This window comes from Coptis chinensis, chromosome 6 (genome assembly GCF_015680905.1).
Source record: "Coptis chinensis isolate HL-2020 chromosome 6, ASM1568090v1, whole genome shotgun sequence".
Taxonomy (NCBI): domain Eukaryota; kingdom Viridiplantae; phylum Streptophyta; class Magnoliopsida; order Ranunculales; family Ranunculaceae; genus Coptis; species Coptis chinensis.
The window spans coordinates 19,902,720-19,974,808 of record NC_141461.1 but is presented as its reverse complement, the minus strand read 5'-3'; the positions used below and the strand labels follow the sequence as shown (position 1 = coordinate 19,974,808).

General features: G+C 39.7%; 1 long non-coding RNA gene and 1 pseudogene across 2 annotated transcripts; one reads left to right on the top strand and one right to left on the bottom strand.

Moving 5' to 3' along the window:
- Nucleotides 1-12,762: 12,762 nt before the first annotated feature.
- LOC147492001 (cytochrome P450 71B10-like) lies at nucleotides 12,763-37,088 on the bottom strand (annotated as a pseudogene). The gene is made up of 5 exons (XR_015199431.1): nucleotides 37,005-37,088; nucleotides 36,797-36,898; nucleotides 19,622-19,922; nucleotides 13,751-14,012; nucleotides 12,763-13,598 (listed from the first exon to the last, which is right to left on the bottom strand). The product of XR_015199431.1 is annotated as a cytochrome P450 71B10-like (transcript).
- An 11,578-nt stretch (nucleotides 37,089-48,666) lies between these two features.
- Nucleotides 48,667-50,950, top strand: LOC147492000 (uncharacterized). Its single transcript, XR_015199389.1, has 4 exons — nucleotides 48,667-48,881; nucleotides 49,896-50,270; nucleotides 50,350-50,412; nucleotides 50,802-50,950. It is a non-coding gene; the product is annotated as an uncharacterized LOC147492000 (long non-coding RNA).
- Nucleotides 50,951-72,089: the final 21,139 nt, after the last annotated feature.

The following is a 72,089-nucleotide window of genomic DNA, read 5'->3' as shown; positions in this document are numbered from 1 at the left end:
ATAGACAACAGCTAGGAACCCTTTCTCAGTTGTTGTATAATTACGTTGAGCGTCATTAAGAGTTTTACTAGCGTAGTAAATGACAATGGGTTTGTCATCATGTCGTTGGCCTAGTACGGCGCCAATAGCAAAGTCGCTAGCGTCACACATCAGTTCAAATAGTTGAGACCAATCAGGGGGTTGAATGATAGGAGCGGTAGTCAGGGATTTTTTTAGAGTTTCAAAAGCTTGTTTGCAATTGAAATTGAAGTCGAATACCGCATCCTTAAGCAGGAGATTGGTTAAGGGTCGAGCAACTTTAGAAAAATCCTGAATGAATTGCCTGTAAAACCCAGCGTGGCCTAAAAAGGCACGAATATCACAAACTATTCGGGGAAAAAGTAGCAAAGCAATTTTAACAATTTTAGCTTTATCAACCTCTATCCCATCTTTCGAAATAATATGACCTAGAACAAGTCCTTTGGTAACCATGAAATGACACTTCTCCCAATTAAGTACCAGATTTTTCTCTTCGCAATGCGTTAACACTTTAGAAAGGTTGGATAGGCAGTCGTCAAAGGAATTTCCATAAATAGAAAAGTCGTCCATGAAGACTTCCATATAACATTCCACCATATCACTGAAAATGTGAAGCATGCAGCGTTGGAAAGTACCAGGGGCATTGCAAATACCAAAATGCATTCTTTTGTATGCAAAGGTTCCAAAGGGACATGTGAAAGTTGTCTTTTCTTGATTGGCAGGATCGATGACAATTTAGAAGTAGTCGGAATAGCCATCAAGAAAATAGTAGTAAACATGACTGGCTAAACGTTCTAGCATCTGGTCAATGAATGGGAGAGGGAAGTGATATTTACGTGTTTTGGCATTAAGTTTGCGATAGTCAATGCAAATTCTCCATTTTAATGGAATGCGATGGAGATGCATTCACTATTTTCATTTTGTACAACTTGAATGCCGGACTTTTTGGGAACAACGTGGACAGGACTAACTCAGTCACTATTCGAGATAGGGTATATGATACCCGCATCAAGTAAACGTAAAACTTTCTCCCTCACCACCTCTTTCATGGTGGGGTTAAGGCGACGTTACGGTTCTCACGATGTCTTTGAGCCGTCATCTAGATGTATGTGATGCGTGCATACACTAGGGTCTATTCCTTTGATATTATCTAAGGACCGTCCGATAGCAGAGCGGTGTTCATGAATGACACGAATCAAACGTGCTTCTTTATTGGTAGTCAAGTGAGAAGAAATTATTATAGGGTGACTACCATCGGAATCGAGATGCACGTACTTCAAATCAGAGGGTAGAGATTTTAAATCCGGAGTTGGAGGAGTGGGGATCAAGGAATCGTGAAGGGCCGTCTCTTCAATGGAAAAGAGCGAGTCTGGTTTTTCTGAATCAGTTGGCAACGCAGCAGTAGGGTCAAATAGAGGTACTGACTCTAATAATGCATGGACATCTTGAATGTACGAGTCATCATCAAACTCAGGATTATCAAAATAAAGAAATTGGTGTACCTCGTCTGGGGGAAAAGAGTTTATGAAATATTCGTGTGCCAGACTATCAACCAAGCTAATCTCACCCTCCATTATAAGATCGGAAAATTGTTTCATTAATTTGAACACGTTGACTTCGACAGAAAGGCTCCTGAAAGACAATGTCATTGAACCATCCCGACAATTGATGAGAGCGTTAGCAGTTGCAAGAAATTGACATCCCAAAATAATAGGAATGGAGTCACAGGCTACTTCGGTATCTAGAATGACAAAACCAACTAGGCAGTAAAAATCTTGGACCTTGACTATGACGTTTTCTACTATGCCCTTTGGGTACTTGATAGAGCGATCTACAAGTTGCAGAGTCATATTGGTAGGTTTTAATTCATGAAGACCTAACTGCTTAAATAAGTAGTAGGGAAGTAGGTTAACACTAGCGCCTAGGTCTAAAAGTGCGGTAGCGGTATACTTGTCGCCCAACATGCATGGTATAGTTGGTCGACCTGGGTCTTTGTATTTAACCACACCATTGGTAGTAGTAATCGAGGGAAACTGCTCAGTGAGGAACACTTGTTGAGGAACATTCATACGTCGTTTGTTGGTGCACATGTCCTTCAAAAACTTGGTACGCTTGGGCAAATGCTTAAGCGCATCTAGAAAAGGTAGGTTTATGGTCAAATTTTTGAAGGTTTCACGGATTTTATTGAAATGTTCGTCAGGTTTATTCTTTGCCAAATGGGCAGGGAACAGAGCTTTTGGGCTGAATCGCGCATTTGGATAAGTGGTGTCTTTCCCTAGGGACGTGGATGTAGATTTGGAAGGAACAACATTGTCCATTATAGGTTGCGAGGTAGAAGTTGGAAGGACATCAGCCGTGGCTTCCTGTCGATTCGACGTCTGGCATGCGCATGTGATTGTCGATGGTTCGGCTAGAACGAAGAGTGGTGATGGCATTTACCTCACCCTGGCTGGGATTACTAGATCCTGGTGCATTGTTGAGTTCAAAGGCAATGTTTGTAGGCTTAGGGTTTGGAACTGCTTGGCCAGGAAACATGCCCTTTTGACTTTTATCCTGTGCTAATAGCTGAAGAGACTGTTGGATAGATGCTAGGATTTTATTCTGTTGATTCATATAAGTCAGAAAAGTTTCAGCTGTTTTATCGGCAGTGGATTGTATCAGTGGAGTAGCAGGAACAAGTTCACGGTTATTGTTTACGGGTTGGTTTTGGTAGCCATATCCTTGATTAGCGGTTGTTTTGGTACCCTATATTCGTGTTGTTGGGAAAATGACTTTGCCCTTACTGGAATTGCGGAGGATTTCCTTGACAGTAGGAATTATAGTTCGTGGGTGGTCGTACAGGAGCGTTATTGACACCCGGAGGAGCTTGTTGTTGGGTGGGGGGGGCCCAAGCCAAATTTGGATATTGTCGCCAAGGTGCATTAGGGATGTTGAAAGCACAAGCCTCTTCAAATGGTTGGGGAGGACACTCGTATGCCAAAGGACAATAAGAATCGGCGTGCTCAGGACTTAAGCAAAGAGGACATGGGGAAGCGTTGGCAGCCATGACTGGTTTAGGTTTTTGATCATTTACTTGAACTGAAAGAGCATTGACCTTTTTGGTTAGGACTCGACCAGATTTTTTAATTTCGGATCGGGTTTGACCTCGAACATAGACGTAACTTTGGTAGGAGTGTCTTTAGAAGATTTGGAAGAATCAGTGTTACCCCAATAGGTGCTTAGTGAAGCCTGTTTCTCAAGAAAAGTGTATGCTTCAGTAGCGCATTTGTCCATGAAACAACCGACGTTCATGATATCTAATGTTTCCTTTTGATGGTCAGAGAGACCATTAAAGAATGAATGGAATAAGATAGCGGTGTCGAGTTGATGATGGGGGCATTCGAGAAGAAGATCAGTAAATATGCTCCATGCTTCCGAAAAGGATTCCTGGGGGTGCTGGCGAAAGAATTAAATCTTCTGAAACATTTCTGTAGTTTTTTTTCTAAGTATAGAACTTTATCATGAATGCTTGTACGAGTTTAGCCCATGTGTCAATGGATTGCGGCGCTTCGCCTGCGAGCCAAAGTGAAGCTTTATCAGCTAAGGTGAAGGAAAACAACCTAAGCAAGACTTGTTCGTTGGTAACGGTCGGATGGCGGAAAGTGGTGACTACTTGTTGCATCCGACGTAGGTGATTGTACTGTTTTTCATGGCCTAGACCATGGTAAACAGGTAACAAACCAAAAATGTTTGGCGGAATGTGAAATCTCTTGCAATCTCATCGAGTTTAATGCAGGAAGCAAGTCCTTCTTGTAAGGCAGTATAGAAGTCCGAAAGGGGTTTCTCGACTGTGGGATTTTTCTGGGCCATAACTAAGGGAGATAATGGCAATGGAGATACTTGACGAGGTTGGTTTACAGAGGAAGAATTATGTCTAGGAGATAACTTAAGTAGTTGTTTATTGTATTTCCGGCGACGATATGTAATTTCTAATTCCTTATTAGTACCAGATCGTAGTCTCATTCAAACACAAGTTTTAATTCTATGCTCATAAGGAACAAATTATGATAGGAGGATTAGTTATTAAGGAAGAAGGGAGGTGAAGCACGTCTTCCTTAGTTGTTGCTGGACTTGAGCAAGTAAGCTAGGATAACGTGTGAATATTCCAGCAGCCATGGCACCTGAGAGAATTGAGGGAGGTTGTTCGTGCTAGCACGTCCCTTAATTAGGCAACCTCAATCTTTCAAGTTTCCTAGACACTGATGGAATAGGATGATGATTTATGATGGTATATTATGCGTGGTATTATTAAGATGATTATATTGAAATTTTTATTTTTAGAATTTTTTTTATTATTTTATTTTTTTGTATTTTGTGTTTACGTAATTAATGTATTATGGAGACGTGATTACGAAACATGCAATTAAAGACGAGAGATGCGAAAATAGAAAACTAAACATACAATTAGCACATGCTAGTTTTACACAGAAAGTTTACACATGCAACTATATATTACTTATACGTGAATAGAAATATGTCATACGCATGCAATAATCTATAGCTACCAATACGTGCAACTAGATACGAGCTAGGGGAACGTCGAGAACGAACTCATGCAAAGTAATACCGCGTACGTGAATTGATGTAACATACACATATAAAAATAATCTAAGCAGGTGGTTTGAAATTACGCAGACATCCAAATATATTCGAATCATTTTAAACGTATTAATGTCAATATGTCATGGCGAACCACACTTACGTAGAAAAGATTCTATACATCCAAAGAGTTCTCATGCCAGCACACAAATATGCGAGGTAAAACAGATTATAGGAATCAACCAAATAATATCCCGCGATTCCTCGTATAACAATCGAATTACTCCTGAGCTCATGAACTTACTGGATGGTGGATAAACAGGATTAGAGAGTCCAAAATAGTACTGAGAAGGAAATTGGCTTGTACCTGAAAACCGGAGTGTTGATACTCCAGGTTAGTCTCGCGCACTACTAATATAGTCTCGTCTGAGACTCTTTTATTAGTTCAGTACTGCAACTTCTTAGGGCATCTCCAATGGGGGGTGTAAACCGTATAGAGTGGAAATTTTACACTCCAAATATCAAAAAACTCTCTCCAATGGGGGTGTTATACCGTAGGTAATAGTGTATTAGCTAATAGAGAGGGTGGAGAATTCCCCCTCTCTCTATTAGTTAATAAAAACTCGGCGACACTTTCGAACCGACGCCCCGAGTGAAATAATTTTTGGACGCCACTTGGAGTAACGTCCCCTTTCTAATTCTAAAGTAATTTTTTTAACTTTCGGACGCCACCCAAGTGGCCCCAGTTAAATTAAAGAGGGGCGTCACTTGGAGTGGCGTCCGAAGTTTAAAATCTATTTTTTTTTACACTCTTCCATTGGAGAGTATAGAGTGTGGATATTTATAAGCTATACAATACTATACAATTAGAGGTGTAAAATCCTAATGGCACCTACATGGAGCCTAGGTGGAGGTGTAATTTTACACCCCCCATTGGTGATGCCCTTATGGAATACTTAGACTGTGCTAATAATGATAAACAAGATCTGGTTCACAGATATCTGTTAGTAGAAAAAGAAAAATTGGGACAAACAAGTACGTAACACGTTAGTATTACAAAAGAGATGGAAATCAAAAAGATGAGGGGGTAGGGGAGGGGGTTTTTACGTGATGTATTCCAGTTATTACGTTAAATGTCCAGAGTCTTTCGGCGTGCAGTGGCGCCATTTGATAAACGGTAATTTCCCAGTTTGGTTATGTTATTTGGCTTTACTTAAGTCCGAAGTCCGAAGTCCACAGTCCAAAATCCAAAGTCTGTTAGTCGTCCGTTTAGTCAAGTTACCTTACTCACGTGGGTTTGGTAGGATAGGTTGAGTAAGGGATCGTCTATACCTTAGGGTTCGGCAAGGTTTACAACTAGATTTACAATTGTTGGTGAGTAGGATTTTAGGTTATTTAGTTAGTTTAAGTAAATTAACGGTAATGCAAGTAATGTAAATTAATAACGATGATTTTGACGTAAATAAACAGAGATGGAGAAACAGGGAAAAGGTTAACCATACTCATGCAAGAATTAATTTCAATAGTTATACTACCACATCACTACAGCTCTAATTCGTCATCGAGTTCATAAACAACCCCGAGACGACGTCGATTATCGATCCCTAGCAAGATGCACGCATCTTGGAGCTCATCTCACTAGCATAAGGAGTTGAACTAATATTTCATCTCTGGAATATCATTTCAGCTCCTGGTTCGATTCTACATCAGCTAGATAAATTGGAGAGCTGTCTGACACCATAGAGTCGCGCGCGAGACATTTTGGGTCTCTCGCGAGACTGTTCTGGAGCATCAGCACTCCAAACTTGTATAGTCTCAATCATTTTGGGACCGGATGTATAATCTACACCTAATTCCTAAGTAGTGATTCTAGAACATTAAAGTGTTAATTCGGATCCTCACACGAGCATTATAACCCTCCCCCTGAGAGGGGGGGGGGGTTTAGCTCATGGTTATTGGATGAATAATTGAACTTGCTGTATACAATAAATAAGTAAATGCAGAACAGAAATTAAACTTGAAAAGAAATGACTTTTATTAAGAAAGAAGACTTACAGTACTGAAGTTGGTAAAGCTATTGGAAGAAGAAAATGATGGAATGAAACTGCATAATGAAAAACTAAACTATAGGCTAAAACTAAAACTAATTAACTGCAAGAGCAAAAGCTAACAAAGCTAAGGTCCCCCCCCCCCCCCTCATATATATAGCCTGGTCTCCTCTCGTGAAGCCCCCCTCATTTAAGTTTTGGCCTTTTCTCAATTCTAACAATCCAAACCTTTGTTTTAAAGGTTTTTGTCTTTTTGTAGCATAATAAACCAAACTTTATGTTTTGTTGTTTTCTTTAATTCAATTCAAACATTGAATTGATACGTCTTTTTCTTTTGCAAGGTGGCACAAATTTGTGACCATGACTTACCACCTGCCTATGCTGACTCGTCATGCCTTTTGGGCCAGTAGAGTGGGTCCACGTGGTGTGTCCAGTGGCAGCACCGATTTTGACGTTTTTACAACTTTCTGTCTTTGCGTAGAGTTCGTCACCTTGGTTGCTTTGGCAGTTCACTATCCGAAGTAAGCGTCCAGGTTTGAAAGATGTGAGATTCGGAAGTTTGCTGCTCCTTTTCATGTGGACCCGTTCTGTACTGGTTTTGTCCCTTTGGAATCTTCGGCTCTAGTTAGGCTTTGTTGGGCTTGAAACAATGAGTGGAAAAACTTTCAAGTATTAGGTATTCCCTGCATCCCGATGCATGTTTTATCATCATATTCACGTTAACTACAAAAACCTACAAAAGTACGAAAATATAATTATTTTATGATTATTAAACACATAATTGATCAAAACACTATATCTCTACGGGGTTTAGTATTATATTTTTGGGTGCTTATCAGTCATCAGACTTCCTACGAATTGTGGAAAGTGAGGGGGAAAATCTGTCTTAAGTTGTTAGGAAACTTATTCAAAAAATATACTTATTGTTAAGTAAACAAAAAAATCAAATTGATATAACAAATATATCATGAACAAACCTTTAGTTCAACGAATGAACTTAATTTACCAAAAAAATTTGTCTTAAGTTGTTAGGAATATACAACTTAAATATACTTACTCTTTACCAATCATCAAACAGTACAAACCTTTTGTCTTGTAAGTGTCTTGTACTTCTTTGTTAACTTGTAAGTGTCTTGTATTTCTTTGCTAAATCCTAGATAGAGACATTCACCAAAGATATATGTCTTGTCCATGTAAGAAAGGTTTAGAGTAGGCACTTACTCTAGGCTCTAGGCGCTAGGCGGTGCCCAACCGACTCGCCTAGGCCCAAGTCGTTTAAAAAATCGGTGGACCGATTAGGCAGGTCTAGGTGGACCGATTAGGCGGGCTAGACAGACTAATCGGCCTCTAGGCGGTCTAGTCAATTTTTTTTATATATATTTTTTTTATAATGATTAAATTTCAAAAATTAAAAGCCCGTGTAAGCTTAAGATTTGAATGAGTTTAAAAGACTAAAGTCTAATGTAAATTATATGCCACTATGAGAAAGAGTATGTTTTTATATGAAGTCAATATTCTTCAACTATTACGCATTTTTATAATAAGTATCTTTGTTTGTGTTTATTTTTTGAGTTATAGTAAATGATTTTCTTTATTTCTTGTAGTATAAGTGTGTATTACTGTATATATTATAGGATATATTAAGAAAAAAAAATTGTCTAGCGCCTAGCCCGTCTAGGCACTGCTTAGAAGGCCTAGGTGCTCTCCCACCGCTCGACTACCGCCTAACGTTTTTTAGAACACTGATTTCAACAGATCTTCATTGGTGAATGTCTCTATCTAGGATTTGACTGGGTCAACTAGGTCTAGTGGATTTGGTGTTATATGTGAAACATAGAACAACCTAAATTTTAGACATAACGAAGGAACCTTGCAGCCATGGTGGGAAAAATGATGACTTCGACATTTTCTAAACTTCTTAAGAGCATCTTTAGGAGAGAAACCAAAAAAACACCAACCATCTTTAGGAGCAACATCAAATTTTTGACATCAAATGGCATGGTTTTGGATAAACTGCGCCATATAGCCCATGCGGTTTTCCCAAAACCGCGCCACTAAAGCCCATGTGACAGGCCCAAGTCCACGCGGTTTTCCAAAAACCGCGCGGTGTTCTCAACACCGTGTGTTATATCTATATAAAGATGACCAAAACTGCTTGGTTCAATCACTTTTAACTTTTCTCTCAATTATAAACCCTCTCTTTAGTAAAAAAAAAAACAAAAACCTACCTAAACTCTTGAAATTTTATATGGATCATTTTCAACCTTTCGATGGTGATGACGATGTGTATTGGCAATACACAAACGACATTGGCCATGAAGTAGAGGTAGCTAGAAGAACCCAAGGAAGTACAAAACGGTAGGGGAGAAGAAGTCGAGAATGTCACGCCGACTGATAGACATCCCTATGTACTTGAGTATCAAATGAACGACTTCGATTGGCAATTTAATCCCGGTAAAACACTTGATATGCAAGTTGTGTCTTCTACGCGTGATATAAAACGCGTGTCGAGTGTTGTGGCTAATTCTCAGATAATTAATTAGTTTTGATTAAATATTTTGAATATTATGCATTAATAAGTTGAGTTGGACCAATTTTTTTTTTTGTTTTTATTGACCATGAGGGGAATTGAGCTGGTGACCACTGGGGAGCAAACCCAAGGCCGAACCAGCTATGCCATTCCTCATGGCTTGGACCAATTAATTATTTATCTTATATGCATTTTTTTTTTTTCATAATATCAGCAAGTTATTGACTACCGAGTTAGATCGGCTTTACTTGGTGTTAGAGAGTGGTGGAAGGTTATTAAGAGTTTGGATGAGTTTGTACATATTAGAGATAATATTCTGTGTATACCTTTGGGTCTTTTGGTTGATGTAGATTATGAGAAGGCTGATTGGGTAGTGGTCATAGCTTTAGTAGAAAGATAGTGGAATACAACTCATACATTTCATTTTTTTTTTTGCGGAGTTAGGGTTCACACCACTAGACTTCACCATGATTTATGGGTTGAGTATCGGTATAGGCCAACCAATACATTTTAATATAAATTATGAGAATATTGGTAGTATGCTTGTGATTTTTCCTCGCTTGGATGCGGATGCTTATGATTCTTCTGGTATTAGGCTATCTCATATTAAGACTGCATATATGGAACCCCTCTTGGATCCTGATACACGAGCGGAGTTAGCTTTGACTGTTCTACCTGGTAGTGAGGGTGCTGATGTGTATGTTAGAGCTTTTTTTATGTTTTTTATTGGGCATGTTCTATTTCCAAATGGTCATTCTACGGTACGACTTGGATATTATGCTTATGTTTCTGATTTGCATAATATGAGAGATTATGACCTTGGTAGCTCAGTATATGCCACATTGATATCGGCGTTAGATAAATCTTCAGAGACATTCAGAAGTAGAAGTCATCATATTGCAGGATTCACAGGACTTTTAGAGATTTGGTTTTATAAGTACTTTCGTTGTCTTTGTCCTAACATAGACATGATTGCTGATACTCGCCCTAGATTTGCTAGTTGGTTAGGGCCTCACTTGACTCGTAACAGGGGGCATATTAGAAATAATGTCTATATGGCTCGTGCTCAGATTGATATTAGATCATTGTTATCTATTGAGTGGAGACCTTGACATTTGTCTACTATCTTTGACGATCCAGTTGTGCAGCATGCTTGTGTTTTGTCACATCATAGAGTTGTTTTTGCCGCACGTGACTGTAAGGTTTGGTACTGTGGCGACAAATGTTAGAGACAGATGATTGGACGTTATGGAGTTCCATGTGCTCCCATACTAGATGTTAGTGATGCTAAGTCGTGGAGTAGAACTCAAGTTCATGAAGTTCATGACAGTTGTGGTCCTTGGCCAAATGCGTCTTCTTTTGTTGTTGAGCAGACTGCTGATCAGTATTATAGATGGTGGAACCGTGTCTCCATGGGTCCGTTATTGCCCCCTGTTGGTCGAGCTAGCAACTTCAAGTTTGTGGGCCTAGAACGGATAAGACGTGAGCTACGTATTCCTCATCCGCCACAGCCTGTTTATAACCCACAACCTCTGAATGCATATCATCCAGCTCCTGTGTCTGCCAGTAATCCTCAGATGTTTGTCGTGTGTGGACCTGATGGATAGGCTACTTACATTTCCATTCCTTAGGTGCCTCGTGCGCGTTGCCATGAGTTAGAACCGTAGATTGATTAGTATACCACGGTGAGTTTAGTTGTTTTATTTATCTTATTCATTATATATATAATATGTACTCACACTGTATTTTCTTTGATTTTCAGGCTGAGGTTCGGGAAAGATATGAGAACCAGATTTGTATGTTTGATGGGATGAGGACTGTCATGTATCATTATAGCCAAGAAAGAGAGGAGGCATATTCTCAAACATATCAGCAATCCCAACGTGCGTATGACGAAACTCGTAAAGCGTATGAGGATATTCAGCAGGTGTACACGCAACAACATCAAGGATATGAGGAACTTCAAGCTGAGGTAGTTAACCTTTGTGCAAACAGAGAAGATCTTGGTTCTCATGTTAGGAACTTAGAGGAACAGCTTCAAAACATCCAAATAGAGAGAGGAGAGGCATCGAGTGGTAAGAAGCGTAAGAAGAGAGCTAAATAAAATTTAGGGTTTTTTTTTACTTAACCCTCACGGATGTACCCCCTTTTCCCCATTTTGAGAATCATTACTGATTGCCCCCCACTCCGTCTATTTTGTGAGTACCATCAGTTGATATTTTCCATATTAGCCATTTTACCCCCACTTCAAATTTCTAAAAACCCCCCATTTTTAACATACGTCTTTGACTATTAACCAACATTCTCAAAAAATAAAAAAATTAGGAAAAAAATCAAAAGTTAATGAATCCACCTGTTGCCAAAATGGATCTAGTAAGTGTGTGTATTACGCACCTTCATCATTTTAGCCCATTCTTCATATCTCTCTCCCCAAATCAAATCCCAAAACCTTAATTCCCCAATTTACCCCCAATTTCTTCAATTCTCCCAACAATTCACCTCAATTCCACACCAATTCACTCGAATTCATATCGAGCTTCGAGAAATTAGCTCGAATTCATTCAAATTTCATGAAAGTTACAAACTTTATCAATGAAACAATGCTAAAAATCGGAATTTTGGAAAAAAAACGGGTTAATTTCACTGACAAGTTCAAGATCAGTAACAGAAAGAGTAAATGGATCACATAAGTTTGTGATTCAAGGATATTCGTTAGCTAAAGGGATGTGAATTGGGAAACATATAGCAAGTGAGAATTTTACAGTGGGTGGATATCAATGGGCAATTTATTTTCTACCTAGATGGTAAAAATCCATAAGATAATTCGACATATGTGATGAGGAGTTTGAACTTTGGGATATATCCATTTTGGCAATAGGTGGATTCATCAACTTCTGATTTTTTTCCTAATTTTCTGATTTTTTGAGAAGGTTGGTTAATGGTCAAAGACGTATGTTAAAAATGGGAGTTTTTACAAATTTGAAGTAGGGGTAAAATGGCTAATATGGAAAATATCAACTAACGGTACTCACAAAATAGACGGAGTGGGGGGCAATCAGTAATGATTCTCAAAATGGGGGGTTATCTCAAAAGGGGGTACATTCGTGGGGGGTTAAGTCAAAAACCCCTAAATTTTATGTAATACGATAGGTTTTGGATCATTTTGAATATTGGATCATAATCATAGATTTTGGATCATTTTTATCATTTTGGATACATAATCATAATTAGTTTTATCATTTTTAGATACAATTGTACAATTCCTAATTTCTTCAATTGCACAATTCTTAATTTCTTCATTAGCACAGTTTCTAATTTTTAAAAAAAGCGACGCGGTGTTGGCAAAACCGCACCAATAGAAGCCCAATCCCAGGCGATGTTGGCAAAACAGCGCCATAAAAGCCCACTTAGCAGCCCAAGCCCATGCGGTGTTAGAAAAACCGCGTGGTTTTTCCAACACCGCGAGATAGATTTGATACAACACCGAAGATAGAACCAAATTTTGGCCGATTTGGTGTTTGGTTTGGTGTTTTTTTGGTGTTTTCATCAACATATGACTCTCCTGAAGATGAAAAAACACCAAATTATTGGAAATTTAGTGTTTGATGCTAGGAAAGTATCTCTCCTAAAGATGCTCTACTACCAGAGCACAACTTTTGTGGATGCAGTTACATATTATAAGTCTCTAGGAGGATGCAAAGCGGCACAACTTTACCAGTGGTCGTGGGCTTCTTCACGTTATTGCATTCCAGTCATTTACATTATAACTGCTCACACACAGACACACGTACATTACATTATAGCTGCTCTCACACACAAAAACCTTCAGTCCATTCACTGCCAATTGTGCTTTATGGGGATTAGGTGAAGTGGAAATTTCTTACGAAGAGTGAAATCAGATATCTCATCCATGTTTATATCTTCCTTACTAATTCCACTGGGCAATTCCCAATTGAAACAATATAGGAGATTTGCCAATGCCAGTTCTATTGCTGCAATGCCCATATTCAATCCAGGACAAACCCTTCTGCCTGACCCAAAGGGCAAGAACTCAAAATTCTGTCCTCCAAAATCAATGGAGCATTCATAAACCTTTCTGGGAAGAAGTCTTCAGGATTCTCCCAATATTTACTACTTCTCCCAATTGCCCACACATTCACTAGGATTCTTGTTTTGGGGGATATATCGTACCTACTGATATTACAATGATTAATACTCTCTCTTGGAATCAGTAGGTACTAGAGGACCGGTGCAATCTAAGAGTCTCCTTCACCACCATCTTGAGATACTGAAGTTGATTGATATCACTTTCTTCCACTTTTCCCTTCTTCCCAACGCAAGTTCTGATTTTGTCTTGAACTCTTTTCATTGTTTCTTGCTTTCTAACTTATACTATTAGTATAGACACCGCCAGTGAATAGATTCTGATATACATATAACATGCAGAGCAAATTCAATTATATTTTACCCTGAAACATAAAGTAATAGAGAACCCAATGAAATCAACGAACTACGAAAAAGAAGATGACAAAGTAGTGTTCACCAGATCGGCCATTTATAAGGCAAAGCAGCTTACCATGAGGACGCCTTTGATATGACTAATAGGAAGACGAGTTAGACCGGATTGATCCATTCGTAATTTAGTCAAGATATCTATAATATCCCCTTGCTCTGGCTTTGTCCTCTCAGAATCAAGGTGCTCATCAATGACGTTTTGGTAGAAGGTGTCGAGCGCAGTAAAGCACTTTTCCAGCCTTGAACTATGACCGGCAAACACATCTATTATCCACCCAAAATATAGAAAGAAATGGGCTGCAGCAAACATACTAAGCATAGATGTGTTAGGAATATACAACTTAATTGTACTTACTCTTTACCAATTACCAAACTATACAAACTTTTTGTCTTGTAAGTGTCTTGTACTTCTTAATTAAATCCGAGCCTAGTGTAGATACACTATGTCCTTAAGACATATTTTCCCCCTCACGGTGCTTGAAGGTTGATGGGAAACTATCTCCCAAGATAGAGCGGATTTCCTTCATAGAAAGCTAGCACTTCAATTCTATATAGACTCAGTGAACAACATAGTATTTGACTAAGAACGAGAGGGAGGAGAGAAGAAAGATCGAAACTCGTGTGATCGGTTTCTTTTCTCTCCAAATTCATCCACTATTTATAGGTGAGTGGTGCCTTTTGAAAACAACACGGTAACTCTTGGGAAAAAGTAAGCAACTCTTTGAAAAGTCACATGTTTGAAAGGACACACCATTTCGGCATATAGCATCTTTGTTTGAACCGGTGCCTATTTCGAAAGGTTGCACCTTTTCGGCATGATCTAATTGTTTCAAACCAGTGCACATTTCGAAAGGTCGCACCTTTTCGACATAATGCACTGTTTCAAACAAATGCATCATTTTGAAAAGGTTTTTCTCACATTACGTACTGTTTCAAGAAAAAACCCATTTCATCTTAAGTGGGGTAACTTGGGGAGACAAACTACTCATTCATATTTAAATGGATTTGAGCAAATCATTTTTCTAACAATCCCCCATGAATGAAAATTTGGCTTCTTCTATCATAAACATCATTTTTCGTTTCTTTTACAAATGAAAAGATACCGCATCAGGTCAAGTAGCATGGGAGGCCTTGAACTTGCCTTAGTGAAAGACGATCGGATTTAATTGGACGATCAGTAGACTTCAATTAATGTCCTTGAACTGTCAGCCGTTTGTATAAACCTAGACAATCATCTTCACGCCAGCATGCGCTCTCGAATCTTGTTGGTTCTCGCGTTTGTGTTCATTTTGGCCTTAAACACTTCTTGGTTTTCGGATAGTGCTTTTTGAGACATTTGTCTTTAAAATTCTCATAGAAGCGGCCCCACTTCGCACTAACATAGGTGATTTCTATAAAGAATATCCGCAATACTCCAGTTGGATAACATAACTTTCCAAGATATAGTAAATCATTAAAAGCTTGACTTATCATGGTTCTCGCGGCCGGATATGCCTTTGTCTTTATATAGGAATGGGTTAGAGTATAATATTATTCTCGGTGCTAAGCCGAGAGTCACAAACATAATTCGGTTGGCCCATTGAACCTAGATCTTGGGATCTCCAAATAACTAGGTTGGTTTTTCCATTATGATGACTCTTGGTTGATTATCTCAAAAGCTTTAAGCCCATTCCCTTGATAATCTTTCTACTTGCTCTCTTGTTAAACCTTTTGTAAAGCGGATCCGCAATGTTATCTTTTGACCTTACATAGTCGATTGAGATAACTCCATTTGAGAAAGCAATTGTCTAACGGTATTATATCTATGACGTATATGTCGAGACTTCCGTTATACATGCTACTCTCATGCTCTACCAATAGCAGATTGGCTATCGCAGTGTATATACACACACTTTGGGTACCGAGGTTTAGCCCAGTTTGGAATATCCTCTAAGAAATTTCGAAGCCACTCTACTTCTTCTCCAGCCTTGTCCAATGCTATGAATTCTGATTCCATAGTGGACCTTGTATGCACGTTTGCTTTGAGGATTTCCAAGAAATTTATGCATCTCTCCTAGAGTAAAACACCACATTTGATGTCTTTTGAGTAATGCTTCAACAAATTTCCAATTTGGAATTGATTAATTCAAGAAGATACATAATCCCCCACATTTTTCCCAATTTCTCATGACAAAGTCAATAAATTGGAAAACCATTTAGATATATGTTTAGCAAGTGAGGTGTCTTGTTAAAGAATGTCACATATCATTCATATAGTGTCGAAACACTTCTAAGACCTCAATTTTGCTTACAAGTATGCTTACAGAACAATATCTTAAACAATCTTCTTTATTGGCACTCTTTGGCGCAATAGTAAAACGCATACATCTTACAAATAATACAATATTTTTAGAACCCTTTTAGCACTAGCCATTCCAAACATCTGGAATGAAGCAAGGATTCTCGGAATCTTGGATCATAATTCCCCTCAAGTGTGGCATTACCACCACCTTGTTTGCTTTCAAGAAGTCCATTCCAAGAATGACTTGAAAATGGTCTAAGTGAGCTACCATCAGTCTACCTTTCCTCGCCCGGTTGTGCATCTTAATGTCAACTTCCAAAGCGAAGTCCTTTCACCGGTTCGGCTTCTTGGTTCAAGCCTCTCATAGAGCACGTACATTCTGCTAGTTTCAATCCAATAGCCCCGTATACATACTCGAGGAGATTAACGTATGAGTTGAACCCGGTATCTACCATTGCTAGTATACACCCGTAGTTATTGAGTTCCACTTCTACGAACATAAGGTCGTCATCGGGGACCAAAATGTTCATACCATTCAACGAACTAGTAGGTCTAACAAATGAAATAGGAACAACATGAATAGGAGAACCTGTTGGTGTTGTCATTTCTATTCTAAAATAGAAACACACCTTCGTTATTTCCTTAAACCAAAAAAGAAAAGAAAACAAAACAAATTATGTTCGGTAAAGAAGAAGAAGAAAAAAGGAAATCTGTCTTAAGTTGTTAGGAATATACAACTTAATTGTACTTACTCTTTACCAATTACCAAACTATACAAACCTTTTGTCTTGTAAGTGTCTTGTACTTCTTAATTAAATCCGAGCCTAGTGTAGATACACTATGTCCTTAAGACAGATTTTCCCCCTCACGGTGCTTGAAGGTTGATGGGAAACTATCTCCCAAGATAGAACGGATTTCCTTCTATAGAAAGCTAGCACTTCAATTCTATAGACTCAGCGAACACAACATAGTATTTGACTAAGAACAGAGGGAGAAGAGAAAGATCAGAACTCTGTGTGATCTGGTTTCTTTTTCTCTCCAAATTCATTCACTATTTATAGGTGAGTGGTGCCTTTTCGAAACAACACAGTGACTCTTGGGAAAAAGTAAGCAACTCTTTGAAAAGTCACATGTTATTTCCTTAAAGCAAACGTGCATAGTAAGGTCCACTATGGAATCAGAATTCATAGCGTTGGACAAAGCTGGAGAAGAAGCTGAATGACTTCGAAATTTCTTAGAGGATATTCCAAACAGGGCTAAACCTATGCCAGCAGTGTGTATACACTGTGACAGCCAATCTGCTATTGGTAGAGCACAGAGTAGCATGTATAACGGGAAGTCTCGACATATACGTCGTAGACATAATACCGTTAGACAATTGCTCTCAAATGGAGTTATCTCAATCGACTATGTAAGGTCAAAAGATAACATTGCGGATCCGCTTACAAAAGGTTTAACAAGAGAGCAAGTAGAAAGATTATCAAGGGGAATGGGCTTAAAGCTTTTGAGATAATCAACCAAGAGTCATCATAATGGAAAAACCAACCTAGTTATTTGGAGATCCCAAGATCTAGGTTCAATGGGCCAACTGAATTATGTTTGTGACTCGGTTAGCTTAGACGGGGAGTAATATTATACTCTAACCCATTCCTATATAAGGCGGTGCATATCGCGTCGCGAGAACCAGGATAAGTCAAGCTTTTAATGATTTACTATATCTTGGAAAGTTATGTTATCCAAGTGGAGTATTGCAGGATATTCTTTATAGAAATCACCTATGTTAGTGCGAAGTGGGGCCGCTTCTATGAGAATTTTAAAGACAAATGTCTCAAAAGCACTATCTAAAACCAAGAAGTGTTCAAGGCCAAAAATGAACACAAACGTGAGAACCAACAGTATTCGAGACGGTACTGCGTGAAGATGATTGTCTAGGTTTATACAAGCGGGCGGTTCAAGAACATTAATTGAAAGTCCACCGATCGTCAATTAAATCCGATCGTCTTTCACTAAGGCAAGTTCAAGGCCTCCCATGCTACTTGACGTCGCGGTATATTTTCATTTGTAAAATAACGAAATCCGATGTTTATGATAGAAGAAGCCAAATTTTCATTCATATGGGGATTGTTAGAAAAATGATTTGCTCAAATCCATTTAAATATGAATGAGTAGTTTGTCTCCCAAGTTACCCACTTAAGATGAAATGGGTTTTTCTTGAAGCGATGCGTAATGTGAGAAAAACCTTTTCAAAATGATGCATTTGTTTGAAACAATTGCATTATGCGAAAAAGGTGCGACCTTCGAAATGTGCACTTTGGTTTGAAAGCGGTGCATCATGCCGAAAAAGGTGCAACCTTTCGAAATAGGCACTAGTTCAAAAAGCGATTGCTATATATCGCCGAAATGGTGTGTCCTTTCGAAACATGTGACTTTTCAAAGAGTTTCTTACTTTTTCCCAAGAGTCCTTTGTGTTGTTTTGAAAAAGGCACCACTTCACCTATAAATAGTGGATGAATTTGGAGAGGAAAGAGACACCCGGATCACCTGAGTTCGATCTTTCTCTTCTCCCTCTGTTCTTAGTCAAATACTATGTTGTGTTCGTTGAGTCTATAGAATTGAAGTGCTAGCTTTCTATAGAAGGAAATCCGTTCTATCTTGGGAGATAGTTTCCCATCAACCTTCAAGCACCGTGAGGGGGAAAATATGTCTTAAGGACATAGTGTATCTACACTAGGCTCGGATTTAATTAAGAAGTACAAGACACTTACAAGACAAAAGGTTTGTATAGTTTGGTAATTGGTAAAGAGTAAGTACAAGTCACTCTTTGGTGTTGTCATTTATATTCTAAAATAGAAACACACCTTCGTTATTTTCTTAAACCAAAAAAGAAAAGAAAACAAAAACAAATTCTGTTCGGTAAAGAAGAAGAAGAAAAAGGAAATCTGTCTTAAGTTGTTAGGAATATACAATTTAATTGTACTTACTCTTTACCAATTACCAAACTATACAAACCTTTTGTCTTGTAAGTGTCTTGTACTTCTTAATTAAATCCGAGCCTAGTGTAGATACACTATGTCCTTAAGACAGATTTTCCCCCTCACGGTGCTTGAAGGTTGATGGGAAACTATCTCCCAAGATAGAACGGATTTCCTTCTATAGAAAGCTAGCACTTCAATTCTATAGACTTCAATGAACACAACATAGTATTTGACTAAGAACGAGGGAGAGGAGAAAGATCGAACTCAGGTGATCCGGTTTCTTTTCTCTCCAAATTCATCCACTATTTATAGGTGAGTGGTGCCTTTTCAAAACAAACACGGTGACTCTTGGGAAAAAGTAAGCAACTCTTTGAAAAGTCACATGTTTCGAAAAGGACACACCATTTCGCATATAGCATTGTTTTCGAACCGGTGCCTATTTCGAAAAGGTTGCACCTTTTCGCATGATGCAATCGTTTTCAAACCAAACATTTCGAAGGTCGACCTTTTCGCATAATGCAATTGTTTCAAACAAATGCATCATTTTGAAAAGGTTTTTCTCACATTATGTACTGTTTCAAGAAAAAACCCATTTCATCTTAAGTGGGGTAACTTGGGAGACAAACTACTCATTCATATTTAAATGGATTTGAGCAAATCATTTTTCTAACAAGATGTTGCCTCGTCAATAATTTCGTGAAACTTAGCAATATCAGACTCTCTTCCTTGATCATTCATACCAAAAGCAACTCTACATGTTATGTGGTCAATGATTGAAAACACTTCTCAGTAAGATTTACAGTTGTGGATTCGGATATAGAATTTATCCACTTTGCAACTTCTTCTTCCCTGACATACTTGAAAGAGTGCACTCTCTTCAAGCTGAAAAGTTCATGAACACAAATCCTCCTCATCTCCCTCCAGTATTCACTATAGGGACCAAAGTATATATAATGTAAAGATACAGGGCTTGGAAGCTAGGTTATATAGGCAAGTAACAAATGAAAAGTCATAATTTGATCTGAATACGCATGGAATTGATATTTTTGCTTGGCATATGCCAGAATTTAACATTTCCTTAGAATTCTTGCTTTTGACTATATAAGCTGTCTCTATTGTTCAACTATATAAAATATATGACACACAAAATAAAGAGGTTCAATGAAATTAGGGTAAGATTCTCGCATTATGGGCATATGAAATTGAAAAAAACACATTTAAGGTGATTTGAAACTTGATCAAAGTGCAATGTTTCTAAAATTATAACACTTCAATATTTTTAAATGTCCGTTAATCATGTTAGAAGTCTCATCATGTTAGTACTCTTCCAAATATACGTTGCACGTGTTCAGTTATTTTTGCATTCTTCTATGATTCTACACCTGCTTATTTTTAGCTTCCTTCGAATTGATTTTATATAAAACTATTATTTCATGCAAGAAGCATTATAAGTGGTAGGTCGGGGATTTATTTTAAGAGAGGGGTTCTAGGGACATATCTTATCTTAACACCTAAACAAACTCAAAATCTTTAGAGCATTTTTAAGTTTTGGATTAGGCTAATATTTTTATAGATATGATTTTCTAACTATCTTAAACATTGGGGTTATTTAGACTTTGGTCCTACTATTAATAGCAAAATTAGGTTTTGGTCCCACTTTTCAAATTTATTAGGCTTTGGTCCTACATATGTTTGTTGGCTGTGAGTCAATATAGTTGACCCTGGTCAATCTGTTTGTATTTTCAAAATGACAACATTACCCTTCAGAGTAGGACCAAAGCCTAATTTCGCTATTAATAGTAGGACCATAGCCTAAATAACCCTATAATAGAATAAATCACATGATAAGATTTGCCACATGTCTTATTATGTTTGTATATGATATTTTGGCAACTAAAACCATTAGAAGCACTGCGAGCAATGGGTTAGGTGTTTGATTTGGTGCGTGTTGAATATGATATTTGGGATTGGGTCTCGTATGGTGGGTTAGATAATGAAAATAGTGCAAGGGTCGTGTTTCCAGCAATATGATTGGCGGGTTGAATACACGCTTTATCCACCAATCTCCGCACTCGCTGCATCTTTTAATTCGTTCGACTTGGTTGGACCCATTAGACAATGGCTCAAAATCCTCAAAACAGGTTGTAAAACTTTCTATGGAAGAGGAATTCTTCTATCTTTCTTGTCCCCACCTTTCTTCCCCTTAGTTATCTTCCCCACGCCACCTTCACTGGTAGAAGCGTTCTGTTTGTTACCATCATGAATATCCTCACCGTTGTGTTTTCTACCATATTCTTCATCCTCGTACATGTCGCCATCCTGACCAGGCCAAATCACACAAAACTCGTAGAAGTCAATCTCAGAACGTAAGGGAATAAGAGCTATCTTACTATAATACAATTCAAAACAAACACCGACTATCCAAGCCCTCTTAGTAGATCTGATTGTACCATGGGGGTCCAATGTTTGTGACAAAATAGCTAAGTTCAATTCGGTTGTGCTATTCATTACAACTACCTCGTGATAGATGCTTGGATGTGATAAATCCGAAACATTTACTATTATTGCTTGCCCTCTCCTAGGTGTTGTTTCATAAGCATATATAGCCAAGAGTATGGCCCGAAACCGCCAGCGACTTCCTTAAACTTGCCGAGAAAGGTATACTCCACCGATAATAGGCAATAATTTTTTAAAACTACTAATTGAAGGGTTAGGGTCCGAGGATTGAAATGTGTTTTGAAGCCAACGACAAAGTTCATTTTCTCCAGCGCCAGAATTGGGTAGCTTAAGGTGGTTTGAAATTTGCTTGGTAATCTCAGGGTGATGTAAGAGTAAAGATTCAGGGGTTTCAGAAGAAGAAACAGAAAGAAGGATGGAGCCAAGAATGAATGAGAGTGCTTTGAATGCATAATGAGCTTCTGAATTGCTATATAACATGATGTGATGATGGTGTGGAGATTGGTGTATTCAACCCGCCAATCATATTGCTAGAAACACGACCCTTGCACTATTCTCATTATCTAACCCACCATACGAGACCCAATCCCAAATATCATATTTAACACGCACCAAATCAAACACCTGACCCATTGCTCACAGTGCTTCTAACGGTTTTAGTTGCCAAAATATCATATACAAACATGATAAGACACGTGGCAAATCTTATCATGTGATTTATTCTATTATAGGGTTATTTAGGCTTTGGTCCTACTATTAATAGCGAAATTAGGCTTTGGTCCTACTCTGAAGGGTAATGTTGTTATTTTGAAAATACAAACAAATTGACCAGGGCCAACTATATTGACTCACAGTCAACAAACAGATGTAGGACCAAAGCCTAATAAATTTGAAAAGTAGGACCAAAGTCTAATTTCGCTATTAATAGTAGGATCAAAATCTAAATAACCCTAAACATTGTCACAAATAATCAAAAAAATTAAAAATTTCTAAACTTGCCAAATATAGTATCAAAAATGGTGTAAATGAACGGTTTACAATTAACCAAATTTTGTAAATTGTTAACTACATTGGGCAAGTTTGGAATTTTTTTATTTTTTTTTATTATTTATTTAGAATAGTTAGGAGATCATATTTACAAAAAATTAGTCTAATCCAAAACTTATAAATACCTTAATAATTTTGAGTTTGTTTACGTGTTAAGATAAAATATGTCCCTAGAACCCCTCCCTTATTTTAATTTGGTGACTTAATAATGAGTCATATGAGTGACCTTCTTTTGGTTTTGTAAGTTTTGCCTATTACTCTAGTAATCTATTTGTGTGTACTGTTGACTTTAAGTTGTGCACACTTTGCTGTCATGTTGGTGGCTGGAAGTCATGTTGGGTGGCTGGAAGGACCTCTTACTCAGAGTCGATCTCGACATGCATGACCACTACTCACAATGACTGCTCATAGCACCCTAAGCATGCATGATGACTACTCACAACAGTTGCTCATAGCACCCCCAACATGCATGACGATTGCTCATAGCACTCCCAAACATATGAATACACACCCACTCATCAAGATCAGTTCAACACCAATGACTTGTCACCTGCTACCATTAGCATCAAGCCATAGGCAGCGCCAATATAACACTCTTACAATCATTACACTCTTGCCATTATTACACCCTTGACCTTATCCTTTCTATGTTAGCCCAAACAATCCAACACCTGTCCCTACCACCTACACACCCTCAATGACTATAAAAATTATCCACAGAACTACGTTGGCTTGATTTCAGTCTTACTAATACAGTACTGGATCGTAGACATCTTCTTACTCATGAAGAGTAGTCATTAATACCAAACAAAACCATATCCTCTTTATTATTCTAACTTAAGAGCTAAAAACTAAGTATTAATCATTGGTATAAATTTAGACATTTACTTTTGACATCGTCTGTGTTTGATTCCTTGAGAATCCAATAACTTACACAACTCTCTTCTCCGGTGGTCAACTTCCCCTCCAGCCTAAGTATTTGTTTTCAAGCCAAGAAAAATGAGGACCTAACAAAAAGCCGCATCAACACTCCCACCTAAGTATTTGTTATTATTTCAACACAATTTCAAGATGCTTAAAAATTTTCAACTTCTAACTATTTCACCCGTATATACTACTTCCAAGATCGGCATACCATTAAACATAACTTCAAGTCGCTTTCTTACTATTACTCATTTCTTTAGCACACTGTTTTTTTGCTCTAAATACCCTGACCACATGGAGTCGTTTTCATCACATTATTTTCTTGCTCACAGTCTTATATATGGTTTCCCACATTTTTTGTCTCTTTCATATCTTAGCACGTTCTGCATAGCTCGTCATTTGATAGCACCTCATCTTACTTACATTTGCTAGCACGACACCTAAGCTCATTTGATAGCAGCACATGCACAACACCTCACAGAGTGATTTTTTGCTCCAGCGGGATTTGCTCCAAGAGCTCCAAGCGAAACAGAAATCAGCCATGTGTCCACTAAAAAGAGATTGACAGTAATCAAATACCTTTTTAGAACAAACTTTCTAATTTGCCCCCACTAAAAATAGAAATAAATAAAAAGAAAAAAAATTTTAAAAATCTCATTGTAAAATATATAGGAGTTCTTCCCATCATTAGCTAAATATTTTTTTTTATCTTTTTTAGTTTGAAAGAAGTGTCACTGCACTTCAAGTTTTTTATTATTTTTTTTTCCAACAATTAAGACCAAAAACTAGATTTTGTAACTGGTTAAGTTTTTTTCTTTTATTTTTTTAAGGTTGGGGGTAAATCAGAAAGCATATATTAAGGTGGAAATTTGATAACTGTTGACCCCTTTTCAGTAGACACTTGGTTGGTTCCTGGGAGTAAAAAATCACTCCACCTTACCTATGCATAGCTTGACCACTTTTTGTTGACCCACTTTAGAATGTTATCCATTTATCTACACCATTCATAGTACCCCAAGGAAATGGCGCTCAAACATCGAAACAAAATTATCTCCATTCCACTTTCCTACAATGCAAAACCCAACATAATAATTTGGACTCTATCAATTAATGGGAAATATACGATGAAATCGAGTTTTCAGACAATAAACTCAGACCATACCATCCCTTTATTTGATTGGAGAATCATATGGAAATTCTGATGTCCCCCGCGAGTAAAAATATTCATGTGGAAACTCTCGCGGAATGCTCTAAACTTTTCATCTAATCTATTCAACATAGGTTTGAACTTTAACCCAGATTGCATCTTCTGTAAAAGCCACCTAGTATAGATACTACACAACACCTATTCCATGAATGTCCATTCACCCAGATCATATAGAGAACTAGTCCAATCCCCCAAATTGCATCTGTATCCTTCAATGAAACACCACAGATATGGATACACAAGATCCATAACTTGATGAGAAATCAACATAGTAATATACCCTTTGTTATGGAACTCTTCGCAATCATCTGCTGGAAAATCTGGAATAGCATAAATGAAATGCTATTTTAACACAAAAGGGTGACACCTCAAGACACACTCAGAACTAGTCTTGCTTTTTGGAGAAGTACAAAGGATGCTCAAACACTACTTTTCAAAACCAAGAGACATAAACAACTCATTCATCTCTGTTAGTTGGAAGCCTCATACAGCCCCATACAGCCCCATACATTACCTTAAACATAGACGACGCTTCACACGGAAAACCAGGTCCTTCTGGTTTGGGATGTGTACTAAAGAATTATGACAGTAGTTTCGTTGCTGTTTCAGTAGATTTTGTACCTATCTGCACATCCTTCCTTTGCCGAAGCTCTAGCAATGAGACTAGGTCTCTATCTAGCTATCTCCTATAGCATCACACATATACACATCCAAAGTGACTCGAAGGCCTTGATAAGTTACATTAAGGGAGATGATGACAAAGACAGTCCATGGGAGGCGGCTGGAATCATAGAGGATATTCAACAATTCTTCTCCTTCTTCGAAAATATATCCCTTAATCACATCTATAGAGAAGGGAACTCCATAGCAGACACTCTGGCACAACATGGCATTACTCTAGCTAGATACATGAGTTGGCACGGTAGACCACCTGATATCATATGTAAAAAACTCTATTTCGCCTGTATGGGTGTTTCAAAGCCCAGATTAGTATAAATAATATGCAAATATTTAAGGTAAAAAAAAATCTATTTACACCAATGCGTGCCATATTCGCTACGCTCCAACTTCATATGCATCACTTCATGTGTTGGGGCCCACTAAATATCTTTTGTCTATAGCTCCCTCTATTACATGTCAACAACTACTAGAAACTGGTCACATTCTTCGCCTATTTTGGTATCGAGATAACCTATGTTTCAAGTGGAACTCGATTCAACATGATGACTGCTCATAACACCCCCAACATGTATGATGATTGCTCACAACCACTGCTCATAGCACGTACCCCCCAGCATGCATGACGACTGCTCACAACAACTACTCATAGCACCCCCAACATGCATGATGACTGCTCACAACGACTGCTTATAGCACCCCTAGACATATGAATACGCACGCACCCACTCATTAAGATCAATTCAACACCAATAACTCATCACCTGACACACTTATCATTGCTACCATTAGCATCAGGCCATAGGCGGTGCCATTATAGCACTCTTATCATCATTACACTCTTGCCATCAACCTTATCATTTCTATGCCAGCCCAAACAACCCAACACATGTCCCTACCACCTACACACCCTCAATAACTATAAAAGCCACTCAGAGAACTACGTTGGCTTGATTCTAGTTTCATTAATACATACAGTGTTGGATACGTAGACATCTTCTTACTCATGAAAAGCAGTCATTAACACCAAACAAAACCATCCCCTTTTTATTATTCTAATTTAAGAGCTAAGAACTAAGTCTTAATCCTTGGTGTAAATTTAGACATTTATAGTGGCATATCAATTCGATCATTTTGCAATACGAGAAGATATGTAGCACAAGTTGCATACGAAATAGGTAGAAACTTGCAACTAACAAGTTGTTGAAATAATCCAATTCTTGTATTATGGGCATATGAAATTGAAAAAAAACAAATTTAAGGTGGTTTGAAACTTGATCTAATTGCAATGTTTCTAAAATTATAACACTTGAATATTTTTAATGGTTAACTAGTATTATCCCCCACTAAATGAGCCAATTATGATCCCCTACTAGATGGAGAAATTAGGAAATCCCCCACAAAAAAACTAGTAGGATATCCCCACTAGTTGACTGTGTTTTTTTTTTTGTGTATTTGGGAAAAGATACTAATTTGTGCGGATCCTAATTGGCTTATGGAGGGTAATAATCGTTAATCCTATTTTTAAATGTCCGTTAATTATGTTAGAAGTCTCATCAGGTTAATACTCTTCCAAATATACGTTGTACGTGTTAAGTTATTTTGCCTTCTTCTATGATTCTACACCTGCTTTTGATTTTTAGCTTCATTTAAATTAATTTTATATAAAATTATTATTTGATGCAAGTAAGCATTATAAGTGGTACGTCGGTACGTCGGCGTTTTATTTTAATTTGGTGACTTAATAATGGGTCATATGAGTGACCTTCTTTTGGTTTTGTAAGTTTTTCCTATCAGTCTAGTAATCTATTTGTGTGTACTGCCGACTTTAATTTGTGCAAACCTTGCTGTCCTGTTGGTTGCATATCAATTCGATCATTTTGCAGTGCGAGAAGATATGTAGCACAAGTTGCATACGAAATAGGTAGAAACTTGCATCTAACAAGTTGTTGAAATAATCCGATCCAATACTTTTTTGGCATGCATGTATACTTGCAAACCAAGTGAAAGCTAAGAGTGAAATTATCAAAAAAAAGTGAAACAGTAATTTTTCGAAAACCATACGTGAACAGCTACAGGCCCTACTGTGCTAGCTAATTCGCAGGCTTCGCTGCAGACACATGCAAACTCGTGAGGATGCCTGAATTCTCACAATAACCTGTTGGTATCATTCCCGTTTACAAGATAGCCCAAAAGACAGAGGTAGTGAGGCACAACAGAACATTTCTTCCCATTTAAGGGTGCATCAACGTACCAGGTGGTGAATAAAGCATGGCATGTCAATCTGTAGCACTGAAGATAGATAGAGTGATGCAGGGGCGGATCCAGGATTGCCACTAAAGAGGCTGCTAAAACTAACATATACTACAAATATTTTTTTTAGGGTGAATTATACACTATTATAACTAGTATTTTTTTTTTCGATAGAAAAATTCAATGTGCTGCAGCACCCCTCTGCCCCCTCTAAATCCGCCCCTGAAGTGATGGACTACTGGTCTTTTTATTCTAGGTGTGGCACGGCGGGTGTAACACTCTAATTAAATGCCTATTATTCTTCTTCTTTTCTTATATGAAGACTAATTTGTACCACACCTTTTGGCTCTCTCTTTCTTGGGGTGGACTTTATTACTTGGATAAAACCTTCTTCTAGTTATCTAAGAAATAAATATATTTTTGGTTAGAAGACATGGGGTGTTCATTTATACTTTGCGTCCTATTCCACTATCATTGAATTGTCTAAGATCATCAGTTACAATTTGTTTGCAGTTTTCCGCCACTACTAAACTTTATAGAATCAAAAGTCCACTAATTTTTTTATTGGGTTAACTAATATTATCTACCCACTAAATGAGCTAATTAAGATTTTCCCGACTAGATAGGAAATTAAGTTAACCGCATATTTATTTTTTTTTGTGTATTTAGAAAGTTCGATCTAGGGGTTAATACTAGTTAGCCTTTCTTTATTTCTCACGTTCAAACTCCCTCGACAGGTCCCGGACGATATTGCTCATTTCAGTGTGTAGTTAAAACTTAATTAGAAACTGTTGAAGGTAAGATATTGGAGGAAACTAAACCCTCTTCTACTATAGAAGGCAAAAGATTTAGTTTCATCCAATTCTCACTATCAAATGTAGCTTCAGATGAAGTTATGAAGTGTTGAAACTGGAAATTACGTAGTGTCGAAACTGTTGAAGATAAGATATTGAAGAAAACCATACCCTGTTTTTTATACAAGGCAATATAGGGTTTGATTCCATCCAATTCACATTCACACACAACTCTGCTCAGGAATAACATTGAATGCACATCGATGTTAAGTTGTTAACTATGAAAAGAGCCATATTAAGCTATGTATTTATAATATCTTAACACAATCACAGGCAAATAGTATGAAATTTAATTTTCGTGTTAGTTATTTGTTTGTACTTTCATGCAATGCCTGTGAGATTCTTGGGGGCATGAGTGTAGTGTACCAAGACCACTGGAACAACCCTGAGTTCGCAATATTTGTGTGAGTAATCCGAGTTACATTCACGTCGTTTGTCTTTAATTGCAATTGGGGCCATAGACTCATATACCAATATCGTCCAAATTAAAACGTACGTGGCTTAATTATTGCAGACAGGTTTTTACTATACATGATCGGTATTTCACAATACATAGCTGATCATATATATATTCCAGTGAAAGCTATAATCACCTGATCACAGGAAAATATAATCGGCCGATTTGACATTTTTAGGTGTATGTAGGGGAGTGATATTCTCTATCCAGCACACGCTTAACATGGTGGAACTAATGCACCGACCTATGGTCCCAGGTCGCATCCATGAGCCAACATCGCGCCACAGGACAGATCGCAACATCATGCGAACTACGCCAGCAAGCGGATAATGCACTTCTATCCATAAGCAATCATGGTGAAGGTGTACTTGCACTCATCCTAACTGTCGATCCTTTGGTCGCGACCGCAAGCTACTGCTTCGCCTGATCGCCACTCCTCATCATCACAGCAGACCTATGTAGATATTTCTCACGTGCTCCCACGATCCACACCCCACGTTGGTGACATCCTTTACACGTGGAGGGTGAGGATACACTTTCAATCTCTATAAATACCACTCCTATGAACTACGCCAGACCTGATTCTACTTTCGGACCCCGTAACGAGTAAGATCGTAAGCGATTCGCTCCAAAAGCCGAACTCGGTCTCACCCATCCATCCATATCAGTCCCCCCGAGACTGTGTGTAAGGGAATATCACATCACACCTTTACATTGGCGCCGTCTGTGGGCTCGATTACTTGAGAAACCAAACCACTTTCACACTAATCAGTAACAAAAACCAAATCAAAAAGATTCTCAAGCCCACGAAGCATGGTAAGCCTCGAAGCTCAATTCAACACTTTGGCCGGCCAGTTAGGAACAATGAACGAGCAGATTGCCCAACTCAGGCAAGAAAACGTCACATTACGTGCACAAGTAGATACACAAAGCCCACTAGCTGGCACCCGCGGGCGACGGCGGCGTCATCAGCGTCGGTCAAGCGGATCACCGAGCTAAACCAAAGGCTCGACAAGAATGCGGTCAAGAAAGATTCTACCCAGATAGTGCAGAAAATGTTGAAAACCTATCGCGCATCTCCATTTGCTGCTGAAGTTCTTCATAAGATCTCACCTCCAGACTTTGTCCAACCACGGTTTAATCGTATGCGGTCGTACATGCCCGAGGGCGGCCGATATAGCACGATATGCTCAAAGCCTCCGGCTTTACGGTAGCGCCGAGTTCGACCATCTCCGATGTAGACTCTTTCCGGCAGCTTAAAGGGCGGCCCACTCGGTGGTTTTCTCCCTCGAGCCGGACTCCATAACGAAGCCGAGCGGCTCACCGACATTGTTCGCGAAATCGATCGCATTACACAATGACGCTAAGAAGGGTGATCTCAATTCACTCTTCCATTTCACTCTGGGCGGGGAGGAGACCTCTGATTCTTTCTTAAGCGGTTCAAAACGAGCTCCGGACATGGAAAGCGGCCTCAAAGAATCATTTGCGCGGTGGCTTTCACAAACCGCTGCGCGCACCGTAACACCGACCTAACCAGTCGCTCTTGAAAACCAACCAACCCGAAGCGTTGGATGTATGCGCATTTCGAGTGGATAAATACATCAAAGCTGCAAGAAGCTTTGCTAAAAAAACGAAGAAGAAGCGGCGGAAGAGAGGGACGGGTTTACAGTAGCATCATCCTCAGGAAGGCGACCCCGACAACAAGGGCAACCATCCAGACCCAAACCAAGAAATGATCGGGAATTTGCCGTGCTCACTAGATCTCCTAGTTACATACTAGAAAAGATCAAAGCGTCTTTGCATTCTACCGACCGAGGAGATAAAGGCGACAACCGGTCGCCCAGACCAGCCCTACTGCGCTTTTCACCGCGCCAATTGCCACGAGACCGACGTCTGCTGGGGGCTTAAGCATTACTTGCAAGACTTGATCGAAGCTGGGCACATCAAGCAGTACACTAATATACCTGACGGTGACCTGCGCCACAAACTCATGGCTCGCGGGATCTGAAGCGGAGTCCCCCCCGGACGGGCGCACGAGGTCTCAAAATTCGCCCTCCGCGGCCGAGGGCGCTCGAAACGAGTCCACCAAGACCGCCATCAGCCGTCGAAGGTCGCGAAGCACGCGAGAACCATCCACATGATCACTCTCCAAGATGATTCCGTCCTCAAGTTCACGGGAAAAGCGAAGGCGGGTAGGTGCCCTCCATGAAGTATACAATTTCTCTTCACAAATTTGCAGCCATGCCACGCGATTGCGTCGAGCAGGGAGATATCACCTTCTTCGGAGGCCGACCTCAACAAAGGTCGCCTCCCGATAACGATCTTTCGTGGTCCCACGTCAAAATCAGTGGCCCGGACCGTCAAAGCGAGTTTTGATCGACCCGGCGCTCTTGCGATATCTTGTTCTACCACCACGATCAAGAGATGAACTTACCAAAGTCGGTCTTCATAGATCCCATTGCACCCCTCTTCGGATTCAACGGCTCCAGAGCCGACCCAATAGGTGACATCATCCTCCCAGTCTCAGTAGGATCCCGGGACGACAAAGTCAGCTTCAACACACGCTTCAGCGTCCTCGATACCAAGTCGTCCTACAACGCTATTCTAGGACGACGTTGGATACATCAGATGCAGGCCGTACCATCCACACTGCATCAGGTCATCCGTTTTCCTGGCCCAAGGGGAATGATGGAACCCGAAGCAACCCATTTCGAGGCCCATCATTGTAACCAGATCATTGCTGCAGCCAAGCCCACGCAACCTCCCATCTCCGTCAGCAGCGAACCTACCAACTATACAATGGCCAAAGATTTAGTGGCTGAGGTGAGAGCTAAGCCTTGACAAAAGCGAGCGGGGGCCTCGGTAAAGAGTTTCCACTCACCGGCCCGATCTCACCACTACTAAAGCGGTGGGCGAACCAGCGGTTCAAATAATGGAGGTTAAGCCCCATTGAAAAGCATCCACGAACAAAGAGTCTGCGTGATACCACCACCGCCTCCCCTCGAACCGGAGGGATGGCGGGGAACTACCGGTTTACGTGGTCGCATGGCGGCGGTCATTTTCGACCTGTTGTCATAACCCGAAGGGCGCCCCAGTTCCATCGACTACTCCGGCCGACCCGGACACCAAACGCGAGTCGGTAAAAAGAACAACCCTCGAGGCGCCGAAGGCGCGAGGAGAAGCACCGACTCAAGACAAAGCGGCAAGTAAACCCGGAACCGAAGGCGACCCTAAACTTCGTCTATGTAGGGAGCCAACCTCGACCCCGGCAAAGGCTCAACTTGTAAACTTTCTATCCATGAATAAAGATGTGTTAAGCAGTGGTATATCGATGTACGGTATAGACCCTAGTGTTGCATGCCACCGTTTAAACATCAACCATGGTGCCAAACCGGTTCGGCCGGCGTCCTCGAAGATTGTCCTTACGCTTTCAAAAGCGATCAGCGGCGAGGTGGATAAGCTCAAACAAGTAGGTTTCATCCGAAGGTCGACTACCAGTGGGTCGCCAACATAGTGGCGGTCCGAAAAAGAATGGCGATCCGTTTGTCGTCGACTTCACTGGCGTCAATCAAGAAACTCAAAAGAGCGGCTTTCCCCTACCAAGAATCGACCAACTAGTCGACCAGACTTGTGGGCACGAGCTGCTATCATTCATGGACGCATATAGCGGGTACAATCAGATACCATTAGCTGAAGAAGATCAGGAGAAGACATCGTTCATCACCGAACAAGGAATTTATTGTTACAGCGTTCTCCGTTCGGACTAAAAAGAACGCAGGGCGACCTACCGCGGCTAGTGACTAACATGTTCAAGACATGTTAGGCGATACCATGGAGGTCTACATAGGCGACATGGTAGTCAAAAGAGCAAAAAGCGGTGACCACCTCACTCACCTCGAGCAAAGCGTTCTCGGACTAAGGCGAACCCGGAATGAAAGTGAATCGGAGAAGTGTCTTTTTGGGCGTCCTCAGGAAAATTTCGGATATCGGGTCTCGAACGCAGGCATCGAAGCAAATCGGACCAAATTGAGGCGTTCATCGACATGCCCGACCCCATAAACAAAAAACGGATACAAAAGTTTGTCGGGTATGGTGTTTGCACTCAACCGATTCATATCTAGAGCATCGGACAAATGCCGACCGTTCCTACGGATACTAAAGAAAGGCGAGCAATTCTCATGGAACGATCAATGCCACCAAGCATTCCCACCCTTAAGGAGTACCTCACAACTCCTCCCGTCCTCGCCAAACCAACCGACGGAGAAACTCTCGGGCTCTACCTGGCAGTATCCGATTTCGCCATCAGTTCGGTCCTATTCAAGGACGAACACAATTCAGAAAAGCCGATCTACTTCACAAGCAAGACACTCACTCCAGCCGAGAAGAACTACTCTTACATAGAAAGAGCCGTCCTTACTTTGTTATACTCGGCAAGGAAATTCCGACCGTATTTCCAGGCTCATCCAATCAAAGTGCTTAGCGATCTCCCTTTGAAGAGGATTCTTCACAAAGAAAACAAGACTACCAGGATGGCAATATGGGCCGAAGAGCTGGGCGAACACCACATGGACCGTCCCCGCGATATCCGCGAAGGGTCGGTCGTTGCGGACTTCTTAGCAGATTTCGGTCGGCGACCCTAATTGGGAGGCGAAGCGAGGTCGCACGCAAGAAAGCGAGCATGCACCGCGGTCACGGTCTCTCTACATCGATGGTTCCGGCAACCACCGAGGCGATGGTATGGGAATCGTTTTAGTCTCCCCGAGGGAGCTATGGTAGAGAAGGCGGTTAAGTATAGAACATAGCGTCAACAATGAAGCGGTACGAAGCACTAATAATGGGAATGGGAATGCGGCGATCCATTTCGGAGTAAAGGAGATCAAATCTTTAGTGACTTCATCGTGGTGGATTCGCCCGCCGGGTTGCAAAAGAGTACACTACCAGTGAAGGTAACCCTCTCCAAATACCTTCAAGTTGTTAACAATTTGCTTCCGTCATTTAGCGAACAGCGGCGATACCATTTTTTGCGTGGCGAGAACCGTCCACGCGCGGATAGCTTGGCATACTTAGCCACTCGGACACCCGAGCTGTGTCCCTCGACAACCGATTATCGAAGTAGTAGACCGACCGCTACCAAAGCGGACCAAGTCTTGACAATTAGCGACTGTTCCCACTCTCGAAGATCGGGGGACGAAGTTAATCATGGATGCGACCTATTATACAATTACATCGAAGACGGCACACTCCGGAGGAGGGCGCACTAAAGCCAAGAAGGTTCCACACCAAGCGCGTAGCTATTGTATGGTGAATGGCCATTATTTCGCCAAATCCAGCGGGGGACCTCATCGAGGTGTATCGATCGAGCAAGGCCGGCTAATTTTTTTGCTGAAATTCACGAAGGAGAATCGCGGCAACCATCTTTGGGAGGTCGCTTCGCTCGCCCCAAAGCGATCTCCGGGGCTGCCGGCCTCGTATGCGGTCGATGCTAAAGCGTACGTCCTCAAATGTGTCAAATGCCAAACATTTGGTCACAACATCATACAACCAGCTTCATGAAGCCTGATTAACATCGCGAGTCCTTGGGCGTTCCACATGTGGGGCATGGACATTATGGGACCATTCATCCTCGGAAAGAGCACCGGCTTCCGCCGTCCTTGCGCCCTGGACTACTTCACTAAGTGGGTTGAAGCAATTCCGTTAGCACCGTCAAAGAATCACATGTCGAAATTTCATTTGGACTCATATCATCACCGGTTTGGCCTACCACATACACGGTGATGGATAATGGCTCAGTTCAAGGGCAAAGCAGTCAAAGAGTTTACGGCCAAATGGAAGATCGTTCATGCATTCTACACACCCGATGCGCGCTCAAAGCAATGGACAAGCGAGAGGCCGGCAATAAGGCCATTCGGAGAATTTGAAAAGAAAATTGAAAGAACAAAAGCCCGATGGCCCAATCGGATCAATTTGGAGAACATACCGGGCTCATCGACTATAGCTTCGCTCAAAGCGCCGTGAGTCACCATTCTCCTATGCTATAGTACGAAGCCGTCATACCCACCGGTGACAATCCGACAACCCGATCTGAACTTGCCGAAGCAGGCCTTAATGACTTCGGTTCTAGCTCGAGATCGACCTCCTCGAGGTAGCGACCTAGCGCCCGTCAGTGGCAACTACCAACCAAGTCCTCAAGAGATCTTACAACAAAGCGAGTACTTCCACGATCTTTTCAACGGGGGATCTCATTATTGAAAAACTCAAGAGGCGAGGCTAAGCTAGCACCAACATGGGAAGGCCTTACATGCGTGGGCAGCGTCGTTGGCAGCGGCGTATTGATTAAAACCAAGAAGGAAGGATCTTTGCCCGACCATGGAACACATACTTGCTAAAGCAATTTTACCAATAGGTGTAGTGCGCGATTGTAATTCTGTTCCCGTGCACAACAAAGTTCAAATGAAAGAAACTCAAGATGGTATCATAAATGGCGGACCTACTCACATCTCCAAACCACACCTCCCACCAGAGCAAGCTCCATACCTACACGCGCTCATATCAGGGGGCTTCGGGGGGAGCTTACAGGCTCAGCGCCTCTCCGAGTCTCGCTAAGTTGAGGACCTATACTTCTAGGATCAACTAAGCGAGAACGCCTCAGGGAGGCGAGCGCCCTCGGGGGCTAAACGCGCATCATACAGCGGGGCGCTCTCGGGGGCTTACGGGCTCAGCGCCTCTCGAGTCTCGCTAAGTTGAGGACCTATACTTTAGGATCAACTAAGCGAACGCGGCTCGAGGAGGCAGAACGCCCTCGGGGGCTAAACCAGCTCATCTGGCGCGGGGCGCTCTCGGGGAGCTTACGGGCTCAACGCCTCTCCGAAGTCTCGCTAAGTTGAGGACCTATACTTCTAGGATCAACTAAGCGAGAACGCTACCGGGCGCGAGCGCCCTCGGGGGCTAAACACGCTCATACTGCCGGGGGGCTCTCGGGGAGCTTACAGCTCAAGCGCCTCTCGAATCTCGCTAAGTTGGGGGCATACACTTTTCGATTCAACTAAAGCGAAGCGGCGCCTCGAAGCGAGCGCCCTCTCCGGGGGGGCTAAAGTTGGCGCCTCATCGCGCGCGGGGATGCTCTCGGGAGCTTACGGGCTCAGCGCCTCTCGAATCTCGCTAAGTTGGGGGCATACACTTTTCGATTCAACTAAAGCGAGAACGGCTCGAGGGGGGCGAAGCCCCCTCGGGGCTAAAACAGCTCATCGCGCGGGCGCTCTCGGGGAGCTTACAGGCTCAACGCCTCTCCGAGTCTCGCTAAGTTGGGGGCATACACTTTTCGAATCAACTAAGCGAGAACGCTCTGAGGAGCATTACACCCTCAGCGACTAAAACAAACTCTCATCCGAACAGGACGATCTAGAGAGCTTACAGGCTCATAGCCTCTTTCATCCTCACGAGACAAGGACCGATACTCTTAGGGTTAACTAACGAAGAGCGCTCTCATTGAGCACCATAACCTACGAGCCCGCAGTGGCAAAGCCCCTTCTCGTCCTAAAAGATCAAACACTTACATAGCGTGTTCATATGCATTATCATAACAGCATAACATGTAACAAGATTACATTTCAGAAGCACAGTTCATACACAGGATCAAAGCCATGAACAAAGCAGACCAAAACATATACAGCATTAATCAAGCGTTCACCAAAAGAAGCACACATATCGGACCCAGTGAAATCATCTCCAGAGCACCGACCTGCTGGGTCTACCCAAGAAATCCAGGTCGGTTACCGAGTTACAAATACCAAAGGAAACGAACTGCCACTTTCGTGGAAACCAGTTCTCCAAATCAATAGAAAGCGGCGGTCGGGCAAGCCCGAAAGCGCAGCTCTAATGTTTAACCCTCATAGGGGCAAAGAAAACGCGCGGTCAGATCAAACAAAACAAAAAACATATCCTCACCAATAGACAGAATCACCATCACGGAGCGACCACATGTTTGTCCTCAGGAACAGTGCTGGTTGAGGGAACATGTCTGGCAGCTCGCAGAGCAACACGCATACCGGCCTCTTGAGCACCATCCGCCTTCTTCAGCTGACAATATTTTCGTCCGGCAAGCGTACTCACTCTCTGAGCGGTGGTATCACGCGTTACGAGCCTTACGAGCAACCCTCTGGCATTGCTTCGCGTACTCGGTCACCTCCGTGATCTCCATTTGCAGATCAACAACAGACGCAGCAAGTTTTTCATTTTCATCAGCAACAGCACGACATTTAGCCGACATAGCTTCCAGCCTTCTCTTGTCAGCTACCGGCAGCTTCATGAGACATCCATTCGACTTCGGGCATCAACATCGATAGCAGGCGTTGCCTGGCGTTCTTCAACTTATCATAACCAGCAAGAAACTGCAAGTACGAAAGAACAATAAAAATCAATGAGAGAGAACGACTGAGAAATTAACAAACAGCGTACTCACCAAACAGCTCGCCATGTCCATGGTCCCCAGGAGCGTATCCATATCTTCGTCCTCAACCTCAGCTTTGTCCCGTCCCAAAGACGATACCCTCGGAAGATCGGGTCGCTATAGAAGCCAGAGAGTGGAAGCCGCGGTCGAACGCTTTTCTGACGCGCTTCTTCCCGACCTCCGGCGTAGAAGAACTTCGCTCCCCATCGCCCCCAGTAGCGGTAGCGAACTCCCACTAGCGAAGTTGCCCCTTGCCCCAGTCGTCCATTCGTTCGGCGGCTCGAGGGACGCCGTCCTCCCGATGGGGCGACCTGATCACCTCACCTCCAGTGGGGCGCCACGACCTCCGGGGCCGTTTAGCCTTTTTGGACCCCGATGCCACCACCTTCCTCTTGCCACGGTCATCGTGCACATGCGGATGGAACTCCATTTCCTCCATCAGTAGAGGAGAGCTCTCTCGTAGACTGCCTTCTCCCACACCAAAAGCGTAGCAACGAGCCATAAGAAAAGCTAAAGCAAAAAGAACAAAACAAAGGCAATAAGGGAGAGATAACACCTCTACAATCATGATCAGAAGAATGAAAGAACAACCATACCACGAGAAGATGACCAACAAAAGCAAACGCGTTGGGCGAAGGCAAAACAACGGGGAAGTCCAAATGCCATCGCTCTCCCGAACATGTTCTATTTATGCAAAAGAAACGTCTCTTCCGAAGGCAGCTCATTAAGGCATCGAGGCGCGTAAGCGCCAATCCAAATGGCAACCATCATTTCATATTTTCGCCAAACCGTTCATATCCGGACCGTGCGTGCCAAGCCGCGCCTTTGTAATGGAAGTGACCATGGCTCACGGGGCGGCTCTAGTCGTACCAATCTTGAGTAACTAGAGGACGCTAACACCGTCTCCGCTACAAAGAAGTTCAAGGCCCGACACAAGTCGACCAACCTAAAGGGGCATACAAATCAAAGCGGACATACAAGATGCGCATAAGGAAGAAAAACAACGGATAAAAACATAAGCGTTAATATAAAGCGGTTATGGCGAAGACCACAGATCCGGCCTCGCCCAGATAAGCCGGATAAGCCCGGTGGGGGTACCCAGAAATCCAGCCCAACTAAAACATCGATTATCATAAAGGCGGACAAAGAAAAAGACGAAGCGCCGGGTAACCCGGGAAAACAGCTCTCTTGTTTTTAGGCGAGGAGGCGCTTACAAACACAAAAACCAGACATTCAACTTTCAAACTACATCATCAAAGCCTTCAACCAGAGGGACGTCCAACGCAGGAACGGCTTTCGGATCACGAGGGAGGCATCATCGCTGCGCCAGTTAACGTCCACCGGACCGCTAACGGCGGAGGTTGATCCATAACCACCTCACCGGCCGGGAGCAAGAACGACCCTTGAGAAAAGACGACCGACCTCGAGTGAGTCGACCTGTCGATCTATGACAGGTCCTTGAGCTGGCTCCTCGGGCCGGTCGCCATACCTCGCCTCAAGTTCTTCTATTTCAGCACGGATGGCAAGATAGGCCGCCGCCTCCATTGCGGTAGCTTTACAGCAGCGGTGGCGTATTAGCGGCAGCAGTTTTCTTCTTCGGATCATCGACCTCATGTTCGGCCGTGACCGCCCTTCGTTCACGCGGCCGGCGTCCTCTCCGAGAGCAGTAAACGATTCGCCCGCCGGTATCCAGCTCCACCTTCTCCGATTGAGATATCGCTCGGAGATCGGAGATCTCGAGCCTCAAGGACTCAACCTCCGACTTCTCCATCTCAGCAAACAAAGGCGATTTGTCTTCGGTTTACGATACCGGCAACCATCTGCGGCGGCTTCGCACATAGTACCACAAACAAGCGATAAGCAGCGATTGTACAATAAGGGATAGCACAATCGGTAATAACACTACCACTTACCGGGCAAATCGCGCCTTATCCACGCTCAGATTCGACTCTAGTTCCTTGGAGTCAAGGTCCTTCCTATCACCATCAAAAAGCGTCATCCCTTCCAACAAGCAAGCGGTATGGGTGCGGACTTGTAGCTGCAGATCCGACCTCCTCACATAGCGCTTCTTCGATTTGTCTCTTCAATGTACATCGGGTTGCGCTCCGGCTTGTCCTTTTCGATCTTGGGCGGCCCCCGGCGTCTCTTGAGCCAACCTTCCCGCTTCATCTTGCACGAGGCATCTCCAACAACACGGGTCGAATGACCTCGGGACAACCTCCGGGCCGTCCTCGGCCGAGCGCTGAAGTCGGGCATCGGCCACCGACCTCGGGTTCGCGGCTGCCCTCCCACCCATTCGCACCTCACCACCCCAATGCGTACAGGCCACCCTCGCGCTGATCTTAGCGGTCGGTACTCCGGAACGTCGGAGGGAGCGTCCTCCACGTCGAACGGAGCATCCTCCCGACCCATCCCCGACCCAGACCCGGAGGCCCCAGCACCCCCGAGGGGTCGCTTCACCCCAGTACGGCCCCGGTTTCTATCCTCTCTGGTCACCAGATCACTGCCACGCTTCTCCATAACACGTACTTTGGACGCTCCCTTACCACGAGCCCTACTTTTCTGAGCTTCCCTTCTCTTCCGAACGACAGGCCCTCCACGCTCCTTAAAGAATTCGGCGACCTCTGGCAACTTCGCAATTTTCTCGTCCCGAGTCAACCTAGCGAAGCTCTCGATTACTGCTCGGTTCGTCTCCTGTGCAGGACGGTTATCTGTACAAAAGACGACATAACAAATATTAGATCAATACAGGATCAATCGTTATCAGCATAAAACCTAAGAAAGCGTCTTTGGTACCCACCGGTGAAATCACACGTTTTCTTGTCAACACCGAACCAGCTCGCCACGGTGGTTACCCACTAGGGGCGGTCTTTTATCCCAAGACTTCGTTACTCACTCCATCGAGCGGGAATTGTGAGTAGCTTCGGGTTTGCAAGCTAAAGTTAAATGCCCTAGATCGCTTCAAGGTGAAGTGCTCAATAATATCAGCGACTTCGATCCGGTATTCACCGCTGGCGTTCAACAGGTCGAACACCTTCAACAACCGCCACGTGTTACCAACGCGCACCGCGGTAGCTTTGCCCACGTTGGTTCAAAATTGACAAACCAACCGAAAATGGTATGGTCGTCATATATACGCCCTCGGCTGCCCCGCAGGCGATCACCCGATGGTAGCGGTGGGGGCGTACCTATCGCTAAACACCGATGCGCCTCGATCGGGCTCGTGGATCTCGGTGGATCTACGGTTATACCATATCTTTTCCTCGGATATGGAAAGCCCTCAAAGCGTGTTTATCCACAGCCCTAGTTATTTTCATTTCGCCGAAGGCGACCTCTCACGCGTCTGAAGTGCCAGCGTCGGCAAACTACGTAAGCGGTCGAGCATCGCCTTCCTCACTCGCGACCCATCATCACCCTCACCCGCATACCGGTGATTCAAATGTCTCCTCCTCATCCTCCCAACCAAAGGGAAACTTCCGCGGATCTCGTTGAGCGAGTGTCATCGAATCCGACATCTTTCTCCTCTAAACTTATCAAATTTAGCTACTAGTATCTAGCGAGTACCCTAACAACTCTAGCCACGAAGCTTAGCACCAAACAAAGGGAAACGGGTTCAAAATGGCGAGCACTAATTTTGAAGATTGATGCGCTAATGAAGTTCTCTCTACCAACCGAAGCAGCAAAATGAAGTCTCGGTCCACGCAAGTAGGATTTTTGAACAACCGCCCTCCGGTTTCAAGGCATTATGATTACACCCAGCAGCCCTAGCCATCCCGACTTCCAAGTAAGCTGTCTTGTCTTTTTCGCATCCCGAAAAAGCGGGCCACGTTTTCTTCTCTGCGAATTTGCCGGATCATCGCGTCTTCGCACAGCGTCACGATCATACTAACTAAGCGACGCGGGTTAACACCAATTTGTTCTACACTGATCGTGGCGCTTCCCAAATATCACATAATGAATGCAGCGTGCCACCGTTCTCTCTCGGAGGTCGTTACCACAACCCTCGAGGGGGCCGTGGTAGGGGAGTGATATTCTCTATCCAAAGACACGCTTAACATGGTGGAACTAATGCACCGACCTATGGTCCCTGTCGCATCCATGAGCCAACATCGGCGCCACAAGGACGGATCGCAACATCATGCGAACTTCACATGAGGCGGTGACACAGACCCCCTATCCATAAGCAATCATGACTGAAGGTGTACTTGCACTCATCCTAACTGTCAGTCACTGGTCACGGCCGCAAGCTACTCGCACAGACTGCCACTCCTCATCATCACAGCAGACCTATGTAGATATTTCTCACGTGCTCCCACGATCCACACCCCACGTTGGTGACATCCTTTACACGTGGAGGGTGAGGATACACTTTCAATCTCTATAAATACCACTCCTATGAACTACGCCAGACCTGATTCTACTCGGACCCCCAGAACCAGAGTAAGATACGTAGGCAGTTCGCTCCAAAAGCCGAACTCGGTCTCACCCATCCATCCATATCAGTCCCCCAGAGACTGTGTGTAAGGGAATATCACATCACACCTTTACAGTGTACCAGTTATTTTAGAGGATATAACACAATTAGTACCACAGTTTATATATATATATATATATTGGAGTCTACTAATGTTCATTCGGTTCTATTCAGTGTTCTCCCCAGATCTAGTTTGTAGCAGAAAGTCTGACCGTCAGCAATAGACATTGGTAAAATAATTCGTAGTATATCTTGATCTCACCTGATCATTAATCGGGTAAAAATAGTACTCAAACTTACAGTGTGCTCAGTTATTAGCATGTTGATACTACTACCATTTAATCCGTGGCTACGCAACTCGAGTCATTATGGATGCCGTTCACACTATCGGCGTGCCAAGTGTCAACCTTATAGTCTTATAAAAGAATTATAATAATTGAGATTATATTGAGATGAATATAGATACAACTAACAAATATGTAAAAGTGATGGAATCCGTTACGGACTGTAAGCATGCACAACTTCTTATATCTAACATGTTGACGTGCAATTAAATCATACATTCTCAAAAATATGTTATACTAATTAACGAATTACCTTTATCATTGGGTATTTGGGTGCAACACTTCCTGTCAATTTCATCAACGGAAAAACTTTTCCACATGTTGACAATGCAGTTTGTGCGTCAACATCCCTTCCATCCAATGACGGTGTACTACAATGCCCTTAACCCACTATTCCACACGCCTTTGACACTAATACAACTATAATAATAGTCTAACTGGAAAGAAATTAACAATTTAGTACTATAAGTAAAATTTAAACCCTATTTAAACCCTTTAAGTACGTGTGTCTAGGTTTATCATTTTAATCCAATATCTTTGCATACATTTGGCAAGTAAACGTACATATTATTACTACTTCACATGACAATGTGCCAGTTAAATTATTTATAAATTCATTTCTTACAACATACAACAACTTAAAACATGTCTAAGAAGACAATCAATAGAATTGTCAAACAACACAATGCATAATATATATGAACAAATAATTATATTCAAAACAACATGTACTACTCTATTGATACCCAAGATACTATTCATCACTTGCTCATTTAAACACAATTTATACATAAGTTGTTTACAATCACATTCATTACTCGAAGCATTCGACAATAGAGGATATGTATAAAAAGACAATCAATTGAATCACCAACTAACCAACACTCAGATTATTGTCGAGATTAGTCCTTAACTCACTACAACAAAAAAGGTTTTATATCATTGTTAAAAACAGTGACAAAAAGTCTTTTGTCACTGTTTTTTTTTTCCAAAACCGTGGTGGAGTGGGAGTCATTTTTTTCCCCTAAAACCGTCACAAATATTTGTTCCAGACTAGCCTATCTCTAAAATAAAAAATGGTAACAACTGCTCAAAAACCGTCACAACAAATCATATCATTTGTGACGTTTTAAATAAATTGATATGCATTCATCCTTTTGAACGGTCATAAAAAATACCATTAGTCATGACGGTTTAGGTAAAACCGTGATATGTATATTTTTTTTTATTATTATTTTTAAAAAAAAAAAAAAAAACGTGAATATATATGGAAACTCACAAAATTGGAGACCTGCAATAAACTACATATCTGAATATGATCCATTAAATTTCAAGTAACACTCATATATATTGCTAATTTCATTGAAACATTTCAATCCCCTTGGATAACCAATATATATTTGTGCTTAATCGTAAAACGTAATGAAGTAAATAACACATTTCCAATCTAATTCATATAAATATAATCAGCCTAATCCAAATCCAAATGAAAAAAATAACCTAATCTTGTCAAAGTCGATCACCCACATATATGTCTTCAGCCTTATGGTTCATCTTCGTCTTGAGGATAGTTCATAATACATTCTTGGATGAACATAACAAAATCCATTCAAACTTCATTTATCTCCTTGTCGGTGAATGCCTTTTTATGACTAATATTTTTTAGCTAGAATATAAGAAACAACAAGGTTAATATTTTGCAAAAAAAAAAAAAAAAAAAAAAAAAATGCTAAAGATATTAATCATAAATTAAGTTAAAATGTGAGAGACATTTTATTTACTTTCAATGGCAAAGGAGAAGGATCACTCATTATGTCTCGCATGAAGCGCATTATATGAATACCACATTGTTTACCATATGGTTGCCTAGGGCCCTGCAAAAATATGAAATTGAATTAGGGATGTTATACATCAATTCAAGTACATACATAAAGAGTAACTGTAATCGTTTACCTTGATGTGGTGCCAACATGGTTTTTGAGAACTTCTATTCACTTGGATCCCTTTTAAAGCTATCAACGCAGTTCAAGTTAAAATTTTAAACAATTAATGTCAATATAAGAAATAAAAAAGTATACATATATAATAAAAAATATATATATACCAATAAATGCACATGGAAATAGTTACGTACATGTTGATAATGATTTCCATGTCACCGGTGCATTTACCATGTAACAAATCCAACCAATAAACATACATATACTAGACAAGTCGATGACAATCACAATCCAATGGAAGCTAAAACTGAACAAGTTATTAACTAGCATTTAATATGTACTTGTAACCAAATATGAGTTAAGTAAAACCAATATAATATATGTCCATATCATGGGTTGTTGATCAGCTCCCAAATGTGCGTTTTATTACCCTTATGTTATTGCATTACAACCCGTCTTACGTTTAATGAAAAGACAACTCATATCTTTTATTGCCTTTTTAAGGTTATGGAGAATTTCATGTCACTTATCATAAAAGTTGCGTCTTAACACCTAAAGGAGCCTTAATTCTGCTTATTATGAAGACTAGAAGCTGCTATGAAAAAATGCTGAAAAGGTCAAAGTCAAAGGTCAAAGCCCTCAACTCAGAAGACCAGAGATGGAGGCCCTTATCTGAAAATATGGCATTCTCAAAAACCTACCTTGGTCAAGAAGAAACCAAAAAACAAAAGCAAAAGTAAAGTGTGAGGTGTGAGGGTGTGAGGTGTCTCAAAAGTGATGGAGGAGGGCAAATCAGTAAAAGGCAAAAGTAGGGATATATAATCTAAAAGTTAAGGAGAGAGAAAACATCCATTGCTTTAGGGTCCAAACCATTTGGTTTGTTTAATTTCTTGTCTAGTTTTCAATTCAAGTCTTTTACTTTATTGTTCTTCATTTCCTTTTATTTAAATCTTGTTATTTTGCTTTGTTTGTTTTAATCAATCAATCATATCTTGTTGTTCTTATTTCAATCTTCAATCAATACTTCTTTCAATGTTTTTATGTCATTTTCATACCAAACAACTTGAGTTTTCATGTTTTCATTAGCTTAAAACTAATCAATCTATACTAAGAGTCTACCTTTCTTCTTTTTAACTCTCACACTCAAACTCTAAACAATTTAGGATGAACCTCACTTCTTACAATTAATACTCTTTAAAGTTACACACCACAATACAACAAACTTTAAATGGCGCCGCCATCATGGATTGAAGGAGCAAGAGTGCTTGGTTGAGAATTTAAGGAGGAAGCACCATTATCATCTTTCCATTTCTATTTTTTTTCGCCATTTTTTTTTGTTGTTGTTTTTCAGTACTGATTCACTATCTTGCAAATCAGGGTTCGGGACCAACAAGCTAAAGAGAGGAGCTGAAGTTACAGCCAAAAGACGACCAAACTTTACCGAAGCCGGTGGGTAACCACGGGCTAGCCACGGGGCGACCGCCCAAGCACCTCCACATACATGGCTCCAGTTTTTGGCAGTTCAGTTGGTTTTTTATGAAAGTTGAACACCAAGCCCGGATTTTGTAATAGAGTAGGAAAAATCAGTGGAACTTGTTTGAAATAGTTAGAGATAAAAATAAAAAGGAAAAAAATTAGGAAAAATTGGTTTTTGATTGATTCACTATGATGAACATGAGTTAAACTTGGTTTATGTTGTATACTTACCAAGGGATTAGAGTTTTCATTACCTTGGGAAGTTCAAGTGTATAAGGCAAGTTGTGAATCATAGCTCACACACTTTGAATCAACTTGATAATCAACACTCTAAGTTCATTTGACTCTAGTTAATCTAGATTATCAATCTAAAACTAGTCAATCTATTAGATTAGTATAATATTAGTTTAGTTTTAAGTTTGGGCCCTTGAAGGCAAAATTGTATAAATGATCAAAAACCCAACTTGTGGACTTTTTAAGTGGGCCTTTATTCACTACAAGAAAATCGATTTTTTCCCACGGATTCCCGGTATTTTTAGCCACGGTCATAAACCCTTGCATAGTTTCCTACGAATTTATGTTTTTCCTCATTTGGTAGCTTCAATACCTTAAGCCACGGTTTAACTGTTTAATTGGGTCGTGGGTCGAGCCACGGCCGAAACCGTTGGGTACAATTTTTTTAACAAGGATGGTTGTTCTATGTGTTTTGACCGTGGGGTTAGGGCTGGGGAAAAAAAAAACACGGTATTTCTTCCTTTACCCACATAGCCTTCGTCCCCCCATTTGCTTTCAACCTTTTTTTTTTTTTTTTTTTTTCTCATCTCAACAAGGTATTGAAGCAAAAATCGTATTTCAAGAACCAATTTGTTTTTCAACTTTAATTTTCTTAGGATTTACTGTGGGAAAGGGATTTAAAGCTATTTTCTCCTTCCCCAATCCCCACCACCGCTTAGCTTCGCCCCCCACAATTAGCCACGTACCTTTTTATCTGTGTTTTTTTTTCTTTTTTCTACTTCTCACATCTCAAAATTATTTCAAGCACCATTTTTTTTTCTAGGGTTTTTTTTCTCTCTTTTCTTCTTCATTTGGTTATGGGTTGGGGGAAAATCTCGGGGTTCTAGGGTTGATCTTCTCATCTTTGTTTTTTGTATTCTCTCCTCTTTTTCATACTTAGGGTTTAATTTAGATCAGAATTTTTTATTATATCACTCTAATTTTCAGTTTTTGCGTTTGGGTTTTATGTTGTTACTGATTTTTTGGTTGATTTGCAAGTTCTTGGAAAGCTTAAAATTTTCTGTCGGATCTCATTTTCATATCTTAATCGAACAAAACACGTTCCAAAGTGGTTCATTAGAGGAGCAAAGCCGCTCAAGTAGAACTTTCTTCACGCTGAAGATCGACTTCAAATACAGGTGCTTCATCGTCCTCCATCCTTTTAGTATTATAATTTTTTAAATCTCTTTTTTATTTGGGGTTAATGTTGAGTTTCATTCAGTTGGCGGTTCTTTGCCTATTTGGGTTCTGATTTAGGTGTCTAAGTGTCTTTTTAGGGGTCATTACCTATAGTTTCCCAATTCTTAATTCGTTAAAATGTTGTTAATGTTTATACAAATCGACTATAGTTATTTGGAGGTGCTCAAATTTGTTTGGTAATGAAAGTTTAAAAGCAACTGTTATTTTCTTAGTGGTCACTAATTACATAGGTCGGCATTTTCAAGACTTGGGCATTCTGAATTTAGATTGTTGTGGAGTTTGTCTTATTAACATATGGCTGCTGTTTGGGTTTTATTGCTTGAAGTGCCAAGAAAAAGTTGAAGTTTAGATTTACAAAACAGTTATGTAGTCAATCACTAGAATTTAAACATTTGTTTTTTATGTTTTAGACTTGTTTGATTAATTGCTGTTCTAATTGGTGTAGCATGTGTTGATTGTTTATATTGAGTTCATAGATAAAGTAAATGCCATATTTGGATTAGATGTTGTGTTTGAATGTTTGGTACGACTACAGTCATTCCAATGATACTTTTATGTTTAAAGCTAGGCTTGAATTGCTTTTCTTGATGCTATATTTATCCTCCTTTTGAGGTGTGTCTCCAGTATACCCTTGTTTATATAGCTTCTGTTCGACACGCTGATATGGTTAATATGTTGAAGTTGTATGTATGTATGAATCTGTATTTTGTTATGTGTGGTAACTTTCTCAAGTGTAGTTACTTGTAGAAAGTTGAACAAAGACTCTTAGGTGCGTGTCACTTAATCAATTGTATGTGCTTGTCTGTTTAATTTATTTTTAACCCATACCGCTTTCTTTTTTATGTTTCACATGCATTTAATGTGAGAATAGTTAGGTTTTCAGTTAATCACACACATATTAGATCATATAAATTGGTATTGGTAGATCCCATCTCTTCTTCAGTAGTCCATTGCAGAGACCACTCACCATCTTATCATCTAAAAGGACTAGGGAAAAGGGTGGCGACTTGAAGGACTGTTGAAACATAGGTATGTGCTATTCTACTTTGAAATAACTACATCTCACTCTTTTTAAAATTACAAGTTCACTAACTAAAGTTTGGTTGGCATCGAGGTGGTTGACTGGAAAGTATGACAAAAGAGTAAGCACTTGTCATTTTGAACAATGACATTGGGGATTACTGGATGAGATGTTGCAAGAAGCGGAAGCTATGGGAGGAAGCAAAAGCTATGTGTTACTGCATGCGTTGTTGCAGGAAGCGGATGCTTTGGTACTGCTGCGTTGTGCTTATCCAGTTATCCATTCTACCTGAAAAGTCATTCCAGAGGCTATGTAAAGGCATGAATCTTTGTTGGTGGGATTGCAGTTGAAATTCCGCTACAGGTACATTTCTAAGAGAAACACAATAATTTCACACCATATTTCCATTCTGTATGAAGAACTAGGCTTGTCCGCTTAACTTCAGTGGACTAGACCGACTTTTTGGGCATAATAAATTATATGCAATTATATGAGATGCACATATTTGTAGCAAACTAAGTAATACGTTTAGATTGATTACTAAACACAATAATTACCATATTTCCAAGCATATATCTTTAATAATGAAGCTCAAATGCCGAATGCATTTTTTTTTTACCCGAAGCTCGGTTTTTTACGTTCTGACCATATTATGTAGCAATGAACAGATCACGATCACTCCTGAGGTGGCAAAGAAAGAAGTTAACATAATTGTGATCAATGAATTGATTGCATTATATGGTGAGTCTGACTTGGGGGGACGACGACCTGTATACGATGGTAGAAAGAGCTTATTCACAGCAAGCCCTTTGCCATTTAACTCAAATGAAATGAATATACCATTTTATTAGTTGACGACAAGAATGGAGGAGAGGGATCAACCAGGTATGTTTCTTATGGGGTTGTTATTGATGTGCCTGAGGGATCATATATGTTTGCTTTTGAGACTTTGTTTGAAAGTGGTTGCAGTGGAAGCACATTGGTTAAATGAGTCAATGTCGAACAAAGATGTTAAAGAGGGGAATGTGAGGTCTTGAAGTTTTAACTGTCCAGTCCTAGTTGAAGCTATGAATTGGTTAGCATCTCAACTTTCTGTATTGTATGGAGAAGAAAACGGGAAGTTCTTTGCTATTAACATGCTAAAGCATTGTGTATTGAATGATGCATCTAGTGTATTGTTGTTTTCTTCAGAGAAGGAAAAGATAAGGTTTTGTAATACCGAAGTACACGACTATTTTCTTTATGGCCTTAGTAGCCTTCTTTTATTTAGTTAAGAAGAGTTTAGTTAATTACCTCATCCATTGAGGCCTAATAGGGCCTTGCCCTTTGTCCAGTGATGTCATATAAATGGAAAGGAAAGGAAACTGGAAGTTCTTTGACATTGACTCGTGAAACCAGGGAGGGGGTTGGAGGATGGGTTGAGCTCATTTATGCATTACAAAATGAAAGTGTGGCAAGCTGTTTGAATCCTTATTCTTATATAGGGAAGTCTAGTTTAAAGTAGTTTTTTTTTACTAGTTGTACAAATCATTTGACGTGTCAGATGAGAGAATTGGACAAATGCATTTACTTGGTTTCTGACTTATCTAAGTGTATTTCCAATTGACTGCGTTTGGTGGCTGTTGCATACTGAACGTGGATATAGTTTATTCTTTATAGACGAGACGCATTACAAAAACGAAAATGTGGCGAACTGTTTAAATCCTTATTCCTATATTGGGAAGTCTAGTTTAAAGTATTCTCTTTCTCAATAGTAGTACATTAATGGGGTGATGTGTCAAATAAGAGGAATGGACAAATGCATTGGCATAGTATCTGACTTAGCTAAGTGCATTTCCACTTGATCTACATGTGAAGTTCATGAACAACCTTATGCAAATATTGTTCGTTCATGTGTAGGTTCATCAAGGAAAGGAAATAAAAGGATCAAACAGCAGAGGTGGCCGTTGCCACCAAATTTGCAGCTTTGCCTTGGAGGCTGGGCCGTGAGAGTGTCGTTGCAGCCCTTAATTTTTTTCTCCATTAAACTCATTCTTCTCGGTCTTTCTTCTGTTGAACTCTACTAGCTCCATTGGTCGGTAACTATTAGTTATAATTTTTTTTCTCCATTAAAGATCATTATGAAGACTAGTGGCTAACAAACAACATTTAACTAACAGGAAGGTGTTTCCCCTCCCTCGTACTCTTATAGGCGTTCTGACAGGAAAATATACACCTGAAAATCCACCTAAGGGGCCTCGAGGCCGAATATACACTACAGAATTCCTCACAAAGGTAAACATTATGAACTATGCATAAATTGCTCCATAGCTTATTGAATTGTCACCAAATGACCGCTTTCTTTTCATTCTAGCTCCAACCTTTACTGAATCGAATCAAGGAGATAGGACAAACCTACAACAAAACTCTCACACAGGTACGTCTCATTAGCACAAGTAACCTTCAAACCAACAGTAGTTTTGTTTCTCAACCAAAATAAATAAATTTGATCCATAACCTTTAAGGTTTAACACAAGTATGAATAGGTTCTTTAATCTAGGAGTCACTAAGCCTTTATAAGTTTATATGCACCGGCCGGTAGATGTATTTACACTTAAAACATGTTGATTCTCTTTCCCATAAGAGTTGAAGTTCTCCAAGACCCCCAACTGATTGTTGAATGCGAAAATATAGATTGTTGAATGCAAAATTTCTCGACCAGCCATTTATCCATACCATTGGTCTAACTGATTTGGCCGGCAAAAAGATCTAATTACAAGTTCATTGTAAATATTTAAGTCAACTAACAAGTTCTCCTCTATACAGGTGGTTCTCAATTGGCTAGTGTCGCAAAATAACGTGGTACCCATCTGAATTGGTAACTTCAACAATGCTGCATGTTATAGAACAAGTTGAGCCTTGTAATGTAATTGAATATCAAGACCAGCTAATGGACATTCTTAAAATTAGCAAGGTCTGTGTTATGTACTACATATGTTTCATGGTCTACTTTGTAAATGTGTTAGAAGACAAACTTACCAACTGCATTGATACTAAATCTTAATAATTGCACAATTTAATATCTCTATTATCATATTATCATATTTGTTGTTGTTCTAGTAATGAGCTGCCTCCTATTGTTTTGGTTCATGGAATTTTTGGATTCGGTAAAAGGTGCCTTGTAATCCTTATATTTTGTTTGGGATTTTTACTGTTTTTCGTTTTATTATTGATTGGTAAAGGGTGCAGGTGAAATGACCCAGGAATTAAAAAATCAATATTTTTTTAAAAATAAATAAATAACTCTGCCACAGTCTATAGCCGTCACAAAAGTACTTTTTCCCACCATAGGAAATATCTTATTCCACGGATTATAACTGTTGGGAAAACTAATCTTTCCCCACGGATTAAAACCGTGGGAAATACTGACATTTTCCGACGGTTTTATGCTGTGGCAATACCGACGCAAAGACCGCCGCTACTGGTGGGCTTTCCCGACGGTCATCACTGTCGGAAGACCATTTCCGACGCACAAAAAGCCCACGATCCTCCGACGGTCCAAAACCGTGGGAAAAACCCTTTTCCTACGGTTTTAGACCGTGGGCAAAAACCTGTTTTCTTGTAGTGATTATATCTTAAAACAGGGCAAAGCTCGAAAAGTTGGACCTGATTCTCATATCACGCGCTAACCGACGTCGCCTTCTCCTCAAGCAGCGTGTAAGCACGGCTTGAGAGGTAAATTCTAAACCTCCTAGAAGCCCAAGTAAGAGGATACCTTGTGTGTTCAAGCATGCTTACGTGATTGTTTAAAATTTAATTTTCGCACTGCAATTTACATTCGAGCATAAGGTTGAACCCGAGCCACATAACAACCATTGGGAAATCATTCCCCAATGTAGGTAAATTGGACGTTGCTTGATTCTTGAAGCCCTAGACCAAAAAAAATTTAATTAAAATCAATCAACTAGAGCCCAAAATAGTCACGCTCCTCCAGAAAATAACAAAAATATAGCCACGAGGATTTAGAGTAATTAGTTACCAGATTCCGGTGGACCAACTACCTTCTTCACTCCCCTCCCCCAGATTTATCGTGAGTGAGATTCTTGGTAGCATACCACTTGGTGAAGTGACTGCCTACTCTTTCGAGACATGTAGTAGAGCCATTCTAGTCTCACACCCAATTGTTCCCCTGAACAGGGCATAGTAAAATATATACCAAAAGCAAAGTTTTCAAAACTTTCATACTTGCAAAAACAAATTTTGATTTCTTGATCGAGCATATATTGCACCATTTGCGCATGTTAGGATAGTTTTGGAGTCTTGCCAAAAGTATATGATACTACATTTAGGCACTTCTAGTATTAGCAAGAATAAAACTTACTCACATAGGAGACCACGTCGTCCTAGACAATCTCCTGTTTCTAGTCCTCCATCTCCTAAGATGGCTGACGAAATAGTGCAAGCTAAAGAGCCTCTCTCCAACTTCTACACACCATTGCAAGATGAGCCTCCATCTTGTATACGACTCACACCGCTCATGAGTGATTTTTGCATTCTACCAAATGTGTTCAATCTTCTACCCATCTTCTACGGGTTAGAACACGAGTTACCGTATGAGCATCTATGCCAGATACATGAAGTATGTAATATTTTCCATCATACAGACGTCACAGACGATCAGGTTAAGCTACGAGTGTTCCTTTCACTCTAGCTGGTAAGAGTCACGATTAGCTTCTTTCACAGAAGGCCGACTCTTTCAATACATGAGAAAAGGTTGTGTTCGTCTTCATGAAGAAGTACTTTCCGCCGAAGAAAACAGAAGAGATAAGAAGCAAGATACAGTTCTTCAGACAGAGTCCAAGTGAGACATTTTTCGAAGCATGGGATAGATTCTCTGACCTACTCTATTCATGTCCTCACCATAAACTAGAAAAATTCACTCTTGTCTAATGTTTCTTCAAAGGCCTTCTCCCATAACACAAAGTAACCTTCGAAATCATGAGTAATGGTAATTTTTTGGATAGAGGTGCAACTGAAGCCTTAACCTTTCTTGAAAACCAAGATGAAAAGAGTATCCATTGGGGTGACATAAACAATTCTAGAACAGCCCAACCCAGTACATCTAAGGCTAGTGGTATTTTTGAGGTGAAATCAGATCTAGAAATAAAAACTTTAATCAAAACCCTCACAAGAAAGATAGATGCCCTCATAACCAAACAAAAAGACCAAACTCGTCATCCTGTCATGAACATAAATACCTCACCATGCAATTTTTATCTAAGCTTGAATTATATAGATGCCACTTGTCCCTTGATCACAAACATATCATCACTTTAGCCAGAAAAAGTATGTTCTTTCAATGTACCAAATGCACCATGGAGACAACATCCAAACTTCGCATAGACCAACATTCCACAAAACCAACTACCTCTAGGTTTCAACAAACCAACAAATACATTCAGACAAGGACAATGACAAGGTACCTATAACAATCAAAACAAAGTATTGGTTCTATCCCAGTTCAACCAGAACTATCAAAACTCACCTGTCAACAACCAAAGAGACCTAGTTCCTATTACACCATCAACTAGTGTCCAAACAGATAAGCCCACCGAAATAATGCTATCTGTCATCCAACAACAAACCTAAATCCTAGCATCCATGCAATAATCGCTGAACTTGTTAGCCCAAGATAAAACCCAGAAAGGTGTGTTCCCAGGTTAAGCTATTCCAAATCCTAAACCAACAAACACAGCCTTTGAAGCAACAAGTGACATGAACGAAGCTAGAGCACTTAAAACTCTTTCTTAATCATCCCATCTATGAGGATTGAATCCTCTTTTCCGATGTATTCCTTTCCCATTCCATTCCATCTTTTTCTTTAAGGAGATACATCAATAAGGTAACCGGACCTCTCTACTTGGAGGGTGTGGTTGTAAGTGCCGGAGCCTTAGTCCACAGTATATCTCGCATATTTTTTGTAAAACACTTTTTATTCGTCGTTGGAGTAAGTGTGAATCTGTGGAGAGAGTATACAATTTTTCTTTTATTTATTTTACTTTTCTTTTACAAAAATGTTTGTTTTCTTCATTATGTTAATGATAGATTCTCGATACATCAATAGTTAAGTGATTTTTCAAAATGGGCAATGGATTTTACACAGACCAACCCCTAGAACAATGCAATCTAGGGGTGGTTTGAGATCAGCTTTGCTTACTAAGGGTCACCTATATCACTAAGCCATTCGCCCGAGTCAGGACATTCCATGTCTTGTGCAGTAAATCCCCTAACTCGCGTAGCTAAAGCTCTGTCTGTCTAGATTGGATTCGCCACAAAGCCGACACGAAAGTTGCCTAAGATTATTTGTTATGGTTTGTTTTCGAGTAGTAAATCTAGAATCACAACTTTTGAGTACGAGTTTATTAAAACATCTCTCCATAGTTTTCAAAACCAGAGGATATAAAAATGGAAGTTATACACCCCAGAGTAACCAAAATGATACCGAATTAACATATAATTTTATCTTCTTGTCAAAACCTCTATATGGCTAGAGATATATTTTGATTATGAAAACCAAAAAAAAAAAGACAAGGCGTTTCCAAACGAGAATTAAACAAATAGAGTAACCCAAAGTGATATTATCCTCTATTTAATTCTATCTTTTGCCTCCACCTCTCTAGTTTGTCTTAGAGAATCTGACGTTAAAAGACTCAAACTACTGAATTTTTCCCCTTCTCAATCTCTCTCTTTTTTGAATTTTTTTTCAAAAATGTATTATGTAGCAAACAAAAACCCTCCACCTAGCAAGATTGGATCAGTTTCAATGATCGTGTGCAAGCACTTCCTAGAGAACTGCAGCTTAAGATATGGACACATATACCGAAAATATTCTTACGCATGTAAGAGACGAGCTATGAGAGAAGGCTGGTGCTTGAATTGTTAAACACCAACTTGCCTCGATCTTCAATCTCATAATAATTCTGTTTTTAAAGTCTACACGTGTTATCCTCCAGTGCATTACGCTCAATCTAAGAAAGTAATCCAGCCATTTGGTTAAGATTGACTCAAGTTTTAAAACTTCCAAGTCTTGGGGATCTTACTTAAAACGGCCAACCTTTTTAAAATTTCAAGTGAAACTTATTCAAAATCCAAAAAAATTAATTAAAATTTCCTTCTGTTATCTGTATATATTTCCCTATAGTTCTTTTACAATTCTTTCCATCATCTGTTTTGTATCCACCGTTGGATGTAAGTGTACCATATACCGTTACGTTGTATTTTTTATGCTAATCATTTTGGTACCTCACGGGTCAAGATCGGATGAGTAACGAAGCGTGGATCGGCTCTTGAAGTTGGCAAGACACTGAGGACAAGATCGAAATTTCCTAATTTCATTTGGGCTTGGGCCAAAATTTTAATTTCATTCAAGAGACACATGCCATCAAACTATTTAGCCCACGCGACCACCCACTTCCCATCTTCTTCCTCACAAAATCCCCAACCCTAGCCACCCACACCAGCTCACGACCGCCCTTTCCTAGCTCGCGACCGAGACCAGACCCGAAAAAACCACCACTCCAAATTTTTACAGCCTACCCCATTTTCAACCCTCATTCCAACTCAAAACCCCAATTTTATCAATCCATACTCTAAATGGCTCGAGTTCATAAAATCGTGCCAAAGCAAAATTTTCAAAACCTCTTCAATTTCGATCTATTTGCAATGCACTTCAAGGCTGAGATTAGAAGAAGATGATGGAAACTCTTGGTTTTGTTGGAAGGTGCGACTTATTCTCACTCTCTTACTTTTTCATTTTATAACTGCATGCTTAGAGGGGAGGATGACCACATCACGGTTGTCAAGGATGGTCGCTCACTGGAGCTTACCAAGGAGGTGGTGAGTGGAGTTCTAAGGATTCCTCTGAAGGCTTATGTTTAGACAGAACAGTCCCCAGACAGTAAGACCATCGACATGAGGATGGTAGAGACACTTCTCGAGGGGGTAAAAAACCCCAGGTCTCACTCTGCTTTTCAGATTTTGCTAAGAAGGAATCAGTTGGCAATATCTCAGTGGATAGACTACAACCTGTTAGGCTCAACCAAGCCTTCGGATATAAGTAAGGTGATGCTTCATCTTTATGGATTCTTCAAGAATAGAAGAATAACTTCTGCATCGTATCCTTTATCTTTGAGCAATTCTGCAAACCAAAGAAGTCTACCGCTCCTTTACTAGTGCTGGTCATCAGGATCATGCAACACTGGGGGTTCCAGGCCACAGACGCCCTAGTGGAGGTCAAGGACGCTACCACAGGTCCTATCTATGCCTATTGCGTCCAGAAGTTATGGCTTCCACCTGAAGGCAGAGCCGCTGAGCAAGCACGCCCGACTGGGAAAGTGGATTACTTCGCTAAAGATGCCACTCAATAGTTCACTCAGCCCATGGACATAATTCACTTCCTCCATGGTGGCTAGAGGATTTTGCATTCGTATCTCCACCATCTCAGGGAAACTCAAAGGAGCATTATAGCAGAACAGCAGACCCTCAGAGAGGAGCAACAGTCCTTCCAGCAGGAGTAGTGACGTTTTTAGCATAGTGTCACTAGAACACTGCAGAGCATCAGAGACGCGCTCCCGCGTAGTGATAGAAATACTAAGACACGACGTCATCAAAGAGAGGGATCTTCTCGACGTCGAGACGAGTCACGCACGGATTCTGACTAAGATTCTCTCTAGTATCCGTATAGTTGGATATATCTATTTTTCTCTTTTTCTTTCTTACATGTATGACGTAGTATAAGTTTAATTATAAGTTTAATATTATATGTTTGTTTGTTTTGTTTTGTTTTCTTGTGGAATTTGGTATATGAGTAAAAGGTAAAATAGATACATCATGCCAAAATTTTCCTTTTTTCATTCATGCATTTCATATATATTTTCAAAAATACAAAAACCCAAAAAGATTTCATAGTAGAATAAATATCCCTAGTATAATAAACCATGCATTTCTCGTTCTATATCAAACAACCCACGCCTCAAACTTATTTGGGGGTGGCGTATTTTCATCATGAAGAACAAAATACAGGTGTATCGCCATTTTTCCTTATGTTTCTATGGTAATCTCTTTTCTTATCTCTTCATACTTTGAGGACAAAGCATAGTTCTATTTGGGGTGGTATAGTAACATTTTGTAAAAACTACATTTTTTATATAGTAGATATAATAGTATATTTCTTCCTTTCTAAAAAAAATTTAAAAAAAACCAAAAAATATTTTTCTGTTTAGTATTAAAAAGTCTTATTTCTTTTTTCTATAATGAATAAAAAGTTTAGAAGTCTCATTATAGCAATAGAGTAAAGATTTGTTCTTCGTATTTAGACTAATATATACGTACAATAGTTTCTGCATCTTTTCATGAATGACATGCATTAGCATTTGTTTGTATATAGTAGTGAGTTTCTGAAGCCAAGGTTAGAACAATTAAGTTTCATATCCTATGAGAATCTAGCCAAAAGCCTCATCTGAATTATTATTGAGTGATGACACACAAAGGATGTCCGGATAGAAAGACCACACGTCCACTTGCTTGATCACTACGTCATATCCTATGAGAGAATTTAGGCTCTTTTTGGATCGATATAGCCAAATAAATATTAAAAATCCAAAAAGATAGTTTTCCTCTAGTTATCCCTCTTGAGCCTTCACTTTTTTTTAAAAAAAAAAACATTTTTATTCTTTAACAAAAACTCCTAACTCATTACAACACACAATAAAAGGCTTACTCAGTTCACAAGTTGAGAACTGGATGGATATCAGGAAAAAAAAAATCTTGTACAAAAACAGAACAGTTATTTGCTTCAAAAAGAAAACAAAATAAATTAAAGAGAAGAAAAGAAAAGAAAGACCCATCTAAAACCCAAAACTCCAAAAAAAAAATCAAAGGAGTAAAAAAAAATTTGAATCTCCAAAAAGTTCAAAATCAAAAGGAGTCGATATCAGAAACAAAAAGAAACAAAAGCAAAGTTAGAATTGTACTCCTAAAAATTCACAATCATATGGAGTCACAAAGCTAAAGGGCTAAAAGAATGTATCACAATTCGGAAGCAAAAGAACAAAATGAGGTTCTTCTCGGTTACATGTATCTTGAAGACCCAGTTTCTCTACTTATCATATTTTGTTTTTCCCTTTCTTTTTCTTTCTAAACCATCACCCTAGCCCCATAACTCCTAATAAAAGACCTCTAGCTTGATTAGGAATAGGATGGTGTGATAGTAAGTGGCAAGCGTGATCAATCGACCCGGTTTCTTTGGACGTTATTTGAGTATGTGAAGAATATAAATGTGCGCTGCACTTGAGAGAACAAACCTTGAGTAAATATATCAGAGAGTTGTGATTGCAACACACCCCTGTGAAAACCCACCTTAAGGACGTTCTCCAAACGACTCGGAAATAACTCTACTTTTGCATTTCATTGCTCATGTTTTGCACATTTATCTTTAGATGATTAAATTACTGTACATATGTTATTCTAAGTTCAAAGGAGCTTGTCCGTACTCTCTGCTAATGAGATGTATGAACTTCTGAGAATAAATAAGGAAACAAGACCCTTAGTACTAAATAGAAGAAGTTTATGAGTACCTTCACTGGAAAACTCTCACGAGGCTTAAAGCTCTTCCACTAGGGAATTCTTAGTGGTTTAAGGCATTGTTGTATACAATCAATGCAATCGCACTCTGCAAAACGAGATTAGTATAACTTATAATAAATCACTCATTTGTGATCTTAATTTTTTCTCTCATCCTTGCTTGAGGACAAGCAAGATGCTATTTGGGGGTGGTGATCAGCTCCTAAATGTGCATTTTATTACTCTTTATTACTGCATTATAGCCCATCTTACGTTTAATGAAAATGCAACTTATAGCTTTTATTGCCTTTTCCAGGTTACGAAGAATTTCAGGCCACTTATCATAATAGCTACGTCTTAGCACCTAAAGAAGCCTTAATCCCACTTATTATGAAGACCAAAAGCTGCTATGAAAAAGTGCTGAAAAATTCAAAGTTCAAAGTCAACGGTCAAAGTCAAAAGGTCAAAGCCCTCAACTTAGAAGACCAGAGATGGAGGCCCTTATTTGAAAATATGGCATTCTAAAAAACCTACCTTGGTCAAGAAGAAACCAAAAAGCAAAATAAAAAGCAAAAGCAAAAGTAAAGTGTGAGGTGTCTCAAAAGTGATGGAGGAAGGCAAATCAGTAAAAGGCAAAAGTAAGGGTATATAATCTAAAAGTTAGGGAGAAAGAAAACATCCATTGATTTAGGGTCCAAACCATTTGGTTTGTTTAATTTCTTGTCTTGTTTTCAATTCAAGTCTTTTACTTTATTGTTCTTCATTTCCTTTTATTTAAATCTTGTTATTTTGCTTTGTTTGTTTTAATCAATCAATCTTACCTTGTTGTTCTTATTTCAATCTTCAATCAATACTTCTTTCAATGCTTTCATGTCATTTTCATACCAAACAACTTGAGTTTTCATGTTTTCATTAGCTTAAAACTAATCAATCTATACCAAGAGTCTACTTTTCTTTTTCTTAACTCCCACACTCAAACTCTAAACAATTTAGGATGAACATCACTTCTTACAATACTCTTTGAAGTTACACACCACAGTACAACAAACTTTAGTTGTAAGGAATGAAAACAATTTCATTCATGTTTGTTTCCCTCAATCTATCAAGAACAAGTTTTTTTTTTTTGAATCCGCAACACTAAAGATAGCCAAGTTGACAAATATATATATATCCATCTCTAGAACTTACAAATTTCTCATACATGCATATGAAATGTGAAGACAACAACTCATTTTATAAGCACACTAAACATTCAATAAAATAGTTAGTAACAACGTAAGTTTTATCACCTCATATATGGAATCATACAAAGAGACTCGACATATTCAAGATTACAAACATCCTTCACGTCATTTGTCTCTATGTATGAAAACTCCATGTTGGTTCCGAATAATTCTGGTCCATATGGAAACTTAAGTGGACCACTTTGAATAATTGTACCAATCATGGCACTAAAGGAAGTGCATAGATAGCTTCCTTTGATGTGGCCAGGTGACTTAGTTTTTTTGCCTTTACTTTTACTTGATTGCGCTATTTATTTATGATTTAGAAACCGAATAAAAGATAAACATAAAAAATTATAATGTCATGTGCAGCAAGGGTGACCGTAGCATGGCCTATGTGTACGTGGATTGGAAGTGGTATGTGGGTGGCCTGCAGTGGGATGTGTTATGGCCTATGTGTATGTGGAGTGGAAGTGGTCTATAGGTGGCCTACAATGGCTTGAAGTGTCTTGCAGTGGGCTGTCTTATGGCCTGCAGTAGAGCAAATAGAAGTGGCTTGAGAACTAATGAAGGGCAAGTCTTAGCAGCAGCAAAAGGCAGATCTCAGTTTAACTTCACTAGCTTTTGTGGCTTGCTAACTTATTCTTTTTTATTGACTTTAATTACAAGTTGCTTAGTCAGGGTCAAAAGCACTAAGTTTGTATCACTTAAATCTGAATTCAATATTTAGGGGGTCCTCCACTTCATTAAGTAGTGTAGGCCAGCAGTGGGCTGTGTGTGACCTAAAGTGAGTTGGCATTTGAATGCCAGATGCACATCTACACAAATTGGAGATGGAATGTTGAGCTATGTAAAGATCATGAAGTGGATTCGAATGAAGAAATGTATAAATAGAGGGAGCTAGACAAAGAAAGGGAGAGGTCCGATCCTAGAGGGAGATTCTTATAAATTTATAATCATCGATATTTTTACCTGGTTGGCTTTCACCACTAATTCCCTAGGCCTAGCAACATGTGATCCAAGAGCGTCTTCCACAAATTTCAACTTATCACCAACTGGTACAGGAAGAAGAGCTTGTTCTTTCCCTTCCAAAATCTTCCCAACTGCTACATGTATGTTATATTGCAGCCAAACTGCAACTCCGGCCCTAAGATGAATTGTAAAGTCATAATGGATTAATTGCAAATACAACATAAAATAGGGATTCGAGCATTAGTATTCACCTTTCCAAGATCCAATGTATGATTTCGTATTGGTACGACTTGTTACTTCAACATTTTCACTTTTTAGAATTTTTTGCTGGTATCAGAGAATTAGCCTTTTGGTTTTCAACTATTTTTAGGTGAGAATATTTAGAACTCAAAAAAAGAAAAAAAAAAATAACTAGACACACACAAAAAAATTATTTTAAAGTACTTCAAAATAAATTAAAACTTAATGAAATTACCTCAATGCCTTTCAATACTAAGTGCTTTAGCCAAGCAACTTGTGATCAAAGAGCATCTTTCAAAATTACTAGCTCATCGCAAAATGGTATAGGAAAAGCAACCTGATCTTTACCTTCCAAAATCTTATCAACTGATACGCTTGCGTTGTTTGACCCGGCCTTAAGAGAACATTGTGCAACTTAGTCTCCTGTCCAAGCTCCACGTAAACCTTACCCTTAACAACAATATTAGACTTGGAACCCGCAGCCAAACTGCAACTCAGTTCCTAAAATGAATTGTAAAGTCGTAATGGGTTAATTGCAAATACAACATAAAACAAGGATTCGAGCATTAGTATTCACCTTTCCAAGGATCCAATGCATGATTTCGTACTGGTGCACGACTTGATACTTCAGCATATTCCTTTTTAGTTTTTTTTGCTGGTATCAGAGAATTAGCCTTTTTGGTCTTCAACTATTTTTAGGTGAGAATATTTAGAACTAAAAAAAAAGAAAAAAAAAATAGCTAGACACACACACACACAAATATTTTAAAGTACTTCAAAATAAATTAAACTTAATGAAATTACCTCAATGCATTCCACTACTAAGTGCTTTGGCCAAGCAACTTGTGATCCAAGAGCATCTTTCAAAATTACTAGCTCATCGCGAAATGGTATAGGAAGAGCAACATGATTTTTACCTTCCAAAATCTTATCAACTGCTACGCGTGCATTATTTGGACCTAAGGGAACATTGTGCAACTTAGTCTCTGGTCCAAGCTCCACGTAAACCTTACCCTTGGCAACAATATTAGACTTGGAACCACAGCCAAACTGCAACTCAGGTCCTAATTGTATACAAATCGAGTTTTTAGTAATTAACAATATGGAAATAACAAAGTGGATTAGAAGACTATGTGCTAATTAGACTCAGAACCTATCTATTATGTTAAGTAAAATGTGATATTGCAAGAATTGTGACAATAATACCTTTCCAAGAGGAAGCATAGGATTTGGAAGTGGTGCGTGACTTGTTCCCTTAGGATGTACCTTCCCAAAATCAGGTTCAAAGTTTGTTTCTGACAGACGACTCTTCTCTTCCTTGTTCTTCGACTATATAGGTTAGAGAATATTTACAAAATAAAAACAAAATAGGAAACAAAAAACACACAATTCTAAAGTAGTGTAAACAATATTTAAAAGCTTACTTTACGCTTGCTATGTGCACCAGATAAAGGGGGGATATGGTCTCTATTGTCACTTTTGTGGCTATTCGAAGCAATTTTTTCCGACGCAGGAAAAGTGAGACCATCATTAAATTTTACTTTTAACTCGTATTTATTCTTCAATTCTTTTCTTTTTTTCCATTCTTCCTTTCCCTTTTCTTCTGTCTTTTTTTTCTTTTTTCCTCTTCCTCGCGAGCTTTCGACTTCAATGCACGCACGTGTTTCTTAGATCCACGCTTTAATTTATTAGGCGAAAGTACTGTGTGGGGTGACTCCATCTCCTACTCCTCTAACATGACCACTGTGTTATGGAGTACTCAATGCTAGAGTAAGTACGTCTTTAGTACCCTCAACCTCTAAAGTTCCTTCCTTAACCTGTGTTTGATAATCATCCTACAAGATAATGAGAAGTCAGGTGTGACAACATAGTAAAGGTATCTTTCTAAGCCTCTGTGTGTCGCCTACAGTGGCATGTGTGTGATATAAGACTAGGGAAGTGGTTCAAGCAATTGACACTCAAACAACACCTGTAGTAGCAGATACTACTATGCTTGTACCCGAGGCTACACTAGATGAAGTACTTGAGCAGGAAGCAACAAATTGTGCTATGCATATTTCTGATGCATTGGTTACAGCTGTGGTAGGTCAATTTACTACCTTTATTATTACTATATATTAATATAATATTCACACTATACTAGGAAATATACTAGACAACTAGACTGAAACGTACTATTCTCTCTGCAACTTCCTTGGTGGCATCATTTGTATAGTTACCATCTTTGCCTTGGAGGGAAAGTTGCCACCCATAAGACCTGTCCTTTCCAATAAATAACATGCCCTCCTTTTGTTTATGTTTTGAAGTATATAGCACATCAAATAACAAATTAGAGGAATGCTATATACATTTACTTACCTTTTTCTCCAAGCGATTAGCAATACTATACTCATCCTGCATGTTCGGTGGTTAAACATCTTTTTCTTTCGCCACGTAGATTGCATTTTGCTGTATTGGAAGATCCACAGTGTGAGTTAGCGCTCTTACGAGCTTGTGTTGGACTCTCTAAGTTAGTCTTCGCAATTCGTACTTGTCCACCATCCTTTTTCAGAGAGGCAGCTGAAACTTTTGATCGGCATCTCCGCAGTGTTCTCCAGGGTAATATGGTTTCTGATGGTCCTGCCTTCGGTGATTTATAGTGGCGTTTATCGAAACTCCCATTACGTATGGGTGGTTTAGATATTTATTGTGCCGTTGATGTCTCTATATTTGCTTTTGTGGCATCCCGTTTCCAAACTTCTGAGCTTTAAGACTACAATCTTAGGAGTTGTGGTACAGTGCCTTTGGATGAGATTCTTGATGTTGCTAGCAGTGCATTGAGTCTCCGCCTACCCGATTTTGACCTCAATTCTCTAGCTACGAATGCTACCGTCCCCTCAAAACCACAAAAAGTTTTGGCAGAAGCGTTCTACGGTAAGATTGTTGCTGGTCTCGAGAGGGAGTTTGATTTATCTGTTCGTCAAAAGGCAGTCATGGGATGCTTGCAGTCAGAACACGCAAAAGATTTTCTACTTACTATTCCGATGGAGGGACTTGGACAGTGTATGTCGCTGGTGGAGTATCGTTTTATTATCTGATACCGTCTCATGATTCCTTTGTACTCTGACGGTGGTTTATGCTCTGTTTGCAAAAAGAATAGATTGGATGCTTTCGGGGACCATGCAGCACATTGTTGACATTTTCCAGGTTTCAAATACCGACATGATCATGTCAGAGACATTTTATGTGATGCATTTTGGAAGGATGGGGTACAAGTGAAGAAAGAAGCTCCTGTTAACTTTCTCATTGATCCGTATGAGGGAAGATCGACTCTTCGGCCTGTGGATGTCTTGATTTACAGTTGGTCTGAGGGAAAACATGCATGTGTTGATGTAACTGGAGTCTCTCCATTGGTAAGGTTGGAGAATGGTAACTTTGAGGTGGGAGAAGCAACTAAGAGAGTAGCGACAGGGAAGATGGAGAAGCATGAGGAAGCTTGCAGGGCTAACCAGCATTGTTTCATTCCGTTTAGTTTCGACACTTTTGGTTTCTTAGAACAACAGTCTGTTGAACTTCTCAAGAGACTTCAGAAAGTTATGAACAGTAACGTTATGACAGCCGATTCTAACAAGTTTGTTTTTAGAAAGATATGATTTGCTATTCAGAAAGGACTTGCGGCATAGCTTGTTACACGTTTGTCCTATTTTATTTTATTTTTTGTAAAATTCATTATCAGTAAAAAAAAAAAAAAAAAAAGACGTGTTATGTACTAGTGTCCATAATTGGGGTGTTAGACATTTTCCTTAAAAGGTCTCAATATTGCTTTGTGATTGATCACTAATATATATTAAGTATCTCGAGTAGGGAGTTAGAGGAAAGTTTTGATGAGGGTGGACTAGATGAGCCTGCAAGCATCGCAAAAATGTTTGAGGCCACTCAGGAGACTTTCATGGGGAACCCTGAAAAACTTTGTGAACTGATGGAAGAAGCTGATTTACCTTTGTACGACGGGTGTAAAAAATACACCAAGTTATCATCTCTGGTTAAGCTTTTCATTGTGAAGGCAATGAGTGGGTGGTCTGATAAAAGCTTCTCTATGGTGTTGGCTCTATTTAAGGATATACTCCTAGATTGCAATGAGCTTCCTTTGACCAAGAGAGAGGCGAAGGAAATTTTGTCTTTTTTTGGAATAAAGCATGAGAAGATTCACGCATGTCCCAATGATTGTATTATCTATAGAGGTTTAATAAACAAGGATAGAACTACTTGTCCTACATGTGGAGTGTCAAGGTATAAGGTGAAAAAGAATAATCCTGACCAAAATTCTAGTGCTCCAGCAAAAGTACTATGGTATTTCCCAATAATCCCTAGATTTAAAAAAATGTTTCAATCTGTTGAAACGGCGAAGAATTTGGTATGGCATGCGAATGAAAGAGAGGTAGTTGATGGTCAAATAAGTCACCCAGCTGATTCCCAAGCATAGAGACACATCAATCAATCTTTGCTAGAGTTTGCAGATAGCTGATTCAAGAAGTCTTCTGTTTGCACTTTCAACTAATGGCTTCAATCCACACAGTTCTCTTAGTAGCATGCATAGTTGTTGGCCTATTATATTGGCGACTTACAACCTGCCACCATGGATGTGCATGAAGAGAAAGTTCTTAATGTTAACATTGTTGATATCAGGTTTGCACCAACCTGGTAACAACATTGATGTTTATCTTGCACCTTTGATTGAAGATCTTAAGTTGTTATGGCAGCCCGATGTTGAGGTATATGATGCCTATACGCAAGAATCATTTACACTTAGGGTTGTGCTATTGTGGACAATCAGTGATTTTCCCACCTTTGGAAACTTAGCTGGTTGTACTGTCAAGGGGTATCTTGCTTATCCAGTATATGGCAAAAATGCATATTCGATTAGATTGAAACACGGCAAGAAGATTGTATATACCAACGCATAGGAGATTTCTTCCAAAAAACCAACGGTACCGAAAGGAGAAAAGGCCATTTAATGGTATGTAAGAGCTGTGATCAAGTCTAGAATCATTAAACGGGGTGTAAATATTCACAAAAGTTGAACATTTCAAAAACTCATAGGGAAAGCTACCAGAAAGTGCTAGAAAGTAAAAAAAAATAAAAAAAAATGAGAAGGTTCAAATTAGGTCCAAAGGTTCAAAGAAAAGAAAAAGGGGAAAGGAGCAAATAAGTTCTAAGGATATAGAAACACCAAAGTGGAGTAAAAATGATGGTGAAAGAAAAATCATGGGGAAGGTCGTTGGAAAAAGAGATCTATATTTTTTAAGTTGCCTTATTGGAGACATTTGCTTTTGAGACATAACTTGGATGTCATGCATATTGAGAAAAATGTGTGTGTTAGCATCATTGGTACTTTGCTTAACATTCCATTGAAAACAAAGGATTCACTTCAAAGCCGACTTGACCTTGTAGAGATGAACTTAAAGGAAGAACTAGCACCAGAGAAGAGAGGGACATGATTCGACCTACCACCAACATGTTATACATTATCTAGAGAAGAGAAAGAGGAGGTTTACAATACACTCTTTGAACTGAAGGTCCCAGATGGATACTATTCTAATTTCAAATCTTGTGTTTCAATGCAAGATTTTAAATTATATGGTCTTAAATCTCATGATTGCCACCGACTAATGCAACAACTTCTTCCTGTGGCGATACGATCGGTGTTGCTAAAGCATGTGAGGTATACCGTTATTCGGTTATGCTTCTTCTTTAATGCTTTTTTGCACAAAAATAGTGGATGTGTCGAAATTGGATGAAATTCAGAAAGATTTGGTGGTAACTTTGTGTTTGTTAGAAAAGCTTTTACCACCATCATTCTTCGACATCATGGTTGTAAGTAACCTCCGTTCTCAAACATATCACTACAGCACACGTGTCCACACACCAGGTCGTATCTTCATACCTCGTACATCACCAGCTCGTACCACGCCACCAAGACGTGACAACGAACCAAACTCAAGTCATCCCAAATATCAAGCACAACCATATATGGAAGCAAATGATCCACCGCGATCCTGAAGCTCAGTCAGCACACCAATCAAGGAGACATTTACTTTGTAATATCAGAAGTAATGACGAATCATCAAGATAGCACAAAATATGGATTTACACTTGACAATGGCCTGGAGCAAATAAGGAAAGTTAGCTCAAACATCTATAAGTAGATAGATATGAACTACGTAAGGCTTGATTCAAGTTTATCCAAGGAACTTGATACGTAGACAACTCTTGTCCAAAAAAAGAGTGCAACCATTCCCTACCAAACTCAACATCAGGTCGTAGACACAAAATCCAAACCTCTACAATGGTGCATTTGACAGTTCATCTTGTAAGGGAGGTCGAGCTATGTGGTCCAGTTTTTTTCCGATGGATGTATCCCTTTGAGAGGTAAGTGAATGATTTTTTTAATTTATTTATTAGATGTCTCACAATGCATGTATCAAAGGTTTAAAGGTTTAACAAACTTTCTAGGTACATGATGGTGTTAAAGGGATATGTTAGGAATCGAAACCGTCCAAAAGGATGTATGGCGGAGAATTATATTGCAGAAGAAGCTATTGAGTTTTGTGCTGAATTCTTGAGTGAACTAGATGCAATTGGAGTTCCTTCCACAAGAAACATGACAGACAATGATTCGGAAGATGGAGATACAATTTGTAGTGGAAGACCGATTGAGGGTTTGCATGTTGTTGAAGTTGATGAGAAGTCTTGGCAATAAGCACATCTTTATGTGTTGCAAAACATGAAAGAAGTTCAGCCTTATATCAAGTAAGTAGATAAACACACAATAGTTTAATTTAACTAGATGTTTATCTCCAACATTTCCATAAGGGAAATGATAGTTAATATTTGTATTCTTTCTTTTAATTCTTAACATAAAAGGGAGCATATGGACTACTTAAGGCTTCAAAATCGTCGCAAGGGTGCAAAATGGATAAAAGATAAGCATAATCACACTTTTATTAATTGCCTTCGCCAAAGGTATGTTTTGTTAACACTCCATTGTTACTTCAAAAATTAAAACACCGTTCTTAACATTGTTTGAGAACCAGGTTGAGGAAGAGCAAGACATACCAAATAACAAAGTCTCTAACACGTTGCAATTTTTGGCCATGGGACCTAATCTAGATGTGTTGAAATATTCCTGATATGAAGTTAAGGGTTTTCGCTTTCACACAAAGGACCGAGAAACTAAACTAATCAACCAAAACAGTGGAGTCAATGTAGTGGCCTCAGCAATGTAGATTTCTAGTGTCAAGGATAAGAATCATGTAATTTCGGATATGTGCTTTTATGGTTTGCTTACTTAAGTATGGGTGTTGGATTACTTGACCTTCAAGATTCTTGTTAATTTTCAAGTGTGATTGGGTTGACAACAAGAGAGACATTAAAGTTGATGAATTGGGTTTCACATCTGTACAACTTGGTAAAGTTGACCACAAGTCCGACCCTTTTTATTTTAGCATCCCAAGCCAAGCAAGTTTTTTATGTGACTGACCAACTAAATTCGGGATGGTCATTTGCCCTTGCAACTCCTAAAAGAGACTATCGCAATAAAAATGATGATGCTAGGCTCGATGATCGATGGTTCCATTACAAACAAGGTGTTGCCAACTATTGACTCCTTTGATTTAGTTAATGAATTGTCATTACCTTATGCTCGTGAAAATTGTGAAGGGATTTGGGTCAAACCTGAATGAGTTTTTCTTTAAGTTAAATAAGACTTCTTACTAGTCATTATGGGATTTTTTTTCTTCAAGTTTTAAGAATGCTTCAAGTTAGCTTTACTGAGATGACTAGTGTTGTTTACATTTTCATGTTTACATTTCTAAACAATTAAAGACCTTCTACTTGGTGCAAGCTTTATATATCTTAGTTATTAATCTTAAAGTTTAAATGTTTGTGCTCTCTCTCTCTCTCTCTCTCTCTCTCTCTCTCTCTCTCTAGACAAACCTTGCAAAAACAAAAATGGTCTTTACAGGTATACTCATGGATCCATAAGAGCATTCGGAATCACAAGAGTATTCAGACTCCGAAAAGCATTCAAACTCGGAAGAGGGCTTAGAAGAGCATTCGAACTCTGAAGATGGTTCACAAAAGCATTCAGACTCAGAAGATGGTTCAAAAGAGCATTCAAACTCAGAAGATGGCTTTGAAAACCATTCAAACTCAGAGAAGCGGTCGAGCTCAAAAGATATGGAAGTTGATGTGGCAGTAGCAAAAGGTTCAAGCAAAAAAAGGAAAGTCAGAAAAGCAGCAAAGTGTGAAAGAATAAAAAAAATTGAAAAAGGGTGAATATCAAGGAGTTGTTTATAATGAATCTAGGCAACCAATTGGTCAAGGTGGAATTGACATCAGTAGTTATGGATGCTACTTGGTAAGGGCAAGAGTAAGGATTACAATAAGTAATTGGAAAGCTGTATCACCAACATTGAAGAAAAATTTGTGGATCTCTTTGAAGGTACATTAATCTAATGCTTTATATATAATAAGCTAATTTCATTTTGTTTACATGATTAACTAATATGCTACTTACAAATAGGAAAATTTTAAGTTGTACAAAAACGAAAAATCTACTTGTATAATTGCGATGGGCAAGTTGTGGAAAGCATTCAAGTCTCGTCTTACTACAAGGTGCATCTTACCTTTTAAGAATAAACCGAAGTGACTCAAGAAAATACCAAAGTTGTATAGAAAAGTTATCAGCCAAGAAGATTGAGATGCTTTTGTAAAAAGTAGACTTTCACATGAATTTCTGGTACGTATTTCTCTTAATTTATTTTTATTTTGCTTTTGTTTGTACATGCATGCAAGCTATTGTTTTCCTATCTTAGTCTCTTGAGAGTCCTAAAGAGGCTAGTATCCATGTACTGGTGGATTCCAAGCAAAGTGGTTGTGCCTGGGGAGGTTGGACTTGTGGTAGAAGCCCAAGTTTAGTTTTAGTAGATTTTGTTGATTTGTGGTTTCCCTTTTTTTGTGAGATTTCAGTAAGGTTTATCTTGTGGATTTGTTCAGGGCAAGTATATTGCTTCAATGTGACTTTCATAAGACATTAAGGTGGATATAGGTAACTGGGGATGATGTGCACTAGAAATGGTCATATACATTTTACTTATCTAAAATTCGGGACAGATAAGTAACATTGCATGTCTTATACTCAAACATTCTATAACTTGTTCTTCCCTTTGAACCTAGTTCTTGGGATCTCCAGTCCCTAGGTTGGGTTACCATCATATACGTTTATCTTTCAATATGCTTCAGTCCCATACTATTTCTGGCAGTAGTCCACACTTTTTCTCTTGCCAGAGCTTTAGTAAATGGATCTGCAAGATTATCACTAGATCTCACAAAATCAATAGTCACTGCACCCTTGGATATGTATTCCCGTACAGTACTATGTTTACAATGTATCTGTCATGATTTATGATAAACCATCGTTTTCACACGTTATTTGGTTTTTATACTTTAGTTAAGTCCGAGGTCCACAGTCCGAAGTCCGAAGTCCGAAGACCAAAGTCCAAAGTCCAAAGTCCAAAGTCCGTATTAGTCGTACGTTTTAGTCAAGTTACCTTACTCACGTGGGTTTGGTAGGATAGGTCGAGTAAGGGATCGTCCAAACCTTAGGGCTCGGATAGGTTCACAACTGGAATTACAACTTTTGGTGAGTAGAATTTTTAGGTTTTTTAATTGGTTTAATCAATTTTATGGTAATGCAATTAATGTAAATTACTACGGTGATTTTTATGTAGGTAAACAAAGATGGAGAAACAGGGAGAGAGTTAATCATGCTCATGCAAGAATCATTTTTCAACAGTCTATATTACCACATCACTACATCTCTAATTCGCCCCGTGTTTGGAGCGGACGCCGAAGTATTGATCCCTAGCGCATGCCCGCCGATCTCTAGGTCGCATTGCACTAGCATAAGGAGTTTAACTAATAACTCATCTCGGTATATCATTTCAGCTCTCGGCTCGATTTCACATCAATCGGGCCGAATTGGAGAGTTGTCGACACCGCAGAGTTCTTGCCTTGAGACATTTTGGGTCGCTACGAATGTTCTCTGGAGCATCAACAAATCCAACTTTTGTACAGTCCGGCCATTTTGGGACCGGATGTCAAATCTAAGCCTAATTCCTAAGTAGTGATTCTATAATATTAAAGAGTCAATCCGATTTTTACACGAAGCAAAGATAACCCTCCCCGAGGGGATTAGCTCATGGTCATAGAAGGAATAATAAACTTTTTGTATACATTAAGTAAATAAATGCACGGATGAGAATTAAACTAGAAAAAGAAATGAATGTTATTAAGGGTAAAATAACTTACGAGATTTAATTTCTTTGGAATGGAAATGATGTAATGTAAAATCTTGAATAAATAAACTAACTAGGCGGAAGCTAAAGCATGAAAATCTTTGAAGGGGAAATAATGAAGGCGACCCCTCATATATATAGGTTGGATGGCTTGTGAACCATTTAATTGAGTTTTGTTTGTTAGCTAATTGATTTGTTCAAAACTTTGAGAATCAAAGTTTTGTTTTGATCCTGTTTAGCTTTTGTCTTTTGCTTTTAAGTTTTTGTTTTGTAACTCATTTCAATTCAAACCACCTGGTTTGAATTGGTACGTGTCTTCTCTCTTGCCAGGTGGTACCAAATTGAAACCATCCTTTGCCACCTGCCTATGCTGACTCTTCATGCCTTCTGGACCCGCAGAGTGGGTCCACTTAGTGTGTCTAGTGGCGGCACCGATTTTGGCATTTTTACGACTTTCTGTCCTTGCGCAGAGTTCGTCGCCCGGGTCGATATGGCAGCTTCACTAGCCAACGTCGGCATCTAGATTTATCCAATTTGAGCTTCGGAAGTTTGCTGCTTCTTTATATGTGGACCCGTTCTGCACTGGTTTTGTTCTTTTGGAAACTTCGGCTCTAGTCAGGCTTTGTTGGGCTTCACGGGGGTTGAGTGGGAAACTTCAAATATTCCCGTATTCCCATACTTCGATGCATGTTTTATCACTATATTTATTTTAATTGCGGAAA